Genomic DNA, 72,089 nt, shown 5'->3' with positions numbered 1-72,089 from the left:
TGAACAAACCCCACGCCGAAACCCCGAGGCATCATGTTCAAATATTGCAGCTCACTGGTCATCCCTTCAGAGAACTCCGCGCAGGAGACCAGTGGCGTGATGATCATATATTTCACAAAAAGGCAAGGAGGGAATGAGAGGGTGCCGCGATCAAGCCCAGTAAGGTTCAAATCATGATGGACAAAGAGAAAAAGGAGGCAAGAAACCAGGTGGCGGCTGGAGCACGTGAGCTACAAGGCAGAAGCGAGAGGGACGTGGCCAGGCCAACGACTATGCCTACCAAGCTGTGCGGGAGCGGGCTGGCTTCGCATCGACTGCGGCATCCTATAGGCGCACCACGAACCGGTCTATTCATGGCCCCAGCGGCGGCGGTCGGGCACCTAGGTCCAATGTTCACGCTCCGTCGACCTTAGCTTCCACAGCCCCACAAGGATATGTTCGTGCAGAGAACTACCTGGCACCTCCAGTGGCAGCGGCTACCAGTTGGTAGCCACAGAAGAAACGATAGGACTCGCGTAGGCCACGCCGTCCAAGGAACGACCGAGCACATCGAATGCCGGCATCGAAACAAGACGAGGACGGATGCGGGACCCGCGTCTTCGGTCTCCTGCTTGACCTTCTCAACCCGGCCACGACGCATGACAAGACGCTGGATGGGTTGTTCACGGCGCTACGCTCGTAATTGAGCCCACCCCTGTCAACGAGTGCTTTCGCTTCAACAACCCAAGCCGCCGCGAAGTAGAGACTCTTGGGTATATTGTAGCGGTAATGGGACGGTTAGCCAGTGGCTGCGCTTTCTGGTACCAGTTCTACTCTTTTCTCCAGGACCATTTCGTCTGCACCATTAACAACCCCGCCATGCAGACGCCACTCCAGGGGCTTCCTGGCACCTCGCTGGAAGACAGCGTGAAGGCAGAGCTGGTTGTCTATGCTACAGCAAAGGATGCTGCCGAAAAACCTCCTGGGGCCAGTTCACCGTCTACGGAAGCGCCAGTGAACAAACTGGCGACACGGTGTGGCAGGTGCTGTGGTTGCGTTTGGCGAACCTGCCCCTGATTGTTGCAGTTCGCGGCAGCAGAAGGCCCCGCGGGTGGAAGAACTGGGCACAATGCTCGAGCGTGCTGATGGGGGAGGACAAATGAGAGAACAAGCAGCCTGGTTCAAGCCCATGTTCCACGCAAGCCCGCGGCCCGGGGAGCTGGCTCAGGTGTATGGGGCGGGGACGTGCGGCAGCAGATTTCGCTTCCTCCATGGCCAGGCTCCACGTCGGGGCCGTATACCTGTTGTTTTCCGACATGTGCCACGCTGGCCTAGGTTCCTCGTGGCTGTCATCGTACATGCTGATCGCCGATATCTGCGGGCAACCCATTTCAATGTAGCTGGATACAGAGGCCAGCGTGTCAGCCATGGCCACCACACTCTTGAAGTGCACGTTTCCTAAAGTTTGCGTCGATGTTTCGGGTGTCATGCTCCGCATCTACTGCGTACAGCTCGCCCAGGTCGAGGTTCAGGCCCCGGTTAGTGTTCGCATCGGAAACAAGGAGGCGACGCTGCCCTCTTTTGTAAAAAAGGGGTCGCCACCGACGCTATGGGGCCGAAACTGGATTCCGGCATTGTGCGTTTGGTTGAAGGAGTAGTAGGAATTTCGTGGCCAATTCAACAGCACAGTAGCTACCATCGAAGCTGCTTAGAGTTGCCAGCCTTGTTTTTTCAAGCTGCGCGCGCTGCCGTTCACCCTGAAGGTTAGGTCACCCGAAAGCTGCAGCGGTAGCAGCGAGAGGACATCCTGGTGCCCCACAGGTCACCGGAGTGGGCCCCACCAATTGTGCCAGTTCTTGAGCAAGACGGCAGGGTGAGCAACCGCAGGGTCTTTAAGATCACAATTAAGCCCATTTCTACCGTGGAGAAGTACCCGCTTCAACGATGTGAAGATCTGGTTGGCGTTATCCGGGGAACCGAAGTTTACCAAGTCCGACCTCAGAGATCCTTACCAGCAGCTCGTTCGCGAGTGATCGTTCAGGAAGCATGGCACCATAGCGACAACATTGGGGTCTTCCAGTACACGAGCTTACTGTTCAGCGCGCCCTGAGCGCCAGCCATTTTCCTGAGGGAGGATGACAACCTCTTCAGGGGCATGAGGCACGTAGCGATGTTCTTGGACGACATTCTGGTTACCGGTACAAATGAAGAAGATCACCAGCTGAACATGCAGAACGTCCTGGCATCATTTCAGGGCGCCTTGCGCAGGATAACGCTAGGAAAATATATTTGCCTGGTCGCTACTGTTCAGCACCTGGGACACGTAATTTTTCAGGCAGGCCTGGCCCCAGCACCCCGCATTGTTGATGCGGTGCTCATGGCTCCCAATTCCAAGAAAAAGAAGGAGCTTCAGAGCTACTTCGGCCCCATCAACTTCTATGGGAGTTTCCTGCCGAACCTGTTAAGCATCTGCAGCCGCTCCATTACCTGCCTAGAGTTCGACAGCAGCAAGCTTGTCAAAACGAACTGGAAGCGGCTTCCCAGCAATGCAAGGAGCTCATCAACAAGGCTAGGGTGCCAGTACACGTCTATTCGGCCAAACCTGTGGTCCTAACCACAGATGCGTCACCGTGTGGCGTGGGAGCCATCCTGCCAAAAGGAGAATGGACAGGAACGGACTCTGCCGTTCGCGTCCAGTTATCTTCACTTTGTAGAACAGTGGTATAGCCAGCTGGACAAGGAAAGCCCGGACCTTTCTTGCCCGCTTTCACGAGTACCTGAGGGGCGGGATGTTGGAGGCGGTTGTAGAAGTTGCTGGGGCTGCTGCTGCCTCACAAGGTGGTTCCAGTGCAGGCATAACCTCGTGTCGCGCGCTGGGCCTTAAGCTTCGTGGCACACAACAACCACCTCGTCGGTCGCTCGGTAAACGACCTAGGACCTGGTGATGCCTTGATCCGATTGCCGCGGCCGGAGGTGCCTGCTGTGGTTCCTTAACCTGCCGAAGTGTTGATGCTGGAGAACACGTTCCCCGTGGTGCTGTCCGGATCGGCGGTGTCACTGACGACCAGCCGGGACCCAGTTCTGTAACAGGGGTCAAGGCAGTGTCCCGAGGGGAGGAGTTATTAGAGCGCACGTGCAGCCTCAAAGCCCCTGAGCTGCGCCTGCAGCCAGCCTGCCTCCTCTGGGGTTCCGGGTGGTGGTTCCACGAATACTGCCTTTCAGGGCCCAGCACTTGCTGAACGCAGGCTATGCGGCATGGAGAAAACCAAGATGCTGGCCTGGTACCAGGTTTGCTGACCTAGCCTCAGCGATGACATTCGTGGCATGGTGGAGAGCTGCCACGTCTGCCGGAAGAACGAGCGGGCCTCCGGTCATGTTGAAATCACCCCCTGGTCGTTCCCGGAAAGGCCCTGTACTATCCTGCACGTGAATTTAGGGGGGCCTTTCAAGGGGGCCTTTCAGGGGCCACTAATCCCTAGTGGTGGTGGACGCCTTCTCGACGTGGGTGAAGGTCGTACAAGTCACCTCACCATCGGCAGGAAAAACAATTTCCGCTATCTGTCAAACTCAGACGCTAATGCAAGAAGCCAACCCGCAGGGCACCATAAGCTACACCTGTCACTTCCACGGAAGCACAAGGAGTTGCACATGTTGCAGTTGCCTGGCGCCTGTGGGTCGAATGACAATTTGGGCTTTAAACGCATAGCCGGAACCGCTGACCCACCGGACAACACAGGACTGGTTCAGGCAGAGCCTGGAATTGTTACGCCTGTATCAACACCTATCACGCGGGTTACGATATTGCGGAGACTGCCAGACTGCTACTAGCCATTTTGACAGGCGCCTGTTTTATGCCCGTGTTGGGCAAACAAATTGAGGGGTAAGGGGTGTGTCAAGCATGTGGCGCCACCCCGAAACTAATTTTCCTCGGCCGCTAGGTTTGGTGGCCCCGCCAGCTTCAGTGGGCAACATTGTGTTCGGACCACCAATAAAACAGGGGCCAGCACAGCATTTCGCGGACAGTCTTCGTCACCACAAGAAGGCGTCAGGTTGACACTCGGCTGGAGGGTACCACGACCCACCACGTTCACAAATGCGGGGGAAATCATGACACCTATCGTTAATTTCGGTTCTGGAAGGGTATTCGTAAGAGCAATTAACCCTAAATATTGCCTGTTTAGGTCTCTCCACCACAATTCGGGGTATAAATATAAAACGGTCTTTTCAGAATAAATTCCTTGTGTTATAATATACTACGGACAAAAACACCGCTGCCAGAGCAACCAACCTCCTGGTGAGCGTTGTCATCCAGACCCGTCTAGTGCGTGAATGACTACAGGCGCACTGTATCATGTGCGGTGGTTCCTTGTGAGACCCCACGGGGAACCCTGGGGTGCCTTGAGGAACCAAGGTAGGCTTAAGGGTAACTTTGGGGGCGCAAGGCCGCCGAATCGCCTTTGCGTAGGCTGCATGTTGTACAACTCGTACACATGTTGAGCGTGCAATATGGGCATCCTCGACTTACCAGACTTGGAAGCGGTCCGCAGGCACCCCGAGGATAGCGTTCAGACCAACAACCTTATATCCTTATATGAACACATAGAAAAATCGTGTGTCGGATCGCTCCTCGGGGTAGCACGCGGACCACCCTGAGTGATAAGCCGAATCGGCTTGGCGTATGCTGCATGTTGTACAACTCGTACACATGTTGAGCGTGCAATATGAGCATCCTCGACTTACTAGACTTGAAGCGTTCCGCGGGCACCCCGAGGATAGCGTTCGGACCAACAATCTTATATGAACACATAGAAAAATCGTGTGTCGGATCGCTCCTCGGGGTAGCAGGCGGACCACCCTGAGTGATAATTGAGGAGGCAGATTGACATCGTCAAGGTAGCCGGACTTTTTTAGATTTTTTAAGATGCCGTGTATTGAGTCTTTCTAAGCGCATGCATACGTCGCGCCTTGCATAAGGCATGCAATGAAACACATTCGAAGGAACGACCGTGCGTTCGAGTGAGTTGGGCACTCACAAGGCTTAATCGCCGCCACAGCAACCCACCACCGCCTGTATTGGGTATGAGCAGTAGCGGCGACAAGGAATACACACAGGGGGCGAAAATAAGAAGGTGAGCTTAGGCCACCCTCCAAGGTACATGGGTTTCCTGTAGGCACTTCCCCTTTGGGAAAAAAGCAACAGGAATCACCCGCACGTCTGCCCGTTGTTTGCCCACAGAACAAGGGGGCTCTATAGTCAGCACAAAATCAGGTGCTCAGCGCATGGTTGTGCGTGCGCGTCTCTACGCTGGCAAGACTGAATTGCCGCAGTGACGAAGATGCGGTGCATCCGCAAAGAGGTGCCTACCGCACTGCGTGATCGTCAAGTATTAGGTACAGCCGGTTGTAAACGTAGGGACAAAGAAGCAAGCTACTGGGCGGCCGAGCAACCACAAGGGCTTGTGGGCTTTCGACAGCGCAACAGATGTGCGGCCGTACGGTACAGAAACTGTCACATACCTTCGGCACCGTGGAAAGCGTATTCCAGACCCATCGCTTACGCTGGGCACAGATTACGCGTCCCGGCGAACGGGGGTACGGGTCTTGTTGAAATAGTGCCAATGAGGCATGATTCAGGGCGGAGAGGCTGTCGCACTGCCTCTGTTTACATTGTGGTAACGGTCGCTAGAAGCTGCACATCATGCGGGACCTCGAAAAGTTCCCTGTGTTTACACAATTCCATCGAGACGCACTGGCATGTCACAGGGACGCCGGTACCAGTTTTACACGACCGTGCCTTACGTACCTAGTCTGCTGCGCCTTCTATTCTGTACCATCCACGCTGTGGCACCCATCGTATGTACTCACTGAATATGTATACACGTGATGTTGCTCATTTTATGTTTTGTTTACTTTTGTGATCTTTCCTCGTCCTACGCTCCCTGTGAGGCAAACTGTTTTATTTTCTTTCGTGAATTTTCGTATGGCTGCTTTCTGATTCGGTATTTTGTGCCTAACCCCACTCCTGCGATATGCCTAAAAGGCTGCAGGGTCTTGAAAAAAATCTTTCTGCAAAAAGTTGCACGTGGCATTTACGTTCGGGTATTAAGATGTACGACACGATAGCGTTACTTCGACTCACAGGCAGCGCTTTTGAAACCCGTTGCTGTATTTGCGTTCTTTGCTTCACAAGCACTGGAGGTTAGCGATGACAAAATACTAGCAGCGAAGGGTTTTAATCGACGTGGTACAAAAGAGAGAAAGGCCCTCTGCACTTCTGTGCCGTAAGGTGTGACGGTCAGAGGTTGTGGCTGCAGGGTTTTGGTCAGTTTCAGCGAGAATGTGTCAGTGGCAGGGATTGGCGTTTTATTTTGTGACGTATAGCCCGGATTGAATGCTCTTGATTTTTGCGTAACGTGAGAGAATAAATATAAAGATTTTGTAATCTTTGTTACAGAAGAACTATTTGAGGCATAGGAAAAGGAGTAAAGATTTATTGGGGAGCTCATGGGTGGAACCATATTTTTCGAGCACCGAATGCAGTGGCTCCTTCTGTTGCCCTCTCATCAGCTGGCGCTGATCTTGAGGTAACGACCTGGTCAAAGCTCCTCGCACGCCTCGATAGAATTATATTATCTTGCCTTTTAGTTTTGTCCCCTGAGCATACCATTGGATATTGCTAGGTATCTTGGAAGAGGGAGAACATATACAAGGTTTTAAGAGAGTTTTACTTATTGTGTAATGTTCTTACTAAAAACTCGTCCGCCACTTAGGTTTGCAGATAATTGTGTTGGTTTATCCTTCCCAGAGTTTGCGATTCTACGGCCTTGACACTCTCCTGTAGCAAGGGGAAATATCGTGTTCCTAGGAGCAGGATGAGCAGACGTTATTAGCGGTTTTCTTGGAGGGAGTCGGGCAGTTTTGGTGACAAGAAGTACGGTATGTGAATTCGCGTGCCTTTTGGTCAGTGACTATTTCTCTTCCAGACCCGCCGCGGTGGCTCAGTGGCTAAGGCGTTGCGCTGCTGAGCACGAGGTCGCGGGTTCAATTCCCGGCCGCGGCGGCCGCTTTTCTGATGGAGGCGAAAAGCACAAACGCCCGTGTGTACGAGATTTCGGCGCACGTTAAAGATCCCCAGGTGGTCAAAATTAATCCGGAGCCCTCCACTACGGCGCGCCTCATCGCCTGCGTTGCGTCGGCGCGTTAAACCCTACAATCAATCAATCAATCAATCAATTTCTCTTCCAGACCCTTTTGTACGGGTGTCCAGTTCAAGGTGCTAGTAACTTTCTGAATTGTCGAATGGCGTGTCTTAGCGAAGCATTTAGGTATTATACAGGCGCTCCAAAATAAAACAGAGAACGGGAGCGGTGGTGGGAGTGGGCAGAATTAGAGTTGCTGTATACAGCTCCCCTAGGGGATGTACAGGAACTCTATGCAGAACCGCTGCTAGCGCGATCTATGCGTAGATGCGCTTCAGATAGCGAGAGTGTGTGGGCACATCCGGGTAGTCCCGCTCGATGTTCTGACGCTCGCCTCATCACCGGCTCAAGCGATACCGCGCTGTTGCCACCCCTGCTCGCCAGGGGCGCTTTCGGAGCTTCATGAAGGCCTGTTTACGCATAGCTAGCGAAGAAAGCTTCGTCTACAGCGGGGTCCGCTTTCTGCTCCGTCATGAATGCCACCGTTTTCACTATGGGTGCCTGCCGTGCTTCGCGATCCGCCTTATCTTGAATCCTATGCTGCTGGAATAATGCCTGGCTGGGTGCTGGGTGCATTGCTTCGATGGTTATAATCATCCCTTACGAGAATTAAGAATGTGAGTGGAGTGGAGGCAAGTTGCTTCAAAAGAAATCGGCGTTATTGCATAAAGTTCAATAAACTACAAGAAATGAGTATATAGTGAACTTAGCCAGGGCTTGCCGACAATATCTTGCACTCATTATAAAGGAATAAAACGTACTGACTATGAAACAAATAGTTGAAAAAGATTATCTTGACAAGAAAAAGGGCCTGCTTCTGAATATGCTTCAATGGTAACCACCCTTGCTTCATTTCTCCGAGCATCGTTGCAAAATATGCCCACTCGCTTCCTTCTGAAGCCGAGACACACTTCATTTTTTTAATTTGGGGTCTCCAGCGTAATATAGTATATTTGTGTTGAAGTGATGATCCTGAACACAGTAAGCAGTTCTACCTTTTCTTGATAAGGCTTCGCTGTTTCTTCAAGTTGAACAGATTTTGCAGCACGAGTAAGATGTAACCCCTTATTTTCCTGCACGGGTGCAACCTCACACATATCAGCAGTTGAGTTTCGGCAATTTCCGTTAAGGATTTGTCCTTGGTGAATTCTCAAACAAAGATGCACTCGAACTCCAACGGTGGGGGTTAAATGTGCGATTGTTCAGGAGATCCCAGTGCTTTCGTTGGGATAAGGGCAAAGGCTGTCCGCAGAACATTTTGCAAAGGGGGGGGGAGGAGGCATTCATTAGAAGGGGGTACGGTTGGATAGCACCAAACAGGTGCTATTTGTGGTTACAAAAAGTACGAACAGCGAATTAGAACCAGACTTGGAGGATATACATTGGATTTTAATACTTAACAAAGAAAAAAAGGTAATAAAGAAAATGTGAAAAGTTACTTTTACTTTGTAAAGAGTGCCAGTCTCGCTGCATGCGGGTTGTCGACTCACGCTAACTGATCACCAGCCCACAGTGCAATACATTCACATACATAGAACTGCGCTTCGTCAATATTCCTTGAATAGCAGCTGCAGACGCCTCCGGTTTTTCTGGGCATATTGCGAGATGACATGTGTGATGAAGTCAGTTGAAATGGCTCACGCAATAAAGATACTAGTCGCCCCGCTGGCTTTCAATGCAGTACAGGTGTACAAGCGTTTTGAGAGGATGATTTATAGGTTTTGTTTCGGGGCTTGAGTGGTGCCGAAATTTCGCAATTTCGAAGGAAAGGGTGCCCAAGGTGATGGGACAGCACAGCAGGATGTCACACTCTCCCAACTAGGTGTAGAGGTGAAGATTTTTTGCTAGATATAGCTGCAACTTTGTCCGAGAACTGAAGTTCTTGCGTTAAGACGGCATAAATCTAGACTTTCAAAAAAAAACAAAAAAAGTGAAACCTTTCAGAATTGTTCGCTATATGAAATAGCCAGCAGAGGCAGTCTGTTTCACTGCCTTCACATGACCGGCAATGTTAGTCAGTGTCTAAAGTGCAATGTTGCCCGCAGACCTGAAGGGCGTTTCATACGGATACGCAGCACCTGAGCGTGCCAATCAATTCAGTAGCGTGGATTGTTGCGCTAGTTGGTACGCGAACATAATTTTAAAAACTTTACGCTAAAGGACGGGACAAAGGAGGGAACGTCGTTGTCGTTCTCTCCTCTCTTCCGTCCTTCAGGGCAAAGTTATTTTAATTGTGGGGCAACCAAGCTCTGCAGGTTTTTTTAGTGCATAAAAAATATCCGAATTTCCAAGGGGGGGCAGTTGCCCCCCCTTGCCCCCCTTTTGGACGCCCATGATAAGGGCCATTTTAGTTTCTCCTAGCTCCATGGTTGATGAAAAGTTTCGCCGTCTTTGCAGAAAGTCTTGGGCACGCTTTCGGTGAGCGAGTTCAACAAGTCTCTGGGTGTTTCTAGAAAGATGGCTATTTCAGAAAAGCCTATACATTTCATATATAAGATTTCATTGTTCTCGAGGCATTGTATCCAAATTGCTTAGTCAAGCGCTTTCTCGTAAAAAGCAGAGCATTTAGCGATACTCCTCATGAACTTCCTGCTCATTTTTATCTTCGAATAAGTCAACAATATCAGAGTCAAGTTCTGTAAGAATTTTTATGATTTGATGAAGGTTCTTAAGGTTAGCTTTCAGCTTTGATGCTGAAATTAACAGTCGGCCGCTTGTCCTAAAGTCGAAATTCTCCTAAAGTCGGTATGGATATAGTTCCGCAACGAACGGAGAGCGTCCAGCTCACCAGCTTGCCCCTCGGTAGATGTAGCCTTCGCACTAAGCATGGAGGGCAGGACGGGACGTGGCTTGTCTGCGACGGTAAAAAGTTGTGGTTAATCTTCACTGTCGGTGTTGGTCGAGTGTGCTTAGTCATTCATCCCTCGAGGCCGATGGTAGGAACGTCAGTGGTGGCGTCGGTGCCTTAGAGGGATTCGGTGGTCGGTGTGCAGTCGCTATCAGCCATGGTGCCCGGTGTCTCTGGGCGAGTCGGTGGGTAATGGTTCTGGATCTCATTTGCCTGCAGCAGCTAGCATTCCTGCTGGTCTCCTTGGTGGTCCATGGTCTCCTTCCCGGGTTTGTCTGCCACAAATGTTAACGCAAGAGGAGACAAGCAGCAGGATTAGGGGTCATGGCTTTCTCCTCGGTAGCGGTAGGGTTTGTGCCAAGCATGAAGGTGTTGGTGTCGGTGCCTTTGAGGGGGTCGGTGTTCAGTATGCGGTCACTGTCAGTCGTGGTGGCAGATGGCTCAGAGTGGGTAGGCGGTGAACGGTTCTCTGTCTCACATGTCTGCAGCCATTGGCTTCCTTTCTGCTCTCCACGTCGGTCTGTGGTCTTCTTCCTGGGTTTATTGGGAATAAATGTTAAGGCAAGAAGGGACAGGCAGCAGTATTCGGGAAACGTTATGGCTGAAGGGAACGGGGAGCGCCGCTTTTTAACAGTGGTATTTTCAATACGACGGTGTTTGGAACGTTAATAGAACATACCCCTCATGAGGGAGGAAAGAAAGGTATTGTGGCCGCGAAGAAGCAAATCAGTTCCAATCGTAGACTTAAACATTCATGATCGTCGTGAAGGCTGCGTACACCTTCGCTACCTTCAAGTCGTACGGGTTAGTGCAAGCTTCCTTCATTTTTAGTGCATTCAGGGGTTGCCGACTTATTCAAAGTTTACTGATGCTACTTTGCACGTCCAGGGACATCCTTTATGTAGCCAGGTAGGCACACGAGGTTTCTTACGTAGTGTTGAACTTATTTACAGTTTTTCACCATCGTAACCTAGTGTCCGATGCTACTGACAGTCTTTTATAGCTTTTACAAAAGTATTTAACCCCTGCGTACCGGATAATTTGGTTTTATTTCAAACTTTAACATGGCGGTTAGGTATGTTAGGAATGACGTTATTGCGGTTTTTTTATATCGTGTTTTGATCAGCGCTGTTAGTATTTCCCCGCACCTAGTTGTTAGGTGTATTTCCAGTGCAGCATAAGCACGTTTAACCCGTTTCAACTGTTTAGAGGTCTACCGGCTGGGGTACTTGCTTATTTTTATTTGTACCAGCGGTTTCGTCGATTACGGCTACCGCGGCTGCAGTTTTTTAAATTCGCGCCTTTGGCTGTAACTTTACCTAAAATGCACCCAGCGAGCTGATGAAATCCCTATACTATTCAGACAGCCCGGCGATAATGCGAGTATGTCCGTTAGGAGGCCACCCTCTTGCGAAGTTACCTAGGATTCTTTTACTTGCATTGACAACTCACTCAACGCAGCCACCTACACACCCGAAAAAAGAGAAGGGTATATCTATAATATATCATTGGTGCTAGAAGCCTTAAACTTGGTGCAAAGACACCCTACAATGTTATGAAAAGGGAATGGGAGATCATTTGAAGTTACATGGTGGATTTCGTGACGAAAATTTGAAACGTCATGCCGCCCCATGTAAACACGTATTTTATTTCAGTGGCTGCCAAGCCACTGTGGCATGTTTGGCAACGTTTTGGCTGATGCCGCTGCTCGGGCAGGCCATGACTGGGAAACGACCATACTCCTTCCGCTTTCAAGGACTGAATGCCGACAGGTTGATTCGTCAATTCGCGCGCAGGACCTCCATTAGTCAATGAAATACACCAGACTTTGTGCATCCGCGCCTCCACAACCAGGACCCTATACTCCAGCGTTGTCTTCAGTGTGAGCTGTCTGGAGCTCATTCTACTTTACTTGGTTGGGAGTGGTTGGGAGTGCCCTGCCCGAAAGCCTACTCCTTCCTCATCGTGATGGCCAGTAGTGCCCACTGCGACGCCTGCGAGGTTGAAGAGACAATCCAACATATGCTTTGTTGTTGCCCCCAGTATTCATCGGAAAGACGCGTTTTGGCAGCCGAGCTCAGCAGATTGGACAATCAACAGTTGAAACTAGAGACTACTTTAGGACAATGACCCCTACAATCGACTTCGCCGAAGGCAACAAAAGTCCGCCTGTGTTTTATGAAGGACGCGGGTTTAACTGAGAGACTGTAGGGCCCACGAAGGGGCTAAAGTGTGTTCGCTACCCCACTCCTATCCCCTCCTTTTCGCCTGCACCCTCTTTTATCCCCCGAAAACCTCTTCCTCAGTGCCGAGTAGAAATCCGGGCTCTAAGCCTGGATGACCCCTCGGCTTTTCCTTTCGCTTTTCTCCTCCTCTCCGACATGACAGGAAGCTTCTAGAAGCTCAACTTGCTATGTGCCCCAAGAAACTAAAGAAGAGGCAGGTAAGATTTTCAAAGGCACGAATAAAAGGAAAACGTGAAGGTGACGATATCAGAACCTTAGATACTTTGAAGAAGTGAAATTTATTTTGATGGCTTAAAAAGTACAAATAGCTTGGAAAAACACCGAAATAATTCTGATTCATAAGAAGGGAGATACCAACGATTGTAATAATTACAGACCCATCAGCCTACTCGCCGCTGTTAACAAGCTGCTTACCAAAGTTACAGTTAGCCACATAGGTGAGAGCCTGAATTTCAATCAACCCAGAAAGCAGGCTGAGTTAGGAAAAGGAACTGAATCATTCATTACATGCATGTTATCAATGAAGTGACATAAAAATCGCCATTATACACTAAGCTCATTTACATGGCATTTATAGACTATGAGAAAACATTTGATTCTATACTCAACGCAGTCGTGCTAGAAGCACTAACAGCAAATGGAACAGAGGAGATATACAAAATACTTCTACAAGACATATATAAGAAATTCACTGGACGAATAACCCCCCACTAGCAAAGCGATAATTTCCAGATCCGAAAAGGAGCAAGACAGGGCGACCCCATATCGTCGAAACTATAAACAGCTTGTAGGGATGGAGTATATAGAAATCTGGTGTGAAAAAACATACTATTAAGGTTAAAGGGAAGATATGTGAGGCATTTGATGTTTGTGACGACATAGTCCGGCAGAACCCCTGAAAACAATGATTGAGGAACTACAATAAGAGAGAAGGGCCACGGGGTTAAACCTAATATGAATAAATATAAAGTAATCCGGAATAAGCATGCCAAAAATGTCGTCTTTAGCAAAGAAATCGAATTCAGGAAGCCGTAAAAGAATATTACTACCTTCGATAGAGGGTAAAGCTGACACTAAACACGAAGAGAAATCTGGCCCAGAATAGGTACGGGTTGGGCATAACTCGGCAAGAACTCCCTTATAAAAAATGCAAGACAGCGCTGTCACTTACAACGACACCTACAATGATTGCCCATGCGACCCTCTTGAATTCACACACATGGCTCCAAAAGAATGAAACTAGAGATTCTGCATTCCGTCACTAGAATTCGCATAGTGGCGTCCCGAACGCAGAGGCGTCAGCCGCAGCCGGGCTGCGTATTCCCAAACCATATCCCGTAGGGACCCAGGCCGACCACACCCCCTAAGCAGGGGCGCAGCCGGTAAGGTTAAAAAATTGCAATTTTTTAACCTCCTTGGACGCAGGACCGTGACGTCACTACCTATATGTGCGCGACTTCATGCGAGGTGGATTTTTTCTTTTTTTCCCTCGCCTCGTTTCGGCTGCTTTGCGGGTGGCCGATGGTTTCGCTCCGCGGGCAACTTGTGTTGTACTATTTATATTTTTATTTCTGTTACTTCTTGTTTATACATTTGTATACTTTTTTGTGTGTGTGTGGCTTACAGTTGAGGCACGAGCTGTGACACAATGCCGGCGGATTAAAAGGCCAGACACTACAGAAATATATATATGTGGTAGCTAAAAATGCGTCGCAGGAAACAGAAGCAAGGTGCTCATCTATACCCATCAGTGGATCTCTAAAAGTGACAATTTTTTGCCGCTATTTGGACTCCGAGATCACTATCGCCAAAATAGTGCGCCAAGAAGATAACTTTTTACTTTTTTATCTCTGCTGCGACTACCGTGCCTTCAAGCTCACGGGCAACTACTCATTAGTCCCAGCGAAAAGAATATACGTATCTGAGTGAGTGTAACACTGCATTAAATGAGAGGCCATGGGACCCTGGGGGAGCAAGGATGAGGAGAAAAGGGGAAGGTCACAACTCGCACAATAAACACAGTTGCAGTGTTGTGGTCCTAATCGCAAAATGAACACATTAAAGTCAGCCAGTGGCAGCAAAACGCACAGTTCACACTTAAATGTACAGTTCACACTGTGGACAATGCGGTTTACAATGAAAACAGTGCACGCTAAAGGCAGTTCACATTGTATATCGAACGGTAATGTCGGCCAGGCTGCTACACCAATTTGTAGAGTCTGTTTTCAAGGGCGTACTCGGTAATTGCTTCTAGTGCGGTGGGATCGTCACGGACCCGACTAACATGTTCCTGTTCAGTCGCAGGGGCGGGACCTAGAGTTAAAAGCTGGTGGCGATTATGGTCGAATAATGGACAGATCCAAAATTAAGTGGTAAGGATTTGGTGTGCCTTCCCAATTACAGAGGGGGCATCAGCGCCATTCGGATCCTGCTGGAGCTGTCTATTTGTAAATAACGTATCTTATGCAGCAAAATCTGTGTGCATGAAGCACAATTTGTTAAAAATAACTAATCGACATTGGCACCAGCCTGAGTGGTAGCACGCATGATTACTGATATCAAACTTGGCCTGGTGGCTTCAGTGAAGAGACTGTGGTTAATAGCCCTGTACAGAAGACATATATCAAACTCCTCGAGTACTTCAGTTGCCGTACAATCCAACTATTACTTAGCCCTTGGTTGGTATATATTTTCGATATTGCTTCCCTAAATTGTTATGACCAGCAGTGCAAATTATGCAGAATTCATGACCTAGTGTAAAACCTGTACGTTTGAGCTGGTCTCTTTCTTATCGATGTATCACCCTTGCAAGAACGATTCACACCTTTCAGTGCTGTTAACAAAATATTAATGTTTTCCTTAGTGGCACTGTTCCTGATAAAAAATAATGCAATGAAGTTAATGTTAACTAAATTCAATGTAATAGTGCTTATGAAAGTGCCAAAATGTAGCAGCTCATGCAGCTGTAATATTTCGCAAGAGTAGGACAGTTTGTAAATGTAGTCATGGGTATTTGGCTGCCTTTCTTGTAATCCTTACCTGCAGCACCGAATCGTGTTTTGAGCTGTCTATATAGTGAAAGAGCACCCAATTCAATGGTATACCCTTCTGTGTGCTGTGTGCTTTCAATGAGGGTGTTTGCTTTCCGGACCGTGTATAATTGCTACGTGCGCGTGAAAGCGTCCATCCGCGCGTGCGCACTTCGAGCACCGAGTCGAGCGCTTATTTAGGAACACGATCGGAGGTCAGCGTCAACTTGCAGTTGCGCAAGAAGAGTGCTCAGAGATCAGGGGCTCAGGTACGAAAAGTTAGCTTCTAGCACATGTGCGTCAGCTTCGCCAGCGCCGCAGCCCAGCCCCGCCCACGGAGCGAAACCATCGGCCGCCTGCCAAGCAGTCGAACCGAGGGGAGGGGAAAAAAAGAAAAAATCCACCTCGCATGAAGTCGCGCACATATAGGTAGAGACGGCAGGGTGATGCGTCCAAGGAGGTTAAAAAATTGCATTTTTTTTTTATCTCTTTGGCTGCCCCCCTGCTTAGGGGGTGTGATCGGCTTGGGCCCCTGCGGGATATGGTTTGGGAATACGCAGCCGGGCTAGAGCGAAGTCCTCCGCCTCTGTAGCCTGGACGTGCATCGGCAGAACAAAACAGCGAGAAGCGGCATTTGAAGGGTGAAACTGTGGACCCTAGCCATCCTGATGTACTAGCTCGGGGCTACACCATCGCGCGAGACAAGCGCGGACACCGAAACAATTATGGTTGTGAGCTTAGTGATTCGCATTTATACCGATTTGAACTAGTTAGCTTAGTAAGGGTGAGAATTTATGCAAAGCTGAGGGAACCCGTATTATCGCTATTATCAGAACCAGCTGCTCCTTACGCCTTTTGTAATAGCTGTTGAAACACATCCGAATCATTATTCCCCAATTTAGAGAACGGAGTCGCATTCGTTGCAAGAAGTGGGCAAAAGGTAGTGTTTGTCTAGCGGCCAGATGTCTTTATGGGGTGTATAAATTTTATTTTCCCTCCCTGAAAACCAATCTTTATCGTATCTTTGCCGAACGACCACCTAATTGCGTCTTGTCCGGGTTACCCAGAAGGTTCTACCGAACAATTTAATCCAGTCGTGTGAAGGAAATGCGCAATGGACGTGAAGCTGCGCCTACACAGGCCAAAATCAACCGTAGCTAAAGCTGACAACAAAGCAGGGTGACGCCGATGTGTCCGCCGGCATGTGCGCACGGGCAACGCTGAGTAAATTGACCGCGCCTTCTACAGTGTTTGATGTGTGAAAACCGCCTGTCTCCTCCACCGGCTCGTTCGGACTTCCTTGTCCCGCACGCCTCGAAAGAACCGTTGGCTGGTAGAGGTAAAAGCTGTGCTTTCAAAACAGCGTCCCAATTGCGTTAAAAGGGTGGGGTGTATTGGCATTTCAAAAGTAACAAATATAACCGGGTATGCGTAAAGCTCCCCAAGTATTTCAAGCCGAAAGCACAGCTGGACCTTCTAATGATCTGCTGCCAAACGTTCTGTTGCATTTGTATTTCGCTGTCGTAGGGCAGCTGCTTCCAAAGCTTTCATTCCCAACCGGGTTCTCCCTAAAGTGGAGATTCTGAGCTACTCTTGTCTCTTCCGCTGTGGCGTAATTGCACTGCCGTTCCGCTCACGATCCGTGCCTGGTCCGCAGTAACGCTCAGCTCAGTGGGTGTGAAACACCGACCCCTCAAGGTGAAATATACAAGGCGCATCTAGGTCGTTCTACTTCCTGTCGCCCTTTCCCAGCCCCCTCCTCCCCCCCCCCCCGTCACTGCTCTCTCTCCTTCGCTGCGTGCCTCCCTAGCACGGTGTAAGAATATTTAGGTGTTGACACTGGCCGGCGGCCGCAGCGGAGAACGCGGCCAGATCGTGTTCGCCCTTAGTACATGCGCAGACCGCAGCGTCGCGGGGGCGCTGCGAATGACGGGCCGGCTATCGCTTGCGGAGTAGCGGGCGCAGCCAGGGGAGTGAAACTTCCTATACCTTGCATGGGACGCGAAATTCGCTCGCAGCGCCAGACAAACCCCTGGTGTTTGGGGGCGGTACTAAAAACATGGCGGCGCGTGGCAGACATGCACCGGGAGACGCCACCTTAGTTAGGACTGAAAAGCCGAGCGGGCGGGGGGCAGTTTAGCGTCAAATTCAATTGGAACGCACATGCAAGGTAAATTGAGCAAGTGGAAGATATTCAGACGGCCAGCGCACGACCTTGTTCCTGTTGCGCATGCTCTGATTGATGAAGTTTTGCGCGTCCACTTCTTTTTGCACCACTTTTTCTAAGTACGACATTGTTTTGGTTTATTGGTACACACAATCTAGACAAGAATAAAGAGTAGAGTTATTTTAATTTTTATTGCCTAAATTTACCGTTCATACAGTAAAAACACAACTTGGTTATTTTGCGCTTTTAGCGGCAAACAAAAGTGTATGGCACATGGCCGCATGCTAATAATAGGTATGCAGCCAGTGCATATGTGTCCTGTGCCTTGTCTGTCCAAGGTCCGCGTAGTCTCCGCGGGTGAAATGGGCAGGACACAGCCGGTAGCTGCTGTAGATCTGTCGAGGTGGTAAATGAGCCAGGTCCTGCCTTCTCGCACACTGGAGCCAAACGCGAGATCTGGAACATCAACAAGCACATTTGTATATTTGGGTTAGAATGAATACTAGCTTTAATAGCTTTTAATGAATACTAGCTTTAAGATGATGATGAATACTAACTTTAATGCTGCTTTCAGACGCACATAGTTTTGAGTGAAATCTGGCATCTGTATCCGAAATAAGCGTTATCTGATATATTGAGAATCTTTCTTTCTTAAATTGATTTTGGCTACAAAGACGACTTTTGACAACACCAATCGTAAAGGCAAATTTTAAATTAAAAGCACTCTTTATTATTAAGAGACGCGGATACGCTTTCCTATTTGTGCGATCATAATGTTCGGTGGCAACGACCCACCTTTCCTCCTAATCCAAAATACATTTCTGCAGACAAAAGCAGCCATCCCACACCAGAATCGCTAAGCAATTATTCATGCATATATACTTTCGCGCACTATGTATTCCTCAGGTTTTTTCGGGCCCTGCAGTAAATTGCTTATTAAAACCTTATTTAAAAACCTATAAATAATTACTAGCGAAGGTTAAGCCTGCATTGTCAAAGTATTTATCGGCTTATAGCTGTGACTGCGTTTTTTTTTGGATATATCGTTCGTGTACTTAAAGCTGAAACTCGAAGCACGGAACTGAAGCGTAAATTATAAATTATAAGTGGCGGAATCATAGTTATGATTGTATTATAAGCATATACAGCTAGTAATTGCTTAGTTTGTATATTTATTGCTACAAATTCATTCTGCTATGTTCCGTTGATTCACGTGAAGAGAAAATGCAGAACACACAATTGAAACGCAATAAAATAATTTATGTAGTCACTACTTAGTTAACCTAGTGCTAACAACACGATATGAACCTGCGGACCCACCATTTGAGCGATAAGTGTATGGGAGATGCCTTCCTCCAGCTGTAGACCCAAATAGGCTGATAATAAAAACGATAACAATACGGATAATAATTATAATATTTACAATAATATTAATAATATAAAAACAACAACAAACCATGCTACGAAAACAAACTAAACTCAGGCAATCAAAAGCTAATAAAAAGAGTGCAGATAGGCTCACACTGTTAGTTATTGTATATGTTGCGTCATATACATATTGCTGCATACCGCTAAAACGCAAAACACACATTTGAAACGCATTAAATAATAACCCACGTATAAACAAACGTGTGTAGCTAATGTAGACATTGGATTAATTACCAGATGCTCTGTCGCGCATTTCATGTGCAATTCAAGAGTCAAAGAAGACAATCAGAATGTAATAAATAAATAGTGCACGTGTATGCTCACTTAAATTATAAAGCTACTGCTGCAACCGCATCCTGCTATCTCGTGCAAGCGTAGAAAAGCAAAACGAGTAGCATGCAGATCGTACCTTTCGTCCGCCGGGATCCAAAAGAATTTTATGCGGCCTGGCGTGAAGAATTTTGACACCACTCAGCACAGCACAATCTTTGATGACGGCGCGAATCCATTCATGCGTCTGTTTCGATGGAACGAACTTTACGGTGGTAAAAACGGCCCTCGGAACATTGTGGATCGCAGCATATCTGTGGGCGCGACAAGAAACGCCCCTTTTCAGCGGTGCGAAGCAGAAAGGCTCGGTTCCGGTTTTCAACTCCGGGTGGCGCTCGTATTTTCGCAGTATCGAACTTCAAATTTTCAGTTCACTTGTATATTAAAAACTCCGTAATTAATAAGTAACCTGGTAATAAATATAAAATACAACAACAACGTTCATTTATGCTCGTATGTAGTACAGCCCCCAAACGTTAGGATCGCTGCAGTCACGGGACAGAAAAACGGCGGAGTTTCATCCCCCTGGCGCAGCTGCGGTGGATGCGCGGCGTGCTTGACTTTCCGTGTCATTCACGTTGTGTTTTGGGGTTTTCTCCTGCCAGAGTGAGGAGTAGACATTATGATTCAGCTTCCACGTTGTGTTCGTCACCGATCACTGCGATACCAACCGTAGTGAGCGTTGTGGAACACACGCGGTACAGGAAGGCGACGCTGTGCGCGGATATCGCTGCCCATGTGCTTTTAAATGCAGAGCATTTCAGTAACTCACGATGTAACCCGTGTTGACGTCCGTAGTCCGCACCGTCGTTGTCCCTACTATATAAAAAAGAAAACACTATCCGGCGCCAGGTTTCGATCCCTCGACCCTGCGGGCGGAGCGTAATGTACATGGTGCTCTACCAGTGTTGTACACGTTCCTCCAAAATAGGAACGAAAGCTCGTTCCTGGTTCCTTGCCAATTTTGAAACGAGTTCCCGTTATAAGTTAAGTTCCTTTATTACGAAAGGAACGCGTTCCAGTTGCACTTCAAAAATTGGAACGTGTCGTTACATTAACGTTACAATTAGGTTTTTAAATGTAAACATAGTGTCGGATAATCCTGGGTCGAAATTAAGTGAGACATTTAAAACTCACATCGAACTACGTATATCATACGAATATTAACACCACCGGCAGCAGATTATCTTGAGATAAAGATAATCAAAAGAAACGCTCCTAGGCGATTGTTTTCAGGGAGCGCCGGACATACTCCAGACGGCTCGAGGACATTTCGGTGCAAGATATTTCAGTGCGGAAATTTTGGTGTACGGACACATCGTTGTACGGACATATCGGTGTACGGGCGTTTCGGTGCACGGACATTTCGGTGTACGGACATTTCGGCGACCAAATTATCCGGTGCTTGCCTCTTTGCGACAGCCATTATATTTTTATTTCCGGTTAACGTGGGTTACGGACAACAATCTGGAGCAGTGAATTTATTTTTGTGATTGATGCCATGTTCGATCTTTGGCAGGTATTTTTAGAAATTCTACATTTATATATTTTTGTTTAATACCTCTCCCTGGGGACACCTGCTATGCAGCCGATTGAATTCTTTAGCACACGTTTTTTTTTTCATTTATGACCGGTTGGTTATTTATATTCGCTCTTTTTAGCTAAGACAATTAACTGGTGTTTACGATGGTCTACCGCCTCTTTTGTATTTTTCTGAAATTACACACCCTCAAATTACAGAAATTACATGCACACTCTCAATATCCAAAAAGTAAGAAACATTACCAAGCCCCCCATAATGAAGAAAACCTTATGAAGAGTATTACGTAGGCTGGGCTGCCTTGCTAAAATGGATTCGCGAGCACTGGTCTAGGATATTGTCGGGGAGGAAGAACGGGCCTTTTGGAAAACAGCCGCAGCTTCTAATGTCGTAAATGCTGATTAAGCGCGTACCGGTTGTGCATAAAAATTCCACCCATTGTGTTCGGGACAACCAACCTTCGTTTAATGTTTACAAGCCTACATTTACCACATTTTAATTATTTGTCCTAGCAGCCCCTACCCCCGACTTCACACTTGAATCTCGACCACATTTCTTTTTCAGCCATATTATTTTCGGTTTCCCGTGAAAATCCTACTGGCGTGGTTGAGTTCACGGTCTCCGATGCGTCACCGCAGTGATTTTTTATTTTTTATTTAGAACATACCACTAGCCACTTAGTGGAGGCTTTTACAGAAATTGGGTGATGCATTGAGAACAATGACATAGCATACTTCGCGTTTAAAACAGAGAAGAATCTTTACATTCACTATGGGCGCATGTAACCTCTATAATGTGGCACAAAAAACCACCCAAAAAGCCGCTGAGAACACAATGGCCACTATCGTTTGCTGGCTACGCCCACGGCCGCTGGATGAGAGCGCACGCAAGGTGCGCCTTTCATGCAGCGGCCGTGCTACGCCCTTCCGCGCGTAGCCGACATATCGACGACGCCCCCACTCCAGGAATCGCTCTTGCTGCGCCTTCAGTCGCCCCCTTAAGAATTAACTCTTCAAGTCGCGCATATCATGGGCACCCCAGGTATACATCGCTTCCTCCCATTATAAGGGCCAAAAAAATGAATAGGTTAGTGTGACGAGAGCGGCAGCAGTTGTCTTCAAGTTTTCGTAGTCCAGTCGACGCAATGGTGAAGCACAAGTGACACTCCTCGCTCTCTACTTAGGGGGATGATTCCCGGCGGGGCTCAGCTTGTCCCTCCCCTAAATAAAGCCACCGTAAGTGCGATCGTTGGTTTGTTAGTTTTAAGTAGAACTGACACCGAATGCAACGAAGGCGAGACTGATTCAGAGAATAATTAAAATAAAATGCACACGCGCTTAATCGACCTCGTTTTTCTGTTGTTTTTTCGTGGAAGTTTAGCTGAGTGGGGGGGGTGGAATAGACTAAAAGCAGCAGCGTCTTGCACTGTTGGGTGAAGTGAAAGGAAACCGCGTTGGTAACACCTAAAGTATTAGGGTTGCTCACATGAATGTTAAAATACAAAATAAAATGGTTGAACAGATCCAAATTAACAACGTTAACTTGTATCATCTACTTCAGAAATTTGGTTTCACGTGGCAATGCTCCGCCAGGGTTTAGCGTTTGTTTGCCCGAACGGCGGCGCAAGCACAAGTCTCGAACGTAAAATCATATGAAGTCACGAAATTACAATATTAAAGCTAAAATGTTCGAAGAATGCCTGGGACATCCCCTCATTCAAAATGTCTGGGCCAAGACGTCGTGCACCAAAATGTCCGTGCACAGAAATGTCCACACCGAAACGTCCTGAACCGAAACGTCCTGAACCGAAATGTCCGACACCAAAATGTCCGGATCCCGCTTAGCAGCCCGTCCGTTTCGTTGGCTACGTTTTACCGGTGTGACCGGGATCGCTCTGCTCCTGAGCGCGCGGAAGGGCGAGTAGGAAGGGTGCGGAGGCGCGGACATGGCGAAGGCAGGCCCCCGGAACTAATCCCCCTACCGCGACGAATGCCCAAGCACCCAGCCGGGTCCCGGTCAACCCAGTAACAACGCATACGACAGAACGGACGGACTGCTAAAACTCTCTATTCTTTCCCCGCCAGGGAACAATTCTATCGGCCGGACGCGCATTCTGGCCTCCCCAGACAAACGATGAAGGGTGAAAAGCATTCTCGCGGCTACCCTATTTACCCGTCAAACGCCGCGTAAGCAACCAGCATGAAAGCAAGCACAAGCTGCGGCCTGCTGCGTGGTTATTCTTCTGCCTTTGACCTTCGAGGAAGCACGTACGGCTGAAGGGCGGGCAAACTGACCATCTTATAGGAAGAGAAACGCAGTAGCGCTTTGTGGATTTTTGTACTCGAGCCTTGGTATCAAAAACAGCCAAATCCTAGCGATATAACGGCAGGAACGCTGTTCCTGCCGTTCCTTCAACAACGTAACGAGTTATCGTTACAGTTCCACCGACCCTTAATGGAACGGTGGCGTTCCTCCGTTCCTCCAAAAAGGAACTAGTTCCAGGAACGCCGTTCCTTGTAACGCCGTTCCGTACAACACTGTGCTCTACCCACTGCGCTACAAAGCCGACACAGAATGGGACGCTACTAACGCGCCTTATATCGTTGACTCATTCAAATTACTGCTGACGAGCGCTCTCTCGTCAGCAGTTGCCACAAGTGCAACAACATTAACGTAACGCAAACTACTTAACGTCGTGCGCCACCGGAAATGCTCTGCATTTGATCGTGCCCCTCGCGAGGGGGATGTTTATACAGGAACTCCTACTTCTAGCGGACTCCTGGCGCCCTCTTTCTGCCATTGTAGAGACTATGAGGCGATCTTCCAAGGGCGCCAATTTTTTATTCTACAAAATCGATTTTTTAAATGCAGAGCATTTCAGTAACTGACGATGTCACCCGCGTTGACGTCCGTAGTCGTAGTCCGCATCGCTCCCCGTCGGTCTGGCATTGGATTGGATTCGATTGGATTGGCTTGGCTTGGCTTGGCTTGCCTTGGATTGGATTGGTTTGGATTTGTATTGGATTAAAGTGGATTGTGTTGAATTGTGTTGCGTCATAGCCGCGTCACGTTGCGTCATAGCCGCTCCACGTTGTTGCATAGCCGCGGCAGGGGGTTCACGGCACGTTTCACGTTTCACCATCGACTTCATCGGCAATGTATACGCTGGAAGAGAAGGCGGCGCGGCGGCGTGCTGCGGATGCTGAGCGCAAGCGCCGCAAGCGAGCCGCCGACGCCGAACTTCGCCAGCGAGAAGCCGCAGCCATTCGTGAACGTCGGGCGGCGGATGCAACGCTGCGAGAACGTGACACTGCATCGAAACGCCGACGTCGAGCAGAACTCCCGCTGGCGCAGTTTCAGGCAGGGGGGGGCGCGAGCACTGCGAAGGCGGGAAATTTGAATTGCATGGGGTGGTAACAGTAAGCGGATAACGCGGTACAGGCCACTATGGCGAATCACTGCTCTGCATTTCCGACAGCTTTTACATTGAGTGGAACGGCTTCTAATTTTTTAGATGGCAAATCTCTGCGAACGGCACTTGTAATGCATTGTGTTTTCTCCAGCAAGAAAGGCGACTTGTAGTTGAAAATGTGTGTGACATATAACGGCTATTTTGGCTTTCGTGGAACAAAAATAATTTTTTATCCTTATTCTGAATGTATACATGGGTAATCAGGGGCCTAGACAGAGCAATGCTATTAACACAACGAATCGTTGTATTAAAATGAAAAAAAAAACAAGGATAACAAGAATGTTGGTTTGTTCAGAAGTATGGTTGTTCATAGCCCTCTACGTACCCGTATTTTTGTGCAGATATTACGTCGACGAAACAAATAACACAGACATTACTAAAGCAGAAAAACGAAAATTGTTTCGCCGCAGGATCTATTTCTTTTTATTTTTTTACCTGTGGAGTATACAACCCCCCAAAATAATTTCTGAATACGCCACTGTGGGAAAAAATAGACACCGCAATGCAAGGCGTTAAATTAGGACCAAATGGGATTATTCAAATCGTACAGAACACGGGCATCAGTTGCATTCTTTCGCTGATGCCGCAGTCAGTGTTACACTTATGTTGTTCGATTGAGCTCCCTGATCAGTAAAATCTCACAATATCAAAAGTCTGGAGGTCACAAGGTCCACGGACGGAATAATTGAGGCTTCCGCAAATTTTGACAAAAAAACATGCATAGATAAGGACAAAGAAAGGAGACACTAACACGAGCTCTTGTATTGTTCTTTATTCTCCCTTGTGTACATGCAGTTTTTTTGTCAAACTGGGGGAAAGAACCAGTTAGCCCAAGTTCCAAATTAATTAGAAATAATTGAGGCTACCGATGCCAGTATCTTCAATGTGTTTTCAAAGAAGCCTTCACAGAGGCACACCACACGCAGACCAGCACATGCGGTTAAGTTTATACAGACATCGCGGGCCCAGTTTTTACCCGCTGCACATTTTGGTTTAACATAGTGCGTTTATAAAGCTGTATAATTTGCCCTGAGCCTACTAAGTTCGCTGGAGAATTTTGCGGACCATGAAGTCGACTTACCACGATGACTGCAATTATTCCAAACTGACATCCGCCAATGCCAGTTTAGAGGCACGTCAGTATTTTATGTCTGGGCGTGCACTCCTGTGTTTCCGTGAGATAGACAACCGCTCAGCACCGTCGGTATTATCGTGAAAGCTGAACTTGATAGAGAAACGCTTGGAAAATTTTCACTGACCAATTTCGCGTCGAGTAGGCAGCACTTCAGTGCCTTAGCCATTAAAATGTCGCATATGCATTGTCTTAGTTTAGCCTCGTCACGGGCCCTCGCGCATACAACGGCGCAGGCGTCCCGCTACACAGCAAAACAGCGCGGGTTGTGTGCCTAGCGATGGAGGTAGCGTTTCTGATACAGGCGAAATACGAAAGCGTCACTGACGTCTCTGGACACGTTAAAGAACTTTATTTAGACGAATTTTACCATATTCTCTACACGGCGGGCAGTACCACCTGACACCTTGGGCGATTTACACTGCTCAAGGAACAATTTAGGCTACGCGTAGGCTCTTCGGCCCAAAAGGGCGAGTGTGTGCGCTTAGGACAACCTTTTATTTTAAAAGGCGGCAAAGTAACTACGCTTTCGGGAGTCGTGCGGATGAGCGAAAAAAATTATTCGCAATAGAAGCGTTTCGACAACGAGCTCGGAAGGGTCGCACGACCGCGTTCTCGCTGCTGTTCCGCGGACGGCTGCAGTTTCTGTGAGTAAAAATGAAAGTAGCTCAAAATTATGTAGTGTCGACAGCATTTTCAATCTGTTTGTGCCCATCTGCAATTACAAAAACTTCACATACACACCGCACCACCGAACGATCCCACAGCACCTGCATTACGGCTGCTGTAGCTCGGCGAGCAGACAGGCCCTCGTGGCGGGGCGCAATCTGGCGGCGTTCCGGAGAAGCGCGTGGAGCGGCGAACAAGATCTGGTCGCGCCGCCGCGCGCAGTGTCAACACCTAAATATTCTTACACCGTGCTCCATAGCTAAAGTTTTAATGTTCTCTAAGTCGAGTTTGTTGTATGCTTTCCTGCAGCTGACGCATTTTGTAAGACAAACAGTTTTTGGGGGTTCTACTTGGAAGTTTTGCGGCCCTAGAAGAGCAACTTCGCTCCTCTCAGGAAACAGCAACAAGCATCGTGGAACGGTTGACTAAGTAGTTACAGCGCCTTAAACAGCCATATTATCCAGCAAAGAATATTGTGTGCTCCAGTTAGGCATGGAAATGACCGGCAGAAGAGTTTAGGCTGGCAGAGAAGAAAGGTCAGAGGGTGGAGAACGAACAGAGAGAAAGAAACAAAGGTGGCCGGGTGGGCGAAATATATTGTTTAGCTAAACATAAAGCTGTGACGCCGCTTGACCGCAATGTGAGAGCAGGTTTCACCGACGTAGCCGGAATAGTAAATTATGGTGACTGTTTTTTTGTGCCGTCTCCAACACTAAACTTTTCAGCGTTCACCTCTTTTTTCATTTACTATTCCGGCGGGGTGGGTATGTTTACTGGAGGGTTCTGCTGCATAACATAGAGTAGGTCAGCTAAAAAATAAGTTGTATTCACTGAAAAGTGTGTTTGGCACGTCAAACCTTTCATTCGAAGAAAATACCGTACCAATATAAAAAATATGGTCTGAAGTGTGAATCATTCAGTGTGAAATATTGAGGCATTTAGTCAAAACCATTGGTTCTTTCTGTTTTCCTCATTTGTAGGGTTAGCTGAGGTTTAGCTTATGTGATGTCATGTTTGTGGGTTCTGGTGACTTGGCGGCAGGTTTTGATGCCCCAGTTGCAGGTAGTGTAACGCCAGGGTTGCATGGAGTAGTAGCGTCACTGGTTTCATCGTCCGAGCCACTTTAATTTGAACCTGCATGAGATACAAAAAACGAGAATGTTATAGCGGCGCATCTTTCAGTGAGCATTTGGAAGCTTAAAAGTCGTTTAATAATCAGCTGCAATTTGGTCACCGGGAGATTTAGAGGCAATCTTCACGTGCATTTTAAAAAGATTGGAGATCAAGTGCGCGCAAAAAACATCAAAAACATATAAAACAAATTCAGACTGGCGGATGCTAGAGCATTAAACAGTTTAAGAAGGTTCTTATACAACTTAACGTGCAAAATCAAGCATTGTCGGCTTCTATTGCTGGCTGCACAGCGCATTCTGTCAAAAACTTTTAATCGATCCTATGTCGGTGTTCGAGTGAAGTGCCTTGATCGAGCCAGGTAATGTTGAGAAAAAGCATCTGGTTCACTCTTTCTAGGAACAACTGTAATGGCGCTGACAAGAATACTCGTCCCAAACCAGAAAGCGCCTCTAATTAGCTTTTCGAGACCCAAAGTATAAAAAAGCGCTCAATTGCAGCAAAAACTGTAAAACACAGCTGCTGGCGAGCCTGATCAAGAAGCAGCCTGTATTCCCACGTTTTTAATTTATATCATAAAGTGTTCTTAACCATGAGCCTCCTCCACCTCTTAGCGGAAAATTCAACCAGCAGGCTGAACATGAATGCTTAGTACTAATCTCTTCAACAACATGCGTCCCTTCAAGAAATGTTAAGGGAAGCTCCGCGCGTCTTTTTTTCGGTGAATCCCCAATTGCTTAGTGATGTGAGCGCTCCTGACCAGAGGAAGTGACGCATTTTGTAACATCAGCAATTATTATTTCTACCGACAACACAAGTGCGCTACTAGGCGCATTGCGCATTCCTGATGTTTCCATGACGGGTTGTGTTGAATGCCGACGGGTACGGCTTCACCGAGTGGGCGAGGTTTTCCTAAGAGAGCACCGAAGAACATAATTTGGGCAGACGTAAGCCAAGTGTGGTGCTAGCGTTAGTATGATAGTGTTTGCAGCACACGCACATCAGCATCATTTTATGGCCATTGCTGGATGATAGTCCCGCTTAGTCCCGCATGTTCCTATCCCGCGCGGTTTGAGCTCACTCTTGAAGTAAGTTTTTATTCCCGCATTCTTAGCTATCTGTCGCTGTTCACATAGTTCTTCAGTCTCTCAGCGCTGTTTGAAGGTCTTATTTGCTCGAATTACACGTCAACCAACGCCTCTTTTTTCCAGAAAAGTGTGAGCGCATTTACGTGCACCCATGTTTTTCGTAGAAGCCACAATATTGTCGACCTGATGCTTCTAGGTTAGGAAAGATTTCTAAAATTGCCCCAGGAAGGGAGGAGGACTTGCTTGAAGACTATGTAAATAGCGATACTCTATTTTATATAAAAAGTACAATGCTATTTTATATAAAAAGTAAAACGCCTATCAAAAAGGAAAGAAAATTCCATCCTTTCCAATCTTCATCGGGCCGCTGTCTACAGTCACCAGACAGACTCCGCACCAGTTCCACAACAGAGCAAATAACGCTGTGCAAAATCTGAGCGACAACTTCTAGAAAACCTAGTCGAAGAACATTATTGTTTGCACGTCAAGAGAAAATTCTGCAGAAATTAGTAGAGTTATCTATAATGCGTAGCATTCTTATGCCGCTTGGCTTGCGTGTGAGTTTTGTACAGTCGAAGTTTGTGGTTTTCCTAAATCCTGCGCGATCAATAATCTCCATTTGCCCTGTTTTAACCACCACAAGTGGAACATTCGCGAAATATGCATTATTGTGGAAAAGCCAGGCGTTATACGTTTTGCCATTTTCAGTATTTTTTTAATATTCCTGATGTTTTTGTTTTTCAAAATTGCTATGGAACCGTTATGTCTAGTTACGTTATTATAACAATTTCATTTGGAACTTTCCCCAAATCTGCCATTTTGTGGAAATGCAAGGCGTTGCACGGTTCGCCAGTTTCCGTATTTTTTTTAATTCTTAGTTCTTCAAAATTTTGTTCGACCAATAATCTCAAGTTACGCTATGTTAACGGTTATCGGTGAGACGTTTGCGAAATATGCTATATTGTGGAAATGCCACGTGTTCTATGTTTACGATTTTCCGTAGTTTTTAATATTTTTGTTATTTTTTAGTTTTTCGAAATTTTTCCTACGAATTATGTCCGTATGCGTTATTATAACGATTATATTTTGAACTTTCCCGAAGTCTGCATTACTGTTGGAATGCAGGGCTTTGCACTGTTCGCCAGTTACCGTGATTATTTTATTGTTTCGTTCCGTTGTAGTCTTTTTCCAAATTTCGTTCTACCAACTATCTCCATTTAGGCTATTGTAAAGATTAGAAGTAAAACTTCCGCGAAATATGCATTATTGTGGAAATGCCACGGGTTATATATTCTGCCGTTTTCCGTAATTTTTTCGTATTTTCCCTATTTTTTGAGTTTTTCAAAATTTCGTGGGACCGGTTGACTCCATTTACGGTACTATAGCGATTACAGCTGTAACTTTCGCGATATATGGTTTTTTTCTGGAAATCCAGAGCGTTTACGGTTCCGGCTTTTTGGATACTTCCCAGAGAGTGGTAAGCATTAAAAGAAGCGACCGACGCCAAAAGAAAACGGCTGAAGTAATAACCGTTCCAAGTTCTAATTCCGGGAAACAGATTGCTAAAGGAAAACACGGGACCATGTCGCTTCGGTCTTATGTCATACGTTTGATTGAGCACATTAACCTCAACAGGTTGAAGGCTTACATAAACAGTGGATGGCTCTGTTCTCCCACCATGGCAGGTGTTAGTTCCATCGGGGTATTTAGGACTCATTCTTACCCCATAGGCGTGATATCGGTGACTGCAATGACGGCTAACCCCGAACCAATGAAGAAATACTGATATCAAACCCAGGACAGAAATTCAATAAAAGCGTTCCCAATGCCATGATGGAACATGGCTAGGATAGGAAAGATTTCTCACATTGCCCCAGAAAGGAGGAAGACTGGCTTCAAGACTTTGTAAATAGCGATACTCTATTTTATAGAAAAAGTACAACACTATTTTGTATAAAAAGTACAACGCCTATCAAAAAGGAAAGAAAATTCGCTCTTTTACAATCTTCATCGGGACGGCGGTGAAATTTGCAGTAAAATTTTGCGGAACAGCATGATTCAAGATATGGGATTAAATAATGTAGCGCACGAGTAACGCGAAGTTGCGCGAAAAATTTCTTCTTGAACGGAAGTGAACGTTAAGGAAGAAGCATTTTGCAAGCTACCCTAATCTGGGAGCAATGAAATGTTGTTAAAATGTACGCACAGCAACATCGATGCTGTTGCACGACGCTCATCCATATTTGTGTATCAGGCATGCAGTGTCTGCCTATACCTTATCACGAAAGCGCAAACACACGCAGTGCCCTTTACTGTTATCGCGCTCTTGTGCATATAACGGCATAACAATGAGCCATTTTTTTCTTATTCCCGCCATCATGTAGTTGCCTCGATTATTTATGACACGAATTGCGCTAACATTACATGGTGTCAGAAGTGGGCCCTGCGTTTCGGTTGCGTTGCGGTTCGATCATCAAGAACAGAGATGTAACTGCTGAAGGCTACGCCACAGTTGCAACTGAACGGCCACCGTTCCGTGCAGTGGAAGTGCTTTAAACAGTTGGTTAACCTGTTCCTCGTGGCGACGACCACGAAAGCTTAAAAAGCACCGCTTTTCGTGAGCGTGTGGGTGACGGTGCCCTCGACGTATTTATTAGGTCCACGTTTGAAGCACAGGAATGCAAACAAGACTACGTGACCATCGTTGGAAGTTCGAGACCTACAGCTCCGAGGTGGGAACGAAGGGCACGAACATTGTGTGTTCCGCTCGAGGAAGTAGGCAGAAGAAGATCCGTTCGAAAAATTTGTTCGAGACCTCAAGAAGCAAGCTGCGCAGTGAAATTTTACGGAACAGCGTGATTAAATGATATGGGATTAAATATAGTACCGCAAGAGTAACGCGAAGTTGCGCGAAAAATTTCTTCTTAAACGGAAGTGAACGTTAAGGAAGAAGCATTTTGCAAGTCACCCTAATCTGTGGAGCAATGAAATGTTCTTAAAATCTACGCACAGCAACCTCTATGATGTTGCAGGACGCTCATCCATATCAAGTAGCCAAACGCTCAGGATAGCAAAACTCAGTACCACGGCAAAAATTGCGACTGGCGGCACAGACCACGACAGTGCCCGGCATACGGAAAGAATAGCAATTAGTGCCACTTCTTTTACCTATTTGCATGTGCAGTCAAGAAACGTGTGAAATTTCGGTTGTCCCCAACGACGTCTTTGATGTGAAGAAAGGAAGGAAACACTGGATAGTAGAAGCTGAGGTTGCGGGCAAAACGGTATATTTCAAAGAAGAGACCGGGTCACAGGCCGTTCTTTTGCCATTCCAGCTTACGACGGAACAATTCACAGCTGGCACCACGCTACTACGGGTCTGCAACCGAGGTGTCATGGCGCACTTCGGATCAATGTCACAGAAAGTACAAGCGGCAATGCTTTCCCCACAGTGGGGTTCTTTCATGCCAAACATGATCGCCAAGCCATAACAGTACTGTATGCGAGTGAAGCCTCGAGCCTCTTTTGTGCATGTGTACAATCGCCGCCACTACTGATACAGGGAACACGGAGCGTCTGGCCAGCTCCGCGGAGCGCTACGACGGGTGCCGCAGGAAATATTTCTGCGCAAGCGCAATCAGAGCGAGAGGCGGAGCCCGGCTGCGCGTGTTCTGCTGCGGCTCCTCCCACTTTGCGACGAGCGGCGATATCTAGACAACCTGGCTAAAGTTATGTGTACAAGGGCGTGTGCGGCGAAGTGGGAGAAGCCGCAGCAGAACAAGCACAGCCGGGCTCCACCTCTGCCTCTGATTGAGCTTGCGGCGCAAGACTTCGCGCGGAGGCCGCTTGGTGGTGCGAGAAGCGCGGCCACGCGCGCCGTCTGTACATCGATGGTTTTGTGGTGTGGCAGCAAAGAAGACGAAAATGTCTAGAGAGTGGTGGTGGTCTTGATGCCGGCCGAAAAGGAAGGCTTAACGTAACGCTAAAAAGTGCAAGTATTGAATTACGGAAATAATTTCCTGGCGATATCATTGGCCCTGATGACCTATCGCAAGACTCAAAGCTTCTAAAAGTCTTGCTTGACATGCCGGAGCCAAAAGAATGCTACCTTCATGGTGTGCTCAGGTACGTTGCAAAGTACGTACCGCGGTTGTCTGAGAGGACTGTGCTCCTGCCAGTGCTTATCTAACATCGTGCGGTTTGATAACCGCACCCAATATCGGCGGTATCAAACCAGACGCCGTGCTGGCTATTTTCGATACTCGTAAGCAGTCGAAATTACCATACGATGCATGAAAAGGATGCGTGACGCAGCACTTTTCCAGTGTCGCAATGGTAACGAGTTGTGACCAGTGGACCTTTGCGTCCCATGCGCTGGCGGAAACGTAGCACCGCTACGCCCAGATTGAAAAGTACATGTCCAGCATGTAAGTGGATTGCGAGAATTTTCATCAATTTCTGTACGAGCATAAGGTCTTTATTTATACTGACCGTAAACCACTACTAAAAATTGCAACGGAAAGTATTTGTAGCATGACGAACCGCCTTCAGAGGGTCTGTGAAAAAAGCTTTGCCAGTCAAATTCTGCGCATGGTTTCTCCTGGTGTGAACATTTTTTTTGTTTGGGGGAAGTTCATATATCGCAGCGTATGACGGGCCTTCAAACCCTCCATAGTCCGGAAACTACGGGACACTACTGCGAGCACATCGATTGCGGCACTCAGCAACATGGTTTCGACGTATGGCGTACCTCTAGAGGGGTTCACCGACCAGGGCCGCAGTTTTGAAGCCGCCAATTTCCAAAATTCGCCGAAATGTGAATACTCGGGCGGAGACATGCGGCTAGGATTCCTGGCCTACCTGTGTACACTGCTTCATACCTCGGGAAAACTTCCACCTTTAAGCTTCCCCTGGGGATATTCTCCTGGCAGAAGATCGACGGAAGAACTTCTTTAAAGGAGGCATCTCAGATCTAATGCGCCAGGCTGGCTACGTGCAATCTACGGAGGTGAAGAAGCATCTGCAGAACAGCGGCGGGAACCCACTATTGCCCTTGGATGAAGGGTCGATCGTAAGGCTAAGTGACACAACATGGTCAGCGAAGGGAGCTGTGGTTAGAACAACTTCTCCGGGGTTCTACGAATTGGAAACAGAAGATGTTCATGTGTTTAGACGTAAAAGATGGCACCTCCTTCAGACTCACGAACAGTATGCAGCTCGCGTAAGTGATGATGAGGACAACGGTTGTTAAAACAAACATCGCGGAAGAGGGGACTGAGGAAGGAACAGATTGTTTGATTGTAGGGTTTAACGCGCCGACGCAACGAAGGCGATGAGGCGCACCGCCGTGCAGGGCTCCGGTTTAATTTTTACCACCTGTGGATCTTTACTGTGCGCCGAAATCTTGCACGCACGGGTGTTTTTGTTTTTCCCCTCCATTAAAATAGCGGCCACCGAGGCTGAGGAACGAACAGATGACACAGGCACTGCGGTTGGTCCGGCTACGGTTGGCCCGACAGCACGTCCGTTGACACTAGTGCACCCGCATCGATCACCGCCGTTGGTGTCACAGCGCAATCTCTTAAACAGTCGCCACAAAAGCCGTCGTCCGCCGTTGTCCGGGACCCTGAAATGGCATCGCAGCCCGTGCTGGCAACTCCTCAAAACCGATGCTGTTCCCGAAGAGGTCAAGTCAAACAGTTAAGCCACTATAGCAGCTTCATTGCGATAATACCTTAACCAAGTAACCTGAAATGTTGTGGTTATTTATTACCCGGCAGAGGATGTATCGGTCATGCGCTGCCTGCCTATACCTTATCACGATAGCGCAAACACGCGCAGTGCTCTTGATGGTTATCGCGCTCTTGCCTTTATAGTGGCATACAAATAAACCCCCTTTTTTTCTTGTTTCCTTCATTATGCACCTGCCTCGATCCTTTAAGAGATGCATGTCACTAACAGTACAACCTGTATAAGTGACTCTTGTGCGGCATGATTCCTTTCTGATAAGAGTGCTCATGCAACCTTCACATGTGTCATATCCTACGTCCGAGTGTAGGTACAGTGGAACACCACAAGCCTCCACCCTCTCGTTTGCCCTTCAATGTCCACATGATTGGGCTACGAAATATTAGACTCTCTAGAAAGCCTGAATCATACCCTGCACACTGACGGCATTACCGTTTCCTTCACTCCTTGTAATGGTAGCAAACACAGCACGCCATGCTTGAAACCAAGGGGTCTAGCATGGTTGACAAAGAAACGAGAGCATCTGTTTTATCACTTCACTCGGTGGGATAGCCGTGTCAAAACCCTGGTTTCACGAATGGCAATCTAACGCTGACTATAAATACCTACGGGCCCTGGCTTCAAAGTTCTGTTGGAAATGTGGACTCTTGAAACTGTCATGCTTTATGACGTCTTGCATGATAACCAGCAGACAACAAGGAATGAAGGAAGCTAACTCTTCCAAATTAACACAATCTCTAGCATACGTTACGCGTTTCTTGGGGCATATCGTGTACGAAAACACAAAAAGTAGGATGATCATGAGAAGATCGCACAAAAAAGCTTTAGGCACACTCATTACTGTGCCGACCAAGCGTTTCAAGGCAGAAGACATCCACAATACCTTGGACAAACTGACTGGAAGGCAACGCCTTGCGGAGATCGCGATTCTGGAAGAAACTTCGATGACCATCACTTTTAGGCAGCTGGTACTAACTACAAATCGGCGGCAATACAATATTTGTCGGGAAGTACGAGAACGTGTGCACGTTCCTCTCATTACAGACGAACAAGTACCCCTAACGTATTGGAGAAAGAAGATAAGACGGATGGGAAACCTTAGACCGTAGATCTTGAAAGAGCGAGGGTGCGGTCTCGAGAGTCGCTGCGGGGTACGCGGCCCCGAAATACGCAGTGAAGGTGTCCGCAAATTGCCAGAGCTTCCCCAAGACTAGAGGCAAGATATTCATGTTGTCGCTGAAAGTGACAAAGCTTGCTGCCTTTGATAGCGATGTCTTTTTCGAAAGTGACATTCACTGTTAACGGATGGAAATCTACAAGGAGACACTTTTTGAAAAAGAGGTCTCGTGCGACGAGCTAAGCATTTTGGTGGGCTCGAACGCACACAGGAAATTCTAAATCTTCAGCGCACGTGGACACTACTCTGTTCCCGGGAACGAAAATGCTGAGAACAATGCGGGATGTCAGTCTAACCGAGCTGATGAAGTCAACATCTGGGGACTTCTTGCTTGTGGGGATGGCATATGAACGCGTGGTTTTGTCCAGTGACACAATAAACTATTGAAGAATGAAAACGGGTTCAAGCCTTACGTGCCTTACACATTTTCCAGTGCCCTCATGTACAGGCAGAGTTACCCTAGGCTCTAACTGGCATGGTAGTACTTGTAGTAGTATTACGCGCAGTGATACTCGTGCCAGCACTGGTAGTGCCACTGCTGATTGAGTGGTATACCTGCAGGCTGTACACATGTGTGTTTAGAGAAACAGTTTGCTCATTTCAGTACTGTCATACTTGAATATTCAAGCGCAAACGACACGAGGACAAAGAAAGAAGACGAGACAATGCGCATTGTCTCGGCTTCTTTCTTCGTCCTCGTGTAGTTTGCGCTTTCAATATTCACTGCGCATTGTCTCCTCTTCTTTCTTCGTCCTCGTGTCGTTTGCGCTTTGAATGTTCAAGTATGATATACCAACTCGCCCAAACCTTCACCTTGTTGAGTCCTGTCAGTGCGATAGCGCTAATGAATGTACTTAATTCTGAGTACACAGGGTCATGGGTCACCTTCTACAGGTTGTGTTGGCACAGAGCTTGGAAGTGTCGGTTGAAGTTGCCTAACTTGCCTATATACAAGTGGAGTAATACAGAGCTGTAGTAAATTATCAGTATGGCTTGGAATGCTGTAAAGCTGAACTAGAGTTTCGGAACAAACGTGAGTAGGCGTTAATTTTATCCTAAACCTCCGTAGAAACAGCGCAGTGAATGGGACAGGGAGACAAAAGAGGAGAATGCCCTAACTCAGTGCATGAGTCAGTTGATATTTCTGTTGCCTTTCCTTGTCCCGTTTATTCGTTATTTCTGCGGTCTCTGAAAATGCCCCCGTAACCTTCTTCACTTACCCTAATTGGGTAAAGGGTACTCCGAGAATTGGGCTGCTGCTGCGCCGTCAAGTAACGTGGCATATGTTGTGAAGTGAGCTTTTCTTTATCTGGTCATAGATGCACGGATGGCTTGCACACAAAATCTGTGGGGAAAGCTTTAAGTACTACGCAAATATCTCCCTACAATTAGGGTCCTGGTCGCAGCCCGTACACAGATGTTTCAGTGAGAACCCACGCTTCCTTTGGAGGACGAACAAAACCACTAACGCGAGGTTCAAACTATCCCCGTGACAGCTTGTGTAGCGTAAAACTTGCAGCAACCTGGTATCACAAGTCATTCATCTTATCAAGAAGAATATGCTTTCTTCAGTGTTTAGTGCTGATTATCATGGGTCATTCGATAGATTGTAGGGTTTTGCGAATGCTGTTTTCACGTCACAATGTCGTGCAGTACATCCCTTAGATCAGTCAGGAGAACTGGGTTTCTGCGTCTGTGCGCGTGCAGGCACCCGTCTGCCCACTTATCTCCTATCTTGACAATTCAAGTTCTACCTATCAACAAGGCACCATCGTTGTGCGTTTATTTATTAATTATTTTGGTTATCTTTACAACCGATGAGAGATTGTGTACACTTGCCTAAAACACCAGAAAATCCAAGTCCCACGATGAATCCCACAATGAAGAGGCATGGAGTTGCAACGATCAATACCCGCTTCAGCTTTCTGACGCTGCAAACACAACTGGTCTTTTAGATATGATTCGTCATTAAAACTGGTGTTCAGTAAACGATGTCGACACATTGTCTGCTGTTCGAACTTGCCATATACAGGCTAGGAACAACACTTTTGTGTTATGGAACGATGTCTTTCGCCAATCAGCGCATAATCACCAGTTCTGCAGCATTGTACTAACCGCGGAAACGCGAAAATTGGCCAGGGCAATAGTAGCAGCCACTTTAGCTAGTAAAGTTAGCTGTATAAATTTATTTACCCCCAAATATAAGATTACCGTTAAGCGAGGCGACATATTTTATTACCAAAATATAGTCAGGCCGATGGCATCTATTTCACTCGAGAGGTGTCACAGTCGGTAAGGCCTTCAGTCATTAAGCCTGAGGGAAGGAATTTTCTTAAGGGGTCCCATTACAGTTTATAACTGTGGGACCCCTTTCTGTATATGTATTTTTACACACTGTATTTTCAAAACGAAAATAAACTGAAACTGAAACTGAAACTGAAAAGTGAAAACGCTCTTTTGCTGTCATCTGCCGTAAAGCAATATAGGCAGTTTCAATTTATTTTGTGGCCGCATCGAATGACGCGACTTTTAACAAACCTGCATATTCAGCACGTAAAACTAAAAATATATTCTTTTAATTCACCTTTCTGAGCAAGAAACATTTTGAAAAACGTCTTTTTGTAGTACTGGCACACAATTCATGCCATTTTATTTCGCTTGTGCACCAGACCCACTCACGCGAACATGACACTTTTTTATGGTGAGCTGCATTGCTACTTACTGAAGTAACTACCACGAACCAGAAACCGCAGTGAATTTGGCTGTAAAGGTAGCGCAGTAAATATTTCAAGTCATCTTGGCTACGTGTCAGACCATCTCACTTGTCTGAAACTGTAGTTTAGTTCTAACGATCTCAAAGGTACACTCGTCTGCACCTTAGCACGACAAGTGAGGCAATATAACTGATGCGGTGACTCAGTGGGTAAGGCGTTGTACTGCAGCACCCGAGGACGCGCGCTAGATTCCCTGCCGTGGCGGGCAGTTTTCAGGTGGAAGCAAAAATGACAGCATCTCCACTCCGTGGATAATGGTTAGGTTGCGGATTACGGGGACTCGAAATGACATCAAAGTTGCGCCCACAGCGATAGCCGATTGGTGCCCCTTCCGTCATTAGATTTGAGTCGTGAGTGTAGATTGATTATTACTTTAAATGAAACTGCAACTCACGACTCAAATCGAATTTCGCTTGATTTTCGCTTGATGGTGGTGTGCGCACGGATGGACGCTGACGTACAGTGGGAGGTCCTAAGGTACTCCGCACAAGCACAGGTGAAGGCGTAAGCCGTTTGACTATTGACTACTAACTCACGGTAGTAGCATAATGGGTAAAACGACTGACACTAACTCCGTGTGGTCTATAAAAAACAGGCTGGAATCCTGCCGGTGCCTTTGTGAATTTTTGCGATTGTAAATGCTATGCGCACGGACACGGGCGGACATTGTGCGGTCCTAAGGTACTCCGCCCCTAAAAGAGGTAACGCACAAGTGTTCTATATTTCGCTGCAAGTTAGAAATCCCTAGGTGGCTAAAAGTATTACCGAGCATTCTACTACGGCGTACCTCACCCCTGCGTAGCGTCATCCAGGTAAACCTCAATTTATCAACGCATTAGCACATTCCTGATAAATTTAGGCAACCGACTACCGCCGCTCGCCCATTCTTTACGGGACCATTCAGGAAGGCTGACTTTACAGTACCTTATTAACGCGATAGCATTATTAGGCTCATTTCTAGGATTTTTCGTGCCGCCTAGCGGCCCGCTATCAGCCATCCCCATCAAGCGTCCATAGAAGTACGTCATCGATTATAACACCAAACAACTGAGGAGGCCAGATACGAGGGCTTTCCAGAATCAGGCGTAGAGAGCCTCGGCAACTAGATAGTGGAAAGGAGGGCAGTTATACTACGGTTAAGACAAAACAAACGAGACGCGATTTAAAACAGGAGTCTCGCCGGCGTAGTGAAGTTCATGTCTTCATGCCATGGGTACTCGCCTACTAGGCATGCATGGTCACGAGCTATGCCCGCAACTTACGCCACCACCAAAGCACCTCTAAAAACGGTACTAATACCGGCGCTACCCGACGAGGATGCAAAAGATTATCGCAAGGCTCTCTAAAACCCACGAAACCTATATTATAACGAGAAACGAAATAAAATGTGCCCCAATAGAAACGAAACCGTATATATGACTTTTAATTATAGTGGCACTAAAATATTGTTTCGAAATTTCCGGAGCCAGACTACCGCCGCAAGTTCTGTCCGTCAGATGATGAAAGGCTGCCGCAGTCCATTTGTGAAACCTCAAAATAAGTCAGCATGCGATGTCAGAAAACACTAATGTAAGAATAATCGGCACGGCCCTGACGAGAAACGGCAGAATCAGTGCCGCAATATCGAAATGCCGAAAACACTTGAACATTACGACCACATTGTAAAACGCCAATGCAGGGTAAGAGCAGGAATAAAAGAGGAAACAACAAAACGTTTGTACAATTCGATTTGACGCGGATATAGGTTATCCTGCCGTACCAGAAGCCTACCCGCAATAAACGCTGCCAAATAAGCATCGTTATTGCGCCAGCATATGGGTAGCCCTACCTCTTAATTTTTATGCCTACCACCCGGGTCCTAAATTGAGTCTCATATTAACTTTGAAAATGTCAGCCGGGCCCCTCTCTTTGTAAAAAAGGAGGCTCTGGGGAAAAACAATGGACTGGACTTTCAGTATAATATAGGCCGCACATTTAGAGGGAAAACGTCTGGACGCAATGATAGATATTTCACGGATCCAGCTGCCTTCCATAAAGCCCTCAAAGTGCTAAAACCATAGATTCAAGCCTACGAAAGGACCTATAATTGAATTCCGTTAAAGAAATCTTCGAAAATACGAAATCCCAGTATACAGCGTCCCCAGGATATTCGAAAGGACGTAGGCAAAAACTGCCGAAGTGGACTGGAGTGAAAATAGTGGTGGCTTCAGTGCCCTCTTACGTACAGGAATGATAAAGCGTTTTTTTGGCGACACGCCTAGCGGAACTATCAAATATTAGTTTACACATTGTTATACACTCTCAAAAGACCTCTAGTGCCTTGGATGCAGGCATATTACCTAAACGCTTGAGGAGGATTCTCATATCCACAATGACGAAACTTCAGATCACATCAACGCCCATAAAAAATCGCCTGGAAAGGAACGATGCAGCCAACGAAGATCCAAGCGAAATCGCAAACGCTGCTCTCTGTTGACCATGCCGACCACACTCCCCTCCTCAAAGAAAACTGAGAAGGTCGCCTCTTTCTGCCCCTAGGAACAGCATCCTTCCACGTGCCACACAGGGATCTCAACGGCACAGAATCGCAAACTCTGCGCAGAAAAGCAATACATATATCTGCAAGTCTAGTTCTGTGAAGATTTTAACTACGAAATGTGCGGCATTGCCAATTAGAGGTTCTAAATACGGGGTCACACCCGCTCTCTTTACGCAACCTGGTGATATTGAAGGGTATGCTCAGGAGGGAACAACAGAAACATGGTTTATTACACTTCGGTCAACACATACGGTGCCCTGCAGGCCAGCCTGTCACCTCAAGATCAGCGTCACTAATTGTGCCGGCGTAGACTTCGTGTTTCACCCTTGGGGTCTACCACCTATTTACCCTTTTTCAAAAAATTTCATTAAAGCATACTCGTAAAGGTTTCTCTTGGTGAATGTGTGCGTGTGCGTGTTCGTGCGTGCATGTGTGTGTGTGTGCGCGTCTCAGATATGTGTGCGTGCGTGTGTATGCGTGTGCGTATGCGTGTGAGTGTGCATGCTTGTGTGCGTGCATGCGTGTGTGGGCGAGTGCATGTGCGCTTGTGCATGTGTGTGTGCGCGCGCTCGTGCGTATGCGAGCGCGGTTGTGCGTGCGCGTACACGTGTGCGTGTGCGTGGGCGTGCGCGTGTGCACGCGGGCGTGCGGTTGCGCGTGCATGCGTGCGCGTGTGCGTATGCGTGTGCGCTTGTGCGGGCGTGGGTGCCTGTGCGCGTGTGCGTGTTGTGTGTGTGCGTGTGCGTGTGGGAGTCCGCGCGTGTGCTTCAGCGGGTACGCTTCTGAGTGTGCGTGGGTGCGTGCGCGTGTGCATATGCGCGTGCGTGTGTATGCGTGTGTGTGCGTGTGTGTGCGTGTGTACGCGTGTGTGTGTTTGTGTGCGTGTGCGTGTGCGCGTTTGCGCGTGCGCGTGCGCGTGTGCGTGCGTGTGTGTGTGCGTGTGCGTGTGTTTATGTGTGTGTGCGTGTGCGTTTGGGTTTGCGTGTACGCGTGTGTGCGTAGCCGGGTGTGCGTGCATGCGCGTGTGTGCGCGTGCGCTTGTGCATGCGTGCGTGTGTTTGTTATACAGGAAAGGCTCGGTGAGGTACCAAAGTTACAGAGTACACACTTTGAAACACTTTCACTTTCACATTATTGATCAACTGACCAGCACACTGCAGCCGCAACCTTTTATGCCTACATCTTAAGCCGCAAAAGCGTAAATATGCTCTGTCTTTCCTAGCCGCCGTGATTGAAAATCGTTGCTGCTTGCCAAGCTCTCTTAGCTGAACTGCAGTTCTTGGAAAGCATGAAAGGCAAATACAGAAACTTAAGCCCAAATTGCTCCCACCACGCCGAAGTAACGCTATCGCGTTATACATCATAAAACCGAAAAGTAGATGTCAGCTGTTACTTTATTTTCATGTTGATATACCATACGCTCTTTGTCAGTTGCCTACTACAGAGATGAGCCTGTGCACAGCACACGCATTTGTGAATGCTGACGCATTGTTCGTTCTTTCAAACAATACCTAAAGTGGGATTTTGTGGAGATATGGTGGTTTTGGGCGGCGAAGTATAGTTGTCTTAGTTACCTAAATAGGTTCGTTTTACATGACGGGCACTCAGCGACCCCAGTCTTGTCCCTCAACGTACATTTATAGATGCGCTTTTGAAAGAAGCTCGTTTTGGACTTTGCTAGGAGAGGGCGTTTCTTTAAGCACGAATTTCGGAGATTACCGGGAAGACAAGCAAATGCGCTTCAGCTTAATAAAATAGCCTGCTTTGCTCACAGTACAACTGAAAGCAAATGATATATTTCAACTTCCACATGTACGGAATTCGTTTCGGCGTACACGAGTGCTGTTTTGAGTTTGTGGGAAGGCGGGTGAATTCTGTATATCTTTGCAATGCCGTTACCTTAAGCAGAAAGGCTTGGGGACTGAAACCTTCAAAACGAAAGAAATGGATTAAATTGGGCTTTCAAAGCAAAGCCCTGTTCTAGTTTTTGGTAGAACATTATAATAAAACTTCGGATTGGTTTTTTTGGCTGTAATACTTGAAAGACATCATTGCAAATAGGGCCAGAAAGAAAAGAACCCTGACAAACACTCGGAGAATCTCACTATTTCATTATTGCAATGCAATGAATAAGCAAAAGGAGCTGTAATGAGAGTGACTGGGAATGCACACAATGAGATAGGCGGAGTGGGCCTTTTGAAGTTTAAAAAAGAGCGCTTCTAAGCCCGCTTCTAGGGCTACCTTTTGTTTCAGCGTAATAAAGCAGTGTGGCTTCGGAAGGAGATCGAAGAGTGGGATGACGCATTGATGACATAATCAATATCAAGTTCAAATTTTGCTAAATCTATTGGCAGCAGCTGCCACTGGAACCTCTCAAGTTTATTTGCTGTGGTAAGAAGCTTTCATATTCAAACGCCTATTCACTCCATATATCCAACAAGGAGCTGCACGAAGGGTAATGCCACAAAGACCACATAAAAAAACGGTAGTTTACACCGACTTCAACCTGCAATGTTGGCGACAAGGACCATTTTGCCGAAAATGACGGCACGGCATTTTATGTAACTGTAATTAAATCCCTAATTCTCAAGAAATTCAAGACGTGGCAGGGCAATACAGATATTTGTGGTAAGAATTGCAAGTTATCTGTAGTCACTTTTAAGGAATTCACCATGATCATCAGCTCATGCCTTGCTATCCGTGTTATTTCATAATCTGGATAGCCGAACAAAAGCTTCTTATTAGGCTGCAGGAGAAGATCTAGGTTGATATACAGCCAAAAGTGAATTATGAGTTGCAGAATAAAAGTTTCTACGACGTATTTGTTTTAACTCAACTGTGAGTACATGAGCATTCAATACGTTCTTCAGTAACTGTAAAGAGACCTCGTAGAGACTTTGTTTAGAACTATGGCCAAATGTAGAAATTGTAGAAATGTAGAAATGTGGCTCCCACTGTGTAACAGCAACGTCATGAAGGAAGATAAAAATACTTTATTTCAATTTCCATATCACTGGGATAATTTAGCCTTAAAAAATTTATGCACACCGAAGATATACTTACAATTCAGCAACTGTATAAATAAATTTAGCGGGTCATTAGGAATAGTTCCAGAAAACATTTCTTAAGCTGGTGAAAATTGTCAATTGGGAATAAAAAAATCGCCGAGAAAAGGCTGTATTAGTAAAACATGCAAACTGTTTTCAATTAAGATATATGGAATATTTTGCCTTCCAATGGTTCTAAACTGAAAAACTATAATTTGTTAGTTACACACGAGGGTAAAACAAGAGTCCGGCGACACCAAAGCACTTCTTGAACGTTCTGAATGCGAAGGTGAATAAGTTTAATCGAAAACATGAGACATTCTTCGTCCCCGCGTTCTTGGTGGGCCTCATCATACACAGTTTTAGGGGATTTGCTTAAGCATCCGCTTTCGCTCTACGCTATCGAATGAATTCAATAAATTGCGCAACGCTGCGCTGCCTGTGCTCCCTGCCTGCTTATTTAGCAAAGTTGAAGACGCTAGCTGTTCTCGCTCTTTTTTGTGTTCCACGCTATGATGCGTTTTCCGCTACATAATTTCGTCGGTGGTGCACGGCGTGTACAGAGCACATTTGTCCACGAGTCTGCGGTGTTCTGTCACTCTTAGAGGGAACACGGAACTTGTGGCAGGGCTCCGGAGCTCCACGAATTGCCACGTCCGGAAACTTACGGTACATCTGCAATCAGTTGCAAAGGTGGGGATAGTAGGCCGTTGTTGATGATGATGATGAACCTGTTTTTAGTAAACTCTGGTCTGTGGATGCGCTTGTGTCAATATATACGTCCTTAATAATCTACTGGTGAAAGCCTGAAAGTGTGTTTTCTGTTAAGCCGCCAGCTGCAGCCAGAACAAAGGGCCCACCCTATGCAGCTGATGCTTCGGAACAGAGTGCTTTAGTATGCTTACCACATTCTCCGTTATGAACAATCCCTTAAAACATGCGGCTTCAAAGGTCATTGTGCAGGTCATAGACAGCTGTCCTGTTTTTATTTTGGAGGCACACAAGATTTGTACAGTCAGGGTGTAACTGTGTGTACTTTTAATCAAAGTGTTAGCTGGCAGAAGGGAGAAACGTATGTGGAAGCTTGCTTCGCTCAGCAATACTGGAACATCAAGCGCTGGGTGGTGTTTCTGTCCCATTGGCTTTTGAGCGCAGGATTTGAAGGAAAAGGCTGAGGCCGAACAAACGAAGCGAAGAAGCGTTTGGATGCACGGGAGAGAAAATATGAACCCACTTGGCGAGAGAAATGTTCTTACTTCCGCACATTGCGGGTAAGGTGACGCAAGGATGACAATCGATGAAATTCGTTACGTTTATAGAAGCAGAAAACGTATGCCCTCAAACAAGCACCCCACATACCCGCGCACGCATGTACACACGCACGCACAGCGCACATATATGCACATGCGCACACATAGGACACACAGGTGCGCGCGGGTGCATAAAACGCGATGTACGCGCACAGTCCAGCCTAAATGCCTCATCTTGGCTTATACAAATTTGCAATCACGAAATTGTGTGGTAGTTTCATGTGAGAAGCGAGGTCCTTCCCGGGAAACGCAAGCGTATGAAGTGTTTTCGGCAGTTGTATAGTTAAACAGAATCACTGAGAATATTGGAAAAAGTTGGTACTCACGTTCTTCTACTTCGGACGTTGGTGCGAACTCGTCTGTAAAAAATAGGAAGACACAGACTCTGAACAACAAGTGGTTTCTGTTGGACACCTTCTGGGATTACTGCACCGCAGCACCACATCAGAATCATCCAAATCCCCACCAAAACATTCTGCAGGTGTTGCGCCAGGTTTTGCTTACGTTGGCGTTGCAAGATGTACTGGGAGTATTTTCTAAGTGACTGAATTGCTCGGCAGGGACTGTATTCAACTTAATTGGCAGTAGCCACTTGCAGCCAAAGTCTGTTTTATATTACGAGAAACCAGCACATAATACGCGTACAAAAAGATAAGCTAGGATCAAAACTATGCTTGAAGCCTTAGCATCCACGAACACCAAATCTAAGGGTCCCCTGAAAGTATTATCTACACAAAAGTGGTGATTAGGAATAGGAATCACGAGGTGAAAAAAAACCAGCATGCGATGAAAAAAGCGCATGCTGACACAGTGCGGCGCTTCTACGTTTTTTTGTTAACAAGTGACACTTTTTTATTACGTGCAAACGTCCACAAAATTTTGCTTTATTGAAGGTTTATGTGCAAATCTTGTGAGGCGCCTTGTACGAAGGAACATTGAGGCATTTCAGGTGCATCGCCTTCCTAGAGGAAAGCCCAGAGAAGAAATGCAAAATCTAACCCACGTTTTGTTTGAATACAGCAATCTTTAAAACATTTGGTCACGCTTAAACGGGTTTGCTTCAGCTGAATCTTGATTACCTTTGAACATACCAATATTCTCAAAGCAATGAGAAGCAATAAAACAGCGATTTTCAAGCTTACCTATCAGAGTGTGTAATTTCCAAGAGCGCACAACACAAATACGAAGAAAAGATTCTCCTCTTCAGCTTGACAGAAGAAAGTAAAGATTAAAATATGTATTACACGCAGGCACACAGGCATCACAGTATACCCGATCTGAATGCTTATTGTACCTCGTAAATAATTTGGACATCCAGGTACATATATATATAGGCTCACAGGAGAGCAGGTCGATAAACCGTTAAGAGGAGCAGTGAATACTACGCGGCATCTCTTGAATAATTTCAGGAAGATGTGACAAGTGCCTGACAGGTTTGTTAGCTCTATGGCTTTAATTGCGAATTATTTAATGGTATCAAAGTTCGACCTTAAAACAGCCCGTGGAGGGCTTGAGACAAAGAAACACTGACGTCGACGAGAGTACTTTGTGTTAAAACCAATGTATTGCTGATTTTTAATAATCACGCATTACTAATGTAAACTTTTGAATATGATTTCTCTCCTCCTTTTTTACCTAGGGCGGGGTGCATGCTTTGGCGACCATCTGTCACAAAATATTTCCTAAGTGAATCCTAACAATCACCCTTGTAGAAAGATTTCACCCGATAGCTTTTCCCACGAACATAGACTCGCTTCAAAATCTGTGTGACTTCAATTACCCAGAACACTGATCTTCTATAGTGCATTATTTTACTGCGTGTGTAAAAAATCTTAAACGTAAAGCTCACAACTAGCAAATGGTCTTCCCCTGTTTCTTATATTGCTGAACGAAAACAGAATATCCTGTTAATTGAAAGAGCGAAGCTGTTGTGCAAATTATTTTGTGTGTGTCCATAGTTAGAAAATCCAAGAAAAGTCCAAGCGCACGCGTGTGCGTGGCTCGCGGCGACCACCCAGCGTCCCTGGCGCACGTTTTTCAAGCCAAGAATAACTACTTACGTAGATTCAACATGATTTGGGGAAACCGCCAAATGCCGCGCACCGGTGCCTGCATGCTTCACCGCGGCCGTCCGTCGTCCCCAGCCCATGTTTGTCAAGCCAAGCCTAGCCACTCAAGGAGATTGGCCAGCATTGTCCCAAAACAAAAAAAATTCCAGCATTCACCGTATTCATGGCAACACTGCCTCGAACGAGAAAGACTACAGCGTTGACCGTAATCGTGGCAACACGAACTCGAACGAGCAGGTCACGTCATATCTCACGCCTCTCCAAGGTGATGCCCATAATTATCACTTTGAAAAAAAATGAAGGAAGCTCACACTTACAGCAACAGTGATGGATTAAGGGTCGTTGCGGCAGTGTAGAAGAAGCAAATCGGTTGCTGTTGTGCACTTCAACCGTCGCGAAGGCCGTGAAGCTTGAGTACAGCTTCGCCACGTACAACTCTTACGCGTTAGTTTTACCTTTCTGCATTTTATAGCCCTAAAGAGAACCGTATGGATAAATAAAATTACGCGTTTATGGCCATACCGATATGAGTACGTTAATAATTATTTCGTGAACTCGAAAAAGGAAGAGTGTACGTATTGCCTGTTGGCACATAATGTTTCCGGAATCATCATTGTATATTCTTCCTAATAAAGTGATAAGGTAATCAAAAAACGGTGATCAATAGTCGGCCATTTTTAGCATCATGTCTTGTTTCCCTTGATACAAATCCATTGCAACTAGTAATAAACGTTATTTTAATTGAATAGTTGCGCATTAACTGAACATTTCTGATAAAGACCAAAACAAGACGTCACACGTCGGCGTTTTAACAACCTTTGTGTTATCTTTGAAGCCCCTTTGTTGTTGCGGTATTTTTGAGGACTGAAAAAGGACACCGTTGTGTTGAGGGAGTATATTCGGCTATTAAAAACCACTGGCGGCTAATAGCTCACTGCTCTGTGATTACGGAGCATGGGGGGAGGAGGAGGGGGGCTGTAGACTCACTTTGACGAAAATAAACAGTGAAGTTGAATTCGGTCTCTCAATGAGATTGGCAATATCAAAATTTTTCTTTTGTCACTTTTCACAGAAAATATTTTTTCGGCTACTGTCACTTGTCTGTTTTGTGATCTCGGCAGCCTGGTGGTGGAATTGCGCGCAAGATTCTCTCCCTCACGCTCTGCTAAAGCGAGATATTCGTTTAACGGAGTCGGCTGGAATCGCATCCACAACATCCCCATTGTCGGCGATCCCTTTGTGAAATACCGTGCGTGGTGAGTCACCCCCCCCCCTCCCACACACCCACACACAACACGAAAACAGGAGCCCTCAACGGTGAAAAAAATTTGTAAACCGCTTACGGCGTCCAAAGAGGCTGATCAACGGCGCCGGCCGAGGGGTCCGAGGTTGTTTAGGACGCACAAAAGGAGGCGTGCGAGTGTGTTGAAGTCTCCTCAGACGGGATGTATGACGGCTTCCGTCGGCCAATGGGATAGCGGACGCCCTTCTCGTTTAGCGGCAGGGTGAAGGTTTTATCGTCGGGGCGAATTATGTAGTATGCTCCAGAATATAGAGGTTCGAAAGGCGCACGTTAATATTAGTCGCTTAGAGGGGCATGCGTGCATGTTTCAAAGTCGTTAAACACGAACAGAGTCGACTTGGTGTAGTGTCCTGCTAGCGATGTGCGCAGTGCCTCCACAGTGCATCGGAGCCTGGCGACAAAGTCAGTATGGCTCGAGCTTTTGATGTCCTAAGTTGGGTTTGGGTTGGAGAGAAAGTAGCAACGTTGGTGAAGCGGTTCCCCGTGGATGAGCGCTGCGGCCGTTGCCTAAATGTGCGGTTTGAAAGTGGCGCTCAGACCGAGAGAGATGGCCAGGAGAATCTCCAGCCAGGTTGAGTTGGGGTAGAACATGATGGCTGCCGTGAGCTGTCAGTGGAAGCGCTCGATTTTCCCGTGTTTGGAGAAGTGGTCACTGCTTGCCTGCGTCTCCTCGAATCCGGTCGAGGGGCGGAGGAGCCTGAAGAGGGGAGATTCAAACAGGCCTCCTTGATCGGGTAGGAATATACGATGGGTGCCGAATCGGGATATGCAGACAAGGAAGAAAGCCGACACGCTCTTTTTGAGATGTTGGTCGCCACAATGGCATACCTCATTCTCACGCAGCAGGCTGGGACAGACCTGTTGGAGCATGACAGGTATGCTGAGCGTTCTGCTATATCGTGAACAAGCGGTATACGAACTACAGCAGCTACTCACCAACGCCATTTACAGGCAACGCACTATAAAAAGTGCACAGCTGTTTTTTAATAAATACAAGACAACGTTTGTAATACTCGTAATTCGTCGAACAATTGGAAATAGGTGAACACAGTGTTTACAGAATTATAGTTGTCGCGCGAAGCGGGAACTGATTAGAGAGCGGCATCTGATTACGATTTATGCAACCGAATTAGAGATTGAGCCTGACATTGATATTGAGATTGAGTGGTCCCTAGTGTTTCTACTCCTTCCAATATGAGCGACCCAGCCGTTTTAGTGAGCGCTCGTACAGTCTACTGTCTTTCTCTGTCCTCGTTTTTTGCGCTTGTTTTATTTTTTTTGAACCTTTTCTACAGAGCAAATCATATCGCTGTATCCTCAAAAAGAGTTGGAAACAGGGTTCAATGACAATTCTGTTTTACTCCACTGCTTTCGTCACGTTCCGCCCTTGTACACCTTCCTCTTTAAAGACCGTAGCGTGACCAGCCTACCCTTCTTAATTTGTGAATAATGTACATGGCGTGTTATCATAAAAAGAACGCGCTATCGATCCGCAGATGCACAGTGGAGAAAAATAACTGAGAGAGTCAACGACGGGCTCACTCCATTGGCGCCAGCCATCCCAGCTGCGTGCGCATGGATGCCGACCTCGTTGCTAGAGGTACGTCAAGTTGAAAACATTTCTAACCCAGCGTACATCCAGCGTCCAATAACACCTAGTGACTGCAAGTACTGAAAATGCGCGAAAAGCTCGATCCCACTACCAGACGCCCGAGTGCAAACATCCGACAAAATAGAGCAGCCCAAAAAACATTTTCTCCGAAATGCGACAAGAAAATTTTATATAGCCCATTTTTTGACATACCTACTTGCAATTTATTGCTTTAGTATTGGTAGTATTAGAGAGCGAGTCTACACTCCACCGTGCGCCACAGTCATGGAGCGTTGAGCTTTCTACCTCCACTGGTTTTTAAAAGCTGAAATACTGTCCTCAACAGAGTTTTGTCGTTTTGCAATCCTCCAAAAATACCATAACCACAAAAAACTTTAGGTATAACACAAATGCTATTCAAGCGCTTAACTGTGATGTCTTTTTTTTGGTTTGAGGCATACTGGTCACGCTGAGCGCAATTTTTGGACGTCAACTTAATTTCTGTTCCAAAACTGGTCTAAGAAATACATCACTAATTTAACAACCGTATGTGGGGACGGACACATCTATAATGGCCCATTCGCGCAGATATATCTCTCGAAGGTCAACGTCGTAATGCAGATTTTAAACATCAGAATAACGTCAAACCACTAGCCACCAACCCAACAATGTTCACAACTCATTCTTAGTAAATGACAGTTAGTAATTCGTGTACGCGGCATTTGATTACTAAAAAAATTATTTCGAATGGTTTATTTACCGATAATGCAACAAAGCGTTTACATAAGTAGACCTCAGCAACTGTCACAACTGAATGGTGTTCGTTCATGTTGTAACGAAGCAAAGTGCAATATACGATAATAGCACTAACTTGCTGGAAACTGAAATCAAACACAGGTCGTGCAGGAGAAAGCAATGACTACGCACTTGACAGACGTTTTGCAAGTAACAATCCCGGAAGCTTACATGTTTCCATAGAGCGATGTCAGGCAGCGTAGGAATTTCAGAGAAGGCAATCCCGGGCTCTGCAATCTTTACGCGATGCAAAACTAAGACACCGCTGTTCGTTGAAAGGTTATCGCCGTGAGAGAAACTTGTCAGTTAGGGCCGCTGGTCAAGCAAACGGTGAGATAAAGACTTAAAGAGAACCGACACCCCGAAGCGTTGTGCAAAATGGCGGTCGTTGCGAAGGGCAGAAGCACGTGAAAAGATCCCGCGAGGAATGTGATCAAAACGATGATGATATAGTGGAGCATAACATTGATGATACTTATTCTCTGTATTCAGTGGGGTGTTGGCGGCCACTCATGCAGAGCGATCACTCGGTGATTCTGAATGGGCTAATAAATGCAGAGCATTTCAGTAACTGACGATGTCACCCGCGTTGACGTCCGTAGTCGTAGTGCGCACCCCTCCCCCTACACTATATAAAAAAAATACTATCCGGTGCCTGGTTTCGATCCCTCGACCCTGCGGGCGGAACGCAATGTACATGGTGCTCTACCCACTGCGCCACAAGGCCGACAAAGAATGGGAGGCTACGAACATGCCTTATATCCTTGACTCATTCAAACTACGTCAAGAAGCTGCTGATACAATGCATTCACTACCACCAACTCCCAAACACTAAACGTTAACGCAATACACCCACCCCCTATGCGAGGCATTTACTGGAGTCCCCCTCGAGGGGAGATGGGCCTAATTTTTTTATTTACATGTTTGCAGCTGATATGTGTTAACAGCGCCGTAAACAGTTAACCTTAGCTCGGATGGGGAGAGTCAACGTTAGAGTTAACGTTGGATGGGGAGTTAACGCTAGCTGGGATACGCAAAGAAAAAAATTCATGAGACAAGGAAGTATGATTCTTGAAGGACGGAAAATGGCGACTTCTTTTTTATGCCTGTTTCTGGTTGTGGCTTCGTGCCTCAAATGAAAAAAAAAGTTTTTACCTCGAGGCAGGAGTGGTCAATTGGGTGAAAACGGTGCATCTTCGTCTACTCACTTGAACAGGAGCCACACCAATACGTTTTAGTACTTTGGTTGGTTACAACCCTGGCAGGCGTCTTTTGGTACTAATTCACATGTGTTCAAATCGACATTTATTCAGGAGGGCTGTATGGCTGTATGGGACACTTTATACTGGAGAGAAAAAGAAAACAATGAATGCGTGTTTGGAAAGTTTGGAAAAAAATACACAGAGAATTTTCCTGGTATTTTTCCCTCAAACGGCGAACGGACGGCTTGTATAGAGCACTTCACGGGCCTGATTTGTAAGTCCGGGCCCCAGACGTGCAGGTTCTATGTAGCCCGACCCTGACATAAGCCTGCGACACCCAGCGCGGGATTCGGCCCAGGCCCGGGCGTCCATATAAGAGTCCAGGCCGGGCCCGGTCCGGGCCTGTCGTCTCAATCCCAGGGAGATCCCGGTCAGGCCATTTGTTTCTAAGCTAGGCAGGTACGGGGCGCATGAAAAGGCCTAGACTTAGAACTTAAACGCTGAAGGAAGCTTGTTAAATTTTTTGAGTGCCTTTTATAGCGTGTAATAAGGCGCACCAATTTTTGTGTGCAGAACGTATGAATTGAACAGAAAAAAATGAGGTTGAAGTGGTGAAAACCCTTTAGCTTCCGCCTTTTTCAGTTCACGTCACACCGGCGTAGTAATAGTTCGTATTATTGCGTCATATGCTTCATCACGTTTGTTTGATAGATTCTAGTCTACACCACGTGGTACACGGGCACACGTTTGTATGCTGGAATTTCTGGTACCAGGTTTCAATGCACGAGTGCTGTGTGTGCATTGAAATGTTTTACATGCAGTGGTTGCTCAGCAGTGCTGTTTCTCTAGCATGCGTTTGAATGGGCGCAACCTGCAGGGTGCATATCTACGTAGACAAAGGTGCAGAGCTGCAGGTTGCCTAAATTAACCCGTTCTCCTCAATGGCGTTCATTGGATTATTATCTTAAGAATGTTATACCCAAAGTCACACAAAGTCTTGACGCAGTACACCAGACGACATTCAAATAAGAGTACAGTGTACAGCAGACCTAGCAATAAATGTTATTAAAAGAATCCGTACACCTTCTATCAAAAACCACGTGGATTCAAATCTTCTTACTGCTCTTTTCTACACTTCGTGTAGAGAAAACTGTTACGCGATAATATTTTCGTCCTAATATAATATATTCAATCGAATGTCTTCAAGGTCGAACCATCTACAAGCACGTGGCCGCGCTTGGTCGCGGCCTTATGCCCAGGCCTTTGCAGTGCTCTAGCCGCCACTACTTATACGTATACCTCTTATTAACTTTCATTACAATTCTTCGACCATTTCGTTGATATTGTCACGTAGCCGAAGAGGACGCAGCTGTCTTGAAGAAAAAAAACAAGTTTATTGGAGCGAACTTGTGCTTCCCTAACCAGTCAAAGAATACAAAGGCGGTGAAACAGCAGTCAACAATGCGACATGCGTAGACTGGTGTCAGCGATTCGAACGCCACGGCATCTGCCAAAAGGTAATTTATCACTCGGCGCGAGGGTTTCTGGAATAGTCGAATTTTATCCAGAACACTGTAGATCAACGAAAATTATTTTGGGATTTTCACGTTAGCTCGGAATGCTCTCCCTCTAAGAAGAGATAACACATGCGGCACAGAAACAAAGAACGGCACACGCACCTCCCTTGGCACACACACCACCGATAACAAAGACCGTCGCAGCCGGGCGGCAAAAGCAAAACACAACTAAACAAACGCAATGCATGGTTCGCGGCATTACCCCCTCTAAGAGTGCATCCACCTAGTGCCAACACAAGCGACTGAGTTCTCGCTTGTGTTCAAGCGAACAGAATTCTCGCAAACCTAGGCTCTTGTAAGGGCAGTGGCGGTAGATGTGGTCAGCCTCTCCGCAGTGGTAACAAAGCGGGCGATTATCGAACGTTCGCCACACCTCGGTCTTTCTTGGCGCCTGGTTTCGGGTTACAGGGGGTCGGGTGGGTGACATTTGGCGGCGGTACAGCTGGGCCTCTTTACGACGTGTTGGAAGAGGGTGAGAGGGTGGGGTCGACGAACAGCCGCGGAGTAGGTCATAGCCTCTGGCTCGCGGGGTGCTTCGGACGGCATAGAAGTTGCCAAAGCCTGCTGTACTCCTTCCCGGATCACGTCAGTCAGGGAAGCGACTTGAGGTAGCGTCGTCGTCGTCGGGAAATGTTTTCGCAGCTCCTTCCTCTCCACTCCACGGATGGTGTCGCGTAGTGAGTCGGAGTTAATTGCTCAGGCACCAATCGCGTCCGAAAACAGCGCATTGACTGGGCGGTTGTACTGCCTCGTTCAGGTTTCGAGCCTCTTCTTCATCGCGGAGGCCTCAGACGCGAATCCGGACACGGTCTTCGGGGTTGCGAACAAGGCACGCCAAAAGCCCTTGCTTCACCCGTCGCATCAGAAACCGTAGTTTCTTTTCCTCCGTCATTTCTGGGTCCGCACGGCGAAAAGGTCGGTTCATCTCTTCGAAGAAGATCATAACCCCTTCCTTGGTGTGCTGCGTTTGAGTTTCCAGCAAAAGCGCTGCGCGTTCTTTTCTGACCAAGATAGCAAAGGACTTAAGGAACTCGCGTTTGAAGTGAGCCCAGTTGGTCAAGCAGCTCTCGTGGTTCTCGAACCAAGTGCGAGCTGAACCTTCCAAGTAAAAGGAAACGTGCCGGAACGTCTCTGCGTCGTCCCATCTCTTGAATATTCGGACGCGCTCCAGTTTCTCCAACCATTCTTCTGGGTCTTCTGCGGAGGCTCCTCGAAATGATGGCGGTTCTTGAGGCTGCTGCAGGACGAATTGTGATGTTGCTTCTTGTACCATGGTAGTGGTTGCAGCGGTCATACTTTTGGCTCCGTCTGGCAGGAGACCCAACTCGGGCCGGAGGCCTTGCAGTCGGCTGCTAGCTCTAGTTGGACTGGCTCGGTGGCTTCTAGAGGTTGTTGGTACCACAAAGGGTGCGTACCCCGCACCTCTACCAGATGTCACGTAGCCGAAGACGACGTAGCTCTCTTGAAGAAAAAACAAGTTTATTGGAGCGAACTTGTGCCCCCCTAACAACTCAAAGAATACACAGGCGGCGAAACAGCGGTCAACGAAGTGACGGGCATAGACTGTTCGGTTATTTGAATGACGCGGCATCGGCTCAGATGGAATTTATCACTCGGCGCGAGGGTTTTTGGAATAGTCGAATTGTATTCATAACACTGTGAATCAACGAGAGATTATTCTAGGCTGTTCAAGGTAGCTCGGAATGCTCTTCCTATCAGAAGAGACAACACATGCGCCTCAGAAAGAAAGAATGGATCACGCGCCTCCCTTGGCACACACAACGCCGATAATACAGACCAGCGTAGCAGGGCGGCGAAAGCAAAACAGAAATAAACAAACCCAGTGCGTGATTTGCGGCAATATTGTGAGCACTTTCTGAGCATCACGTCCTATTTACAGTGACCGGGTGATAAATTGTGGACAATATCCTGTGCTTCATCTTCTTCCCCTCGTAATCATCCTCATCACCAATCTACCAATCCTCCTTTTGGAAAGGTTATCGTCAGCGGTGGCTGGTTTCGGGTCCGCGATGGTTGCAACGCTTTCTAATGAACGTCCTCCGGCATCTTCCCTTTAAGACACTCTCAAATGGTTGAGGTCGACCTCGATCCTGTCCTCTACGCATTCTGATCGCAACCCTGCAGCTCCGTTCCGGTTGCCGTTTACTTGCACAATCCATGCAGCGTGAAGCCGGGAGCAACCCCACTGGCGCTGCTGCTGCGCCTCCAGCGTTTGCGATAACCACCCGCCAGGGTAACCCACCGTTTTTCTAGGGTTCTGCGGCGAGGACGCCGATGACAGACTCATCGCCTACGTTCGGGTCAGTACATTCAACCGCTGGGACGATACTGCCAATCTCCAGAACGTATCTTTTGCCCCAAGAGAAGCTGCAGAAAAATGGTTTTTGTACAATGAAGCCGACATTGATGACTGGGCCAGCTTTGCCCAGAAGCTGCGTAAGTCGTTCGGCTCTCCAGCCAATCATTCGGACGCGGCGAAAAGGGAGCTGTCTGGTCGTATTCAGCACCCTGATGGGAAGCATGCCTCATACATCGAGGACGTCGTTGCCATGTGTCGCCGCGTTGACGAAAGCATTCCGGAGGCCGACAAGGTACGCCACCTTCTAAAAGGCATCTCTGCATTTGCATTCAATGCATTGCCGGTTCAGCATCCAAAAAGCGTCAGCGATGTGCGCGAAACGTGTACACGCGTAGATGAACTGCAGTCAATTCGCTTGCCACAGGATGCTCGGGCTACACAGCCGCACGGGGACTCACGGGGACTTGGGAATTACGGGCTTTAATCCGCGAAATCATCCGCCAAGAGCTGCAGCTGCATGGCCAGCCTACACTTCCACGTGATCCCTTCCGGAAGGATGAACCTCAGCTGCGCGACCTCGTTAAGGAGGAGTTGGCATCCATGACGAGTATGTTGCCAACCTCGTCTCTTCTTCCTACCACTCCCGTTCTGTCGTACTCGGCGATCGCCTCAAAGCCACACTTGCATCAAGAATCTTCGCTGGCTCATGAGCATTTGAAAGCGATCTCTCCAGCGCCTACGTCGCAGGAATATTATTATACCAACATGCGAGCCCGCAGCCAGGCTTTCTCGAACGATCGTCGTGTCTGTTACTAATACGGGATTAGGGGAAACATTGTCCGTTTCTGCAGGCTAAGTCAGCAGGATGAGCGACGAGGGCATGCACGATTTGAACGCGACGTCAGCTTTTCATACTGCGCTCGGTACAACGCACCTATTTCACCCTTTCGCTGCTCCTCTCAACCTCCATCCCTTGTTGACACGCCTCAGCGTTACCGTTCTTCACGGCGACGATCGCGCTTTATATATCGCTGCTCTGTACCACCTCTTCGCCCCCCGTCCAACGCTTTGGGCCCCCATCTGGAAAACTAGATCCTGCGGTTTTTCGAGGAGAAACTGCATTCGTCGAAAAGCCAAAAACTCGCCCAGCGCAACCTTCGAATACATTGCCCGTACAAGTTGAAGGATTTGATGTCGATGCCCTCATATACACTGGAGCCAGTATATGAGTCATTAGTGAAAATTTGTGTTCGCGGCTTAGGAAAGTCAGAACCCTTTATACTGGACCTTCTTTGTGCGGTGCTTACAAAGTTGTGTTCGAACCATCCGGATACTGCACAGTATGTGTATTCATTGAGGGAATTCGGCACCATGTCCAGTGCGTGGTCTCTTCCAGTTGCTCTCACGAACATATTTTAGGGTGGGTCTTTCATCCGCCAACGCTGTCATCTCTTGCCAGTACCCAGAAATTGAAATAACCGCTACAGACCGTATGGAAAGTTCGGATGTCTAAGAGCGGAGCTTGGTGGCTAGTGCGAGATACCTGCTCAGCCCTCGATACGAGACGAAAATTTTTGTTCATGGTGGAAAGTATTCCGGTGGTGATGTGGTAATCGTGCCCTGCTCTCGGCATCTCCCACAAGGTATTGTAAGAGCCACCTGTCTTGTGCACTTTACGCAAGGGTTTGCCGCGCTGGTTGCCATGAACACTAGCCCCGAGGCAATCCTCTTACAGCAAGGCACTACTATCGGTACGAGTGCTAAATCTGAAGCGGTCTTTGTTGTTTCCCTCTGCTGTATTTCGTCAGTTTTGAATTCGCCCTTTGACCCACCATGCCCAGCTTTATCCGCCACTATTAGTTCCGACCTCTCTCCGAAACTAGTCAATTCTTTGCTGGACCTCCTACAAAGGCACAAATTGATATTATCAGAGTACCACACTCGGTCAAACATCCGTAACCACCCATTGAATTGAAACAGACGGTTCACGGATGATTCTCCGCCGACCATACTGTGTCTCTTTTTATGATCGGAAAATCATTAACGAAAACCTCTCCGACATGCTCCACCCCAAAGTTATTCGTCCATCAAACAGTCCTTCGTCATCTCCTGTTGTCTTAGTGCTGAAAAAAGACGGATCTGTTCGATTTTGTATTGATTACCGCGCATTGAATCGAATCTCACGAAAAGATGTTTATCTGATGCCTCGGATCGATGATGCCTTGGGCTGAGCTGCTTACAAAGAGCGGAATATTTTTCTAGTATTGACCTTCGATCCGGTTTTTGGAAAATTCTAATGTATGAGGCGGATAAAGAAAAGACAGCGATTGCCACCCCTGATAGACTACATGAGTTTAATGGGATGCCCTTCGGGCTATGTAACGCTCCTGCAACTTTCGAGCAAATGATCGACAGTGTTCTCCAGTCTTAAATGGAAAACGTGCCTATGGTACCTGGATGATATCGTTATTTTTTCTTCAACCTTTTCTGAACACTTACAACGGCTCTATTAGGTATTAAAGGGACCCAGAAAAGCCTTTTGTAAAAGTTACAAAAGTCTTTTATTGTCGCTTAGTACCAATATAGCGATGCAATGCCGTTGGAATTGTTGATTTACGTTAAGTATTAGCTGCGCCAGAAGCAATTAAGTGCACCTCTCCCCCCTTGCCGATTGATTCCTCCTCCCTCTCTGCTTCTTTCAAAGCAGCTGGAAACACTGGGAATCGCCATGTGACATCGCGACGCTCGACTTCCGTTCTCCCCTAGCTACATTCCTGCGCCTAGGCACGCGTCAATCGCTGCAGACCCGCCTTTGCCTCGGGATCGCGCAGGAAGGAGGAAGAGCAACCGGAAGCCATTTGCAGTGACGTTGCCGGCGACCGACGATCTGCCGAATAAGGGGGGCGCCTCGCCGCTGCGTCAGCCGCGATCGCCGTTGCATCAGCCGCGGTCGGCGTTGCGTGAGGCGCGGTCGGCTCACTGCGGCGGCGCGCTCATCGGCTGAGAAAGGCGATCTTCAAAAATTGTTTACAAATTATCCGTACAACGTATGGGGCTCACACTTAGCTGAAAAATCCTCCGTTATGTGTTCTACCACCTGAATGCATTTGATTGCCACTTTCATAAAGCTTTTCTGGGTCCCTTTAACATGCCTTGCCCATGCTGACCTTCAGCCCAACACCAAAAAATTGCCGTTTCGCCTCTCGAAGCACAAAAGTTCTCGGGCACGTCGTCATCATGTCTGGATTCGGCCCGACCCAGACAAGATTGCTGCTGTAATAAACTTTCCGCCGCCCCAGCAGCAGAATCTGTGCGTAGCTTTCTTGGTCTGGCATCTTACTTTCGGCGCTTTGTCCAGAGCTTCGCATCTCTAGCGTCGTCCTTCAACACACTCCTTAACTCTGGAAGTCCCTTCGTCTGGCCAGATGATTGTGAAGCAGCTTTCCAACAGCCGAACACCGCGCTGACCTCTGGGCTGGTCCTCTGGCATTTTCACGAGTCCAGACCTACAATTCTCTACACGGACGCCAGTGGCCACGGCCTTGGCGCTGTTCTACTGCAGTCGCATGGCAAAGATCTCGAGTGCGTTATTTCGTACGCCAGTCGTTCCCTAAGTACTGCTGAGAAACATTACACCATCACTGAGCAGGAGTGTCTCGCTGTAGTATGGGCCATCCAGAAATTTCGACCATACCTCTACAGACGCCACTTCACAGTAGTGAATGACACCATGCATTATGCTGGTTGCAGACACTCAAAAATTTATCGGGGAGCCTCGGACGCTAGGTTTTCTGTCTTCAAGACTATGATTTCAGCGTCACTTACGAGTCCGGGAAAAAGCACCTCGACGCAGACGCACTTTCTCGGTGCCCTTTTGAGTCGTCTACGACTTCCGCGTATTGGTCACCCGATACAGCCCTGCCTATCGCACCCGTCAACAACATATCATTTAATTACGGCCTGTATCATTTACCTAATCTTTACAAGCAGACACATACTGCCGCACGATAACCCAGCGGCTTACCGACAGAATACAACCACCGAACAGTCGGGCGCGTGGGCAGCTTCAGTGCTTTCAGTTTTTGAATAGCATTTTGTACCATTCAAATCACCACTTATCGGGCAACAGATGGGTTCCGTTCTACAGCGCACTTTTCTACAGCAGATATTAAAAGCCCTTCACGACAATGCTTTAGCGGGTCACCCAGGCTTCCACAAAACTTACGACCGAGTCCGCTCACGTTTCTTCTGTCCTGGCCTCTTCGCCTACGTTGCCCGCTATATCGCTTCATGCCCATTTTGCCCCCAGCGGAAAAAGCCCACGTCTCCGCCTGCCGGCTTTCTACAGCCGCTTCCTTGCCCTCCGGAGCCCTTCCACACTGTTGGCTTAGATCTCTACGCACCGTTGCCTTGCACGGCTGCCGGCTTTCGGTGGAATATAACAGCCGTAGACCATTTAACCCGTTACGCAGAAACAGCGTCTATTCACCCTGGTTGTGCAGCCGAGGTAGCCGAATTCTTCTTGCGTACCATGGTGTTGCGCCATCGCGCGCCCCGTGTTGCTTAAAGCGATCGCGGCAAGACGTTTCTCTCCACCACGGTTGAAACAGTTTTCCGTGCTTCAAACACAGCTCATAAGGCCACTTCCGCTTACCATCAGCCGACGAATGGTCTGACTGAACGTTTCCACCTGGCTCGTTCCGAAATTATTTCTATGTACATTCGGGCTGATCACACCAACTGGGACGCAATTTTACCATTCGTTACTTTTGATAAAACACTGGACTACAAAAGACTACCGGTTACTCTCCCTTTTTGCTCGTCTACGGCCGCGATCCCTCATTCATGCTGGACACCAGTGTCTTAAGGGCTCCTGCGCATAGCTCCAATTCGTCAAACGAGGAGTTCATCTCCTGCCTCAACTACTGCTGTCGGCTTGCTAGTCTCAACACGGAAGCCAGCAAACGCGATCGCAAGGACCGTTACAACGCCAGTCACCGCAGCGTCCGCTTCCGTCCTGGTGACCAGGTGCTACTGTGGACGCCCACACGCAAACCTGAGCTCTGCGAAAAATTTCTTTATCATTTCACAGGCCTATACTCCATCTTAGAAGAAACGTCGCCCGTGAACTACTGCGTCGCTCCGTGCTGTGCTCCTGTGCATCTTGGCTACCGTGGCACAGAAATAGTGCACACGTCTCACGACCCAAGCCTTTCATGCGTCGCTCCTGCTCTTGACGTATCGCGGCCAGGAGGTCGCCTTCACACGGAGGGGTAATTGTGAGCACGTTCTGAGCATCACGTCCTATTTACAGGGACCGGGTGGTACATTGTGCGCATACTCTTGTGCTTCATCTTCTTCCCCTCCTAATCTACCTCATAACCATTCTGCCAATCCTCCTCTTGGGAAGAACACCGCCATCGGAGGCTGGTTCCAGGTCCGTGACGTTTGCAACGCTTCCTAATAAACGTCCTCCTGCACCTGTCCTTCAAGTTCCTCTCAAGATATCTATACGCCTTTTCGTTATATATTTTTGTTGATTGGGAAATTACTCCGAACTACCAAACTTTTTTAAAGCCTCGGCAGCTTTATATATACCTGCTGTTCAACACACTAAAGCTCTCATCTGGTTAACTAACCTCGCCTAATGATACAGTATCTCATTGCACTTGAATCCTCTCCTTGTAGCACATTTAGGCTGCCTCAGTCGGCAGACCTACAGCAGTACACCTCACAACTCTCCAAATCTATCGGCACAGAATTGCAAATTCGATAGTGTCGATATAAACAGACAGGAATGATGCGTGCTTGATATAATAGAGGTCATGATTGCATGAAGTATGGTTTGGAGAAAATATTCATTCTTAGCAACTGTCCCAGCCTCTCCCATTATAGAGGTCTTGTTGGGAAGTACCGGTCGGTTAGCGTAAAAATAAGGTAATGCGTTTGAAATGCGAATAATTATTATGAGTGGTCATAAAGAATTTAATCGTACAGCGCTTTGTTCTTCCGAAATTCTGTAGCGCTGTTGATATTCCACCAAGGGCTTTTCTTGTAACTCCTACTAATTTATACGCCACACCAGCTTCATCTCCTACATTTTTGCTCGAAAGTTGCCAGTACCGCCTGTATCGGGGGAACCTATCTCATGCTTCTGAGTTGCATGACCAGGATCGACCGCTGGAAGGCGCGTTTCAGTCTGCCTGCCATTTTCTCGACATCAAGATTTAAGTTAACACCTGAGGTCTGAAGACCTTGGCATGTACCCGCAGATAGAGGTACACTAGGTTGCATCTTGCTGGGCATGTTTTTTTCTTCAGAACTCTAGGTCTGCCTACCGAAAAGCCTAACCGGGGCGTAATGAATACCCGAAGTGGTATATTTGTTAACGCTGGCCCCTCGCATTGAATTTAATGTCATTCTAGCCACCCATACAGTGGTAGACATCTCCATACATCAGAACGTACACGCGGAAGTGTATTGGCCAACCATCGTACGTACATACCGGCAGGGCAGCAGATCTCGTAGAAGTGTCTTGCCGAAGAAGCTTACCCAGAATTTTTTATTCCGTACGAGTCTCGTCTAAGTGCTACAGAGCCTCAAACCGGCTAAACCATTTCCCAAAATTTGTCTATTCGTATTATTCCCACAATTTACACAAAAGCATACCCGTGCTTGTTCTCGAGCCGTGAATCACTGCCACTACTGCACTGATGTCTGCCGAGTGAACACCCGGTTGATGTTGAGGTTGATGATTTTCTTTTCCATCTTGAGCATTTCACACGGGCGGGAGTATGCAGCTTGAGATCCACAGAAGTTGCTGCAGATGAATTCTTGAGCCTGGTAGTTATTTGTGTCATGATGTTGGGAAGAACATTTTGCACACGTTGGTTTGTCACGACAGGAGGTGGTGCAACGCCCGAACCGTTGGCACTTGAAACAGCGCCGTGGGTTTGGGATGTGCGGTCGCACTGAACAATGATTGAAACCTTCTTTGATGGATTCTTGGTCGACCCGTCAATAAACATCACCACCACCACCACCACCATTGTGGAAATGTGGAACGGTGAAATGACAGGATTATGTGTGCTCATCATCTCGCCGCATGGTAATGCACCTCACTGTCGTCACACCCTGGCCTTTCAGGCCTTCAGGCAGATTGGCTTCCGTCTCATTTATCAGATCTGGCTCAGAAAACACACCCTGAGAGATATTGATGCTGCGGGGGGCGACTCTAATGTCCAGAGCGGCCATGCGATTCTGGGAGAGGAGGCTTGCGCCTTGCTGGTGAGTGTTAACCTCGAATAGGACTTCGCCGATTATCACTTTCTTCGCTTCTAAAGTCGTGCCCAGGATGCCTTAAAGAAAGTTAGTGATGAAGAACACTGACTGGAAGGAGATAGGTATTGACTTGTGAAGAGATTATACAAACAAGAAGCGGGGATAGGTATCCGGGTTAGGGAAAGGGATGGCTGGGAGTGGCGGAAGTGATCTTTCGCTGCGGCCCTTTTTCAGGGACTGATCACGCTTGGGGGGTGGGGGGTTTAGAAAATGCCATGTGCTATAGTAGAAAAGCCGGGGACGGGGTACTTTCTTCGCTCGAGTTGCACAGATACCGAGAGAGGTCCAGCAGTTCCCTGCCTGGTAAAGAAACAGAGCACATCCGCCGCAGCTTGACCACGACTCCGACGGCCACCGTTCGTGGTTTCTCACCCTCGATATATAAACACATCGCCACGGTTGACTACAGCTTATGTTTTGGGACTCAGGATCCACGGTGTCGCCACTACCGGCACCAAGATTACTCAAATAGCCAGTGCGGGCCTAACTGAATCAAGAGATCTACTAGGCGGCAGCAAGCTGTCCTCGTCTGGCGTGTTCTCGGCATACTCACCGCGAAGCACCTGGCCTGTGGTTGAACCACCGCCGCCCAGTTCACTGCTTCCCGCTGGCAGGCTTAATCAATCCTGCACGCTCGCCCATTGGTTTTAGTGTCACGGGAATGAAGCGTGATGTCTTGCCAAGCGCAGAGAGATAGACGAAGGAAACCCGTTGAAGAGTTGGAAAAAAGACACATTTAATGCACTCTTGAAAACCCATATAGCAAAGCACGCCCTAAATCAACTGCCAACCTTCGCTAAGCAATCAAACCTCAAACTAAATTTTTAAAAATACAGTTCAAAGGAACACCCCAAAATCTGTAACACAAAGTTCTACGCAATGATTCAAAATACACTCTTTCCATTCAGTCCTAGTTCATTCCCTTTGTACCACAACTCCCTAGTTGTGTCCTACGACTTTGTCCTAATAGACTGGCCAATTCCGCTGTCGTCGGCGCTGACGTGTCGCACCCGTTGCGTGGCTGCGCCTCCATGGTATCCGTCCTCGTCTTGCTTCGATACATACGTTCGATGCGCTCGGTCCTTCCTTGGACGGCGTGGGCTCTGCGCGTCTGGACGTTCCCTCTGTAGCTACCCCTGGTAGCCGCTGCCACTAAGGTCCCAGGTAGGCCTCGGCATTAACGTAGACTTTCGGGGCCGTCGAAACGAAGGTTCACGGAGGGTAGACGTTGGCCGCAGGTACCCGACCGACGCCGTTGGGGCCATGACGACACAGGATCTGGTGCGCCTAGGATCCGGAATCGGATGCGAAGCCGTCCCGCTCCCCCAAACTCTTGGTAGGCCTAGTCGGTGGCGTGGCCGCATCCCTTGGCTCGTTCCTTGAGGCTCACAGGCTCCTACCACCCCCGGATTTATGGCCTCTCCCCTGGTCCTTGTGCGCCCTGCTTTAACCCCTATGGGCTTGAACGCGGCACACTCTAATTCGCTCCGTCCTTTTTCGTGCCCATATATGGTCATCACGCCACTTGCCTCATGAGCGGCGTTCTCTGGTTGACTGACCAGTGCGCTGCATATTAAGTGCGAATGCACTTTATAAGCGACCCCGAACCTTCCGCCGTCCGCATAGCAACAGCTGCGGGTGCGCGCGCTTTTCGTCTTCCTTAGCAACGGGGGGAGATGGGCGCGCGCTGCCTGGCCGCTGACATGGCACATACCCACGTGGGAGATTGGCCAGGAATAAGCGCGCTGCTTGGCCGCTGACATGGCACATACCCACGTGGGAGATTGGCCAGGAATAAGTGCGAATGCACTTCTTAAGCGAGCCTGAATCGTCCGCCGGGGAGGTGGGGGCAAGTGCGAATGCACTTTATAAGCGACCCCGAACCTTCCACCGTCCGCATTGCTCCTCCTCCTCTCCCCTAGCAACGGCGCGAGGAGCGGAGAGGAGCGTGAGGTTTGCCCCCACCTCCTCCCCCCCACGATTCGGTGCACGTTCCTCCCAGAGGTTTGCACCAGTGGAGTGAGGTTTGCACCTTTGAGTGAGGTTTGCACTTTGGAGTGAGGTTTGCCCCCACCTCCCCCCCCCACGATTCGGTGCACGTTCCCCCCAGAGGTTTGCACTCACCCTCGGCGCGCGCCTCTCCCCTCGCCTGACAGCTCCCCCTCGCCGGTACTGCGCCTCTCAAGGCGATGGCACAATTACTACGCCGTGTACTCTCGGCGCAAGAAATGCATTCGCACTTCCTCACGATTCCCTTCGGGGAGGTGGGGGCAATTTTTTTTTTGACCTTGATGCTGTTGAGTTAAGGCGCGTCGTTCGTTCACTGCTTCGTTTCTGGCGCGAACTTCAAATTGGCGTTTCTGTGTTCTTTTTTCCTCTGTTTTGTTTTGGAAGGGGTGGATGCATCCCCTTTAAGGGGGTGCCCTGACACATGACAATGGCCTGGCGATGATGATGATGGCGAATTCTTTTCTACACTTGAAGGTGGCAGGCAGGGCCACTCCGACTACTTGGGTGAAGGGGATCATTTTTGCAATTCTGAGGCGGTGGCTCGAGCATCTACTACATGTCGATACCGGTCCACCACCGCAGAAACCTCGTAAGCTATCTGCGGCGAAAAAACTCCTAAAACACAGACCCTCCCCATGCATGCAGCGAATAAGAATGCAAAATGAAGGGCTCGTTGAATTAAGGCGGAAATAATGGTATGCAGCAAGAAAGCGAAGCAAAGGAACGGGCAGAATGTCGCATGTAATTTTTTAGATGCGACGGCATCTCATTCACTCGCCTTGTCCATGCAGCGTCGTCGGCGTTGTTGTCGTCCGCCCCTCCCCCATTCTCCTCGCAGTGCGAGCTGCGCTCTCCGCCGCTCACCACCTCTCCTCTCCGATGCCCCTCTCTCACGAGGAGCATTAGATTGGATTCGAATGGATTGACTTGGATTGACTTGGATTGGATTGGATTGGATTTGGATTGGACTGAATTAAAGTGGATTCTGTTGGATTGTGTTGCGTCATAGCCGCGGCAGACACACTGGCGCCGGTGCATGTGCTGTACTCTCTCTTCCGCGGTCTCCTCTCCTTCGGGTGCGCTGCGCATATAACCGGTGTACCGCTCTCCGGTGGCCCTTCGGTCGACGGTTGCTCTCCGCTTGCGCTTGAACCCCCCACCTCCCCTCGCGGGTTCCCGCGAGGGAAGGTGGGCGTACTTTTTACTCCTGAAACAGTTAAAATTTTTTGAAATAAAATAAGCGGACAATGACATGCCCAACGGGTGGGGTCCATACCACGAACTCCAGAATACACGTATGGTGCGATGACCACTAGGCTACGGGCGGGGCTGTGTTCCCGTACACATTTTCGGATATTTATGTTAAGGTAATTGTTTCGTGCGCTTGGGGTAACAGCCAGCGCCACTGCCAATACTGGCAGTGGAAGGAAGCTTATTTTTAACCCCCGGGTGGTGACTCGAGCATCTACGAAATGTCGAGAGTTGTCGACCAGCATTGAACCATGTTATGCTATCTACGGCTGCAAGATTGCCAAAACAGGGAACCTCGGTATGCATGTAGGGAATCAGAATGGGAAATGAGGGGCACTCTGAATTACGACAGAAATAGGTGTAGGCAGTCGAGAAACCCACACAGTGCAAAGGGGAGAATGTGCAATGTCGTTTATTACCTTTGAAACAGTAGCTTTTTGAAAGAAAGAACGAAAGTGGAGACAGGTCTTCGTGATTCAATACCATCTTCTCGTCATGTTGCCTGGTGCGGTTCAAGTCGCAGGGTTTTGTTGAAACATTGGTAACGATCTCTTCCACCTGATACTTACAACCTAAACCGCACCTCTGACGTTGCATACAAACTAACACTAAGAAACATGCTGATAATTTCCCCAAAGCTGCCCGATTACCAATCCCTGCAGCCACCGCACGTCGTCTACCCTTCGCCTCAATCCTGTTTCTAATTGTCGGATCCCTGCTACTGCAATGTTGCACTCCCTGATACGTAAAAGCGTGGCACTTCGCGAACGCACCTCGCACCATCTACTGGTTCGCTTCGAGCACTCGTCGTATTCTCTGAGCAACTTCTAAATGACCACTGCTGTTCGGCGTCCATGTCTGAAGTATGCTCGTGGAAAGGTCTCTAAGGTGTTTTTCTCTGCCAACGGTGTGTTATGTGATGCACGTTACACAATGCCCTCCTGTAACTGTGCAGAAACTGCACAACAGTTGGGCCGTGATCTCTTGGGATTCTGTATATGAGAAAGAACCCGTCTTACGAATCTGTTCCGCAGGGGCGGATTTGAGAAAGGACGTTATCACATTTATTTCTGAAACTTTTTACATGCCACGCATCTTATTCACCCGCCTTGTCCATGCATCCGGCGTCGGCGTCGTTGTTGTCGGCGTCCACCCCTCCCCCATTCTCCTTGCCGCGGCAGCTTTGCTTTCCGCCGCACACCCCCTCTCCTCTCCGATAGCGAACACTCTCTCACGAGGGGCATTGGATTGGATTCGATTGGCTTGGCTTGGCTTGGATTGGATTTTGATTGGATTGAATTAGATTAAAGTGGATTGTGTTTGATTGTGTTGCGTCATAGCCGCGGCAGACGCACTGTCGCCGGCGCGTCCTCTCACCGTTATGCGCGCTATAAAACGCGGCGCCTCCGCCGCTCCGCTCCATCGTTCCAGCGCCGTTCCTCGTCTGTCCAACGCTGCAACGTGAACCCCCTATGCGTCGCATCTACACAGGGGTTCCCGCGAGGGGAGGTGGGAGTTTTTGTTAACATGTTTATCGATATTCCAGATAAATGTGAACTTTTGTTCTTATATTTTTGCGAATTGTTTTGGCGGAGGCACGAGTGCAGTTTGTTTATCGATCACGTGACCAGGAAGATTACACAAAAAAAAGATAATTAAAGGAATCCATTCAACGTTTCGCGTTCATTGAAGGTGGTTCCTCCTTCAATACCTTGCTATTGTTTCACAAAAAACACCTGAAGGTTTGTTTCGCAGTTCCGAGACACCTAACAGCACGTACGAGCGGCCCAGAGCGACACCTTTAGTGCCGCTTGAAAAAATCTATTCCTAGAGCATTTAGAAAAACTGTCTTTATAGAACTTCCTCGGACTAAGCTTACGCTGCCGACCTGGATAGAAAGAATATTTTTTGCGCCATACACGTTTGAGTTTTATTAGGTGTAAGGAATGGGGAACAATAAAACATCTTTTTCTAGATTCCTGATATGCCATCTACTTCGCAGCGCAGTTAAAGGAACCTTGAAACCTGTCTAGAACACCTGATAAAAGAACGATAATTTCGGAAATTTAACTAGTCTGAGTACCCTATGATTTGGTATTGCTGCTAAGCATACACATCTGACTAAAGCGATATTGTAATTTTTGCCCAACCGTAATTGCCGTGTGTTCCACGTCCGTGACGGCCACAAACGCACGTTCGGGCAGATGACCCAGGGACAATACACGTTCATGAACAACACAGTAATATATGTCGTAAGTTACAGCAGAACGTAGGCTGTTTTCGTGGTAAATGGCTTCAAGACATTTTATTTCAATATACCTATAGAATATGCACTCAAACACATTCGGTCACTCCTATTTCTCTACTCAACCTTTACAATAAGGCTCACGAGAAAGAAAAAATTTACGAAGATAATTTGAAACCGTCATTGTTTAAAAGATTGCTTTGTTCTAAGTGGCCATATGTATCGGCGCTTCTGCTGTATTATTAGACCTTCCTATCCACATGTCATGTTTGTAAAATAGAGGTAAAACAACAGACGTGTATCTTGGCACAATATTCCTGTTAAATATTTGAAATGTTCTTTTGTAATGTTGGTGATAATCCTCAAAAACGCTTAGTCGACCAGCTATCTTATTACTCCGAAAGAATATGTTATTAGTGCTACTCTCCTATTTGTGATGTCGCTATTGTGACAATATCATCATGAACGGCAGCTTTATATTCCCCCAAATGTTTACCTTCCTCGTGGCTTATACCTTACTTTTAGCCGTTCTCTGGTGTTCACCGTCTATGTGCTTTGTTCACACTAGGCGCAGTACCTACTCATATCTTGCTCTACACTCTGTATGCCAAATGTACCAACACACGACACGGCCCTCGGGAATAATCAGTCGTTTCCATTCCCGAAGAAAGCACATTTAGGAGGGCGTAAGCAGGATAAACTGTCGTTCCAGCCCACGAAAAGAAGGCGTAACGATGACTTTAGTTCTGTTGCAGCGGCCCACTTTTATTCCGCCGTTTCCCTTTGGCTTACGTACTATCGGCGTCAAATGAAACGCGAACACGAAAATATGAACCAGAACGTGCGAAATTGAAAAATACTGTTCATGGAGTTCATATAATGGCCCGCTATTGGTATGTTTGGGCATAAACTTTTCCCAACTTTGTTGTTGTAACTATTCCACGCGTCATTTTGGCTTACATGGAAAGAAATCGCGCCATTTGTGTGTTCAGGTTCATAATTCCGTGTTCGTGTTTCATTTGACGCCGATAGTACATGTTAGTAATGATGCTATTTCGAACAGCACGCTTTGTAGGCGATTGATAACATGTTTTAAATACTAAGCTGTTTAGGCTGCTTCCGGCGAATATAACCTCGAAAACATATCCCACTATTTGTCGCGAAACCTCAAAATCAGACATCTTATTGTTGATGCATTACGACTTGCCCCAGTTATGTACTATTAGCATTTGGCAGAATTGGCTAGAATGAAAGCTATACTAAGCAAGTTCGAGTGCTGAAAATGTGCGCAGTGCATTTGACTTGATACTCAAAATGCAAAAAGACAGTTTTTGCCATCTAAAACTAACTCACAAACGCCAGAGAGGAGAAGCGCTAGGTTGTAAATTACAGCATTTTTTGCGTTCTCTGTACCTCCACACACTGAAGAAAATAAAATGAATGTAGTAGTGACTACATTTCGCTTGGTACCAAGCCATACAAATATCCAACTGCACATAGAACAGCGAAATAAAATAGCCTGGCTGTCAAGGCAAATATTCCAGTGACTGTCCAGAGAAAGCTTTAAATTTGGGAAAAAAATCTATGAGATTTCGCAGCTCGCAGCATTGCAGCCCTTTCCCGCGTAGAGCAGGCGGCTTCACAAGAACGTGGCGTCAGGCAGGACGACAGGACGGCAAAGCGCACTCACCTGAGAATTACTACGAAATCCTGCTTAGTCGAACGGCGTTGGCGATTCTCGCTGCCCGGTGCACTACAAAACCCTTGAAGAGCTTCAGCTATACCATCGCCGCTCCTTCAAGTCAGGCACCACTCGACGCTGTAGTATAATTGCTAAACAGATCACAAAGCCTAACGGAGACCATGAGGAGACGTAGAGGAAAGAAGCTTGCCATAAATATTGCGACTTTCGAAAGTAGCTGAAGTGAACTTGCAGGCAGGGTTGCTGTATAAGAAACTGCCGTCGCTGTTTCGCCTGACGACACTTCGGCGAGTCGACTGGACGCTGCCTCAAGCGCGTGGTCCTTGGGTGCGAGAGCTTGACCTTGTGCTGCGACGCGTCCAAACAAAAATAAAAATAGCACCACTACGGAGGCCGGCGCTCCCAGGTATGCCCGTCATCGCTGACGGCGTTGAGGAAAACATTTTACGAGGTGTGTCCCGCGACAATCTTAAAGCGCACGCAGCCGTATAAAAATATTGAATGAACTGACTTTCTGTTATTTAGGGGTAGTGGAAAGTCACTTATTTGTTCATATTCAGTGATATTAGAAGGCTTTTGATGGAAACTGTTTTGATGCTGAAAAACGTATGAGTGTCTTCGGGATACGCAGTAATTGATTTTTATAATACATGTTAAATGTTTGCGTAGTTCTTGTGATATACGTGCAGGAAAGTTGTAGTTAGACATAAGTATGTAGTATCTGGTTTTCCCTGAAGAAACAGGTCAGTCTAAAAACGATTATCTGAATTTGGCAGAAAAAGGCATCATCCGGCCCGATCTCCAGATAATATCTGCGGCTGGCGATATTAAAATTTGTATGTTATGCGTAATTACAGATGAGTTTTTCAAATTGCTCACTCGATCTAGAAAGGGATATCTAGAAAGGGATACAACAGATATTTTTTCAAGCATCCGTAACGTCAGAGTGTCACCCGCTTCCTTAAATTAGGGTGCTCTGTCAGAAGATATGGAGAGTCGACTCAATATAGCCAACAAACCCCACCGAATCCACAGGGCATAGGTGACGAAGGGGGGTGGCCGTCTGATGTGCGGCTTTCGCCGACCAGAGCGGCAAGAATGAGCAAGAACCTTGAACGAAAAAAACAGCACAAAGACTTATATTTAGACAGGCAAGTTACAAACACAAGCACGAGGTAACAGATCGATAATGACAGACAACCTAGTTGGAATTCTAATACAAGAAACAGTTCAAAATTCGACAAAATGATGCAGACAGCAGCGTTAACAAATGAATATTACGAATCGGAGCAGTTAACTAAATATTCTGTGGCCATTCGCTTGCCGTAATTCGGCCGAGGACAGCTAAACGAATGAAATACATCCCCCTCGCGAGGGGCACGATCAAATGCACAGCATTTCCGAGGGGGTGCGCCGGCAAGTCGTATGGATTACGTATTGGTTGTTGGTTTTCTTGTTACACGCTGCACGTCATCAAATTTGCGGTGGGCTACAGCGGGGCGTCCCGGCAGCACGAGACGCGACCAGCGCTGCTGGTCTCTCGATCATAGTCTCGATCGCGGGACCTGTGTCGCCATCTTGCGGAGGCGCGTGACAACTTATGGCGGGTCTCTCGATCATAGTCTCGATCGCGGAACCTGTGTCGCCATCTTGCGGAGGCGCGTGACAACTTATGGCGCTTTCGAAACAAACCATAAATGAGTGAAGGATATAAGGCGCTATCGGTGCATCGAAATCCGTGTTGGTTGCGTGGCTCAATCGGTAGTGCGCCCGGCACTTGCCGTTCCGCCCGCGCCGTCATGGGTTCGAATCCGGGCGCCGGAAACTGTT

This window comes from Haemaphysalis longicornis, unplaced genomic scaffold (genome assembly GCF_048455015.1).
Source record: "Haemaphysalis longicornis isolate Haplotype H1 unplaced genomic scaffold, Haemaphysalis longicornis Haplotype H1 scaffold_4, whole genome shotgun sequence".
In the NCBI taxonomy this organism is placed as follows: Eukaryota; Metazoa; Arthropoda; class Arachnida; order Ixodida; family Ixodidae; genus Haemaphysalis; species Haemaphysalis longicornis.
This window is presented reverse-complemented; position numbering follows the sequence as displayed.